This window comes from Girardinichthys multiradiatus, chromosome 4, assembly GCF_021462225.1.
Source record: "Girardinichthys multiradiatus isolate DD_20200921_A chromosome 4, DD_fGirMul_XY1, whole genome shotgun sequence".
NCBI classification, from domain to species: domain Eukaryota; kingdom Metazoa; phylum Chordata; class Actinopteri; order Cyprinodontiformes; family Goodeidae; genus Girardinichthys; species Girardinichthys multiradiatus.
In genome coordinates, this window is record NC_061797.1 from 49,884,836 (window position 1) to 49,956,924 (window position 72,089).

General features: G+C 42.3%; 1 protein-coding gene across 1 annotated transcript; it reads left to right on the forward strand.

Annotated features, from left to right (window-relative positions):
* Positions 1–19,738: 19,738 nt before the first annotated feature.
* LOC124867324 lies at positions 19,739–53,666 on the forward strand. The gene is made up of 13 exons (XM_047363722.1): positions 19,739–19,871; positions 21,389–21,594; positions 26,645–26,782; positions 42,047–42,185; positions 42,272–42,701; positions 47,819–47,960; positions 48,042–48,185; positions 51,510–51,568; positions 51,669–51,859; positions 51,938–52,341; positions 52,446–52,545; positions 52,804–52,999; positions 53,081–53,666. The coding sequence occupies exons 1-13, from the start codon at positions 19,743–19,745 to the stop codon at positions 53,215–53,217; spliced, it is 2,415 nt and encodes an 804-aa protein (XP_047219678.1). The 5' UTR covers positions 19,739–19,742; the 3' UTR covers positions 53,218–53,666.
* Positions 53,667–72,089: the final 18,423 nt, after the last annotated feature.

A 72,089-nucleotide genomic window follows, 5' to 3' on the forward strand; every position in this document is an offset into this window, starting at 1 on the left:
GCATTTGGAGAAGATCTCAGATTAAATAAACATAGTTAGAGCTTCAATCCAGGTTCATTTTGTGTCTGCAGACTTTAGCCAATTTATCTTTTTTTTTTATACATAAAGAGAAAGATTCAAAACATTTTCAAAAGGCAGATTGTGGCAGAATGTAGACAAAACTGCTTATTGATTGACAAAATAACATTCAAGCACACAATCACCATATTAAAAGGCTCTACTTCTAGAGAATCACTAAACTTCTGGGGTCCGGTTTTGGCCCGCGGACCTTGAGTTTGACACATGCAGGGTAGAGTTACAATTGTTTTTCAGACCTTTCAGCAGAGACAGGCTTCTGCTGTTTGCAGAAGTTTTATCTTTGTTTTCAGGCAGCTGCATCTCTTTGTCAAGGTCGTTTCACAGAGCTGAAATTTAACTTCTCTCAAAGAGGAAAAATCAAGAATGCAAACAATCTGAGCCAAATATGGAATTATTTCCCTGTAAAATGAATATTTTGCATTTTATCATGATATTGTTAGTAGTATAACACCATAGAATGATTTTTAAAGCACCTGTTTCTCACTAATGCTTGCCTACAAAATCTTTTACTCTCAGATTACTTCTTTAACAACTCTAGTCATTGTTCACTGGGTTGTCCAGTTGGACAGTTTCCATGTTGTCCACATTGTCATCTCCTCTTTTAACTTCTTTTACCACGTCCTTTAAAACCATCTCTTAGTCTTTATAATTTGGGGCTACCTTGGTATTCTAAACTGGGATGGGTGGCAGTCCGCCCCCCTTTATTTGTTTTCAGTTAAGCTGAAAGTTTTTTCCTGTGCTTTTCTTAAGGCATCAGTATTATGGCTATGTCAGTTAAAGGCTGCTCTTGTTGTTTTTTTAATTCATCTTTTTGTTTTAATCTGTTTACCAACTGTCTGCACTCAGGGACTGAGAGGTCCCCTTTGAAATTATAACCTGGCAAGGTTTTTTATTGTCTCTTGAATCTTTTGAATGCATAATCTCCAGTTTAAGATCCCCGTGTAGTTTTAGGATTTCGGTGATAATTAAATGACCTGAAAATCCGTATTTTTATGCCATCGTGTACATATTTCTGTTAAATCAGAGATTTTTCTCTGTCCCTTCCCCATTGTTCTTTGTTATTTTTCTCTTTTTAGTTTTCATTATTTCTAATTTTAGATCCCCTTGTAATTTTAAGACATCCTTTGTATCTAATTTGCCCAAAAACCCATATTTTTTATTTTTTATTCCATCTATGACAGATCATACCTGCTCCTTTTACATAGTTCTCCATAAACTTTACCTCCCCTTCTAAGTCAATTAGTTTACTTTGTTTCTTCCCCATTATGTTTTATGTTAGTTTAATTGTAGTATGAATGTCCCAGATAAAAGGTCACTGGCATGAGACTTTAAGGAGAGGACATTAACACGGCCTTCTACTGCGACTAATTCGCAGCGGTGTTAATTTTCTGGAATGAAATCCGACCTGAATCTCCAAAGTCACCAGTACGTAGTTTTAATCTGGGCAAAAGAAAACACAGGACTAGCAGAATCCTGCTATGATTCTATTAAAATGCTTAGTCCTCCATATACACACACAACACAGTCACACAGTTAGTTTCAGGTACCTTGTAATTTTTCTAAGTTAACTTGGTGTTATTTTATGAGCTCAATTTACTCCGTTCTTTTTACTTTTATAGCGCTTATTCTATTCCCTCTCAGGGGAATAATCCTCAGTCGTTTTCTTTTATCCCCTTCACGGCGGGATTGTACCAAATTTGTCACTATTCCTTTCACGGTGGAATAAAACCATTCGAATGCAGCGTCCTTACCGGCGACGCACTACCAACGACTGTTAAGTACTTTTCCTATGAACTGTATTTTAAAACTGTCTCACCTCGGAGTTGACTTCTTGGTGACTCTCTGGACCCTGTGAGAGTCACCCCGCGCCGAGGAAGGCGATAACCCACTGGCCAGGTGTGAATTCACACACACCGGGACTTTCAGCCACTCCAGCTAATGGAGGCTGTGCAGCGGTGCTTCACTCGACGTCAGGCTTCCCCCACAGATCCCAGAGTCACTGTTAAAGCAAAGAGAAATAAGGTTATTGAATGAATCCGGCTACGAAGGACCAATTAATGTTAGGTATTATTCAGTCAACTCAGAGGTAAGAACGATACAGAGTCAGTTTTACTTGTGACAAGGGTAGCCCACTTTGCAGTGAAACTACAAAATTTTTGACACCCTATCTCTTTATTTATACACACAGTTCAACAGACAGTTCAGACAGGGTGTATGTGTGTGTGTGTGTGTGTGTGTGTGTGTGTGTGTGGCTGGTAGGAGGCTGGTTCGCTTGGGAAATAGATAACAGGGATTTCACACACAGGAGGGAGGACTGCACTCAGAGACAAGCTGCATACCAAAGAGCAGACTGCAGGTGCATTACAGCACAAAGTTTTTACATGAGTGATAACAAGTTTTTGCACCCATCCAACAGAAACTACTGGAGAAACTATTTAGTTGGAACTATTTCCAACTAAACATCCAGATGCCTTAACTGATTCCCAGATATGGGATTCCCGAGAAAATATATAGTGACAATGGAGCCCATTTTTCAAATCAAACAATAAAGAAAATAGGAATTATGTTTCACATAAATCTGAGAAACCATTGCGCTTACCACCCTCAAAGTGCTGGATTAGGGGAAAGAATGAATGGGACTATAAAGAACTGCCTGAAAAAGTGTATTGAAGAGACAGGAAGACCATGGACGCAGTGTCTAGATCTAGTCAAATTATATATAAACATTACAGGCACCTCAGGGCTAACACCCTATGAAACGTTATTTAGAAGACCATACAGATTACCACAGTTCAAAAATTAGTGGGAATTAGATGAAGAAGCTAACCTAGCTGATTATATGAGGAGTATGTTAGAAAAACAGCAGAAACAAAAGCAAACTAATGAGGAATGTTCTATTTCCCAGCAGGAAAACCAACTAGTGGAACCAGGGGACTGGGTGTTAATAAGGAGTGTAGAAAAGAAACATTGGTAAAAAGGTCATTTCGGTTGAAAGCTCCGTCAGGGGAAGTGATTTACAGACTGATAATAGGGTGGACCCAGAGATTTAGAGCCTGGAGAGACCTGAAAGTCAGTGAAGAAAATTAAGACACTGGAACCACTTAGAGTAGCCAAATTTCAGCCAAAATGACTCTTAGATGGATTAGCGATGCAGTCCGTTGCTGGGCATTTATACTTTTCCTCATATTGATTTTCTTTTTTTTCTGGTACCTCTGGGAATCAGTCAAGATAAATCAGAATGTAACAACACCTGTTATGAGTCATACTAAACGAGTAGCGCTAAACCGAGGAAGTCAAGATAACCTAACTATGTGTACTGAACTTCTTATACTTATGGCATTCAAGTGTGCGTGAAATCTAATACCACAGCTGTGGTGCTGATCCCACTCATTAGCTTGACCAAACGAGGAAGGAAAGGGCAGGATTATAGAAGTTATAAATGGTATTTAACTAATGATGGAAGAGACACCTCATGGTCCATGATGGTAGCTGATGAAGGAAACAATCGGACACCAGAGTGGGGCACCACTGCTTATGCTAGTTATTAAAAGAAGTTGTTTAGACTCCATAAAGGTGATAATGCAATCCAAGTAACCATTAACCTCACGCATAACTCTCAATTTCCTCCCGACTATCCTTCATCAGGAGGAAAATGTTGGGGTTTTCTCCTGTGGGTTTGGGTTTCAGGGTCAGACCCAAATTTTGACCTTTTTGTTTGTGAAGTAAAAACTGAAACGACTCTCTCCCCTAAGACCACAGCGAAGAGAGTAAAAATTATGTTAGGAAACTTAACCACAGATGACTGGTTCCAGGTTATTACTGGAGTATTAGGAACAAATAATAACTGGTTATTGATGGTAGAGCAAGCGGCTAACATGACTAAAAGAGATTGTGTTGTGTGTTTGGGTCCCAGGTTTTTGTTACAAATAATTCCTGCTGTGATACCACAACCCTGTGTGATGGATGTGATGAATCAAACTAATCCTAATGAAACGGGTCACCACTGGAAACTACACATGTATAAATATGACAGAGAGAGGCAATAAATTGGGAAATCTCACTGCAGTATGGTGTACTACAATTGTAAAAGTAAATAAGTATTTTAAACCAGTCTCTAGTGGAGACATTTGGTGGTGGTGTGGTGACGACAGGTTGTTTGATCGATTACCTACAAATGTAACAGGATTCTGTGCTCTAGTCACTTTATTGTTACCAGTTTCGGTATATCCTATGTCAGTAGATGAAGTAACACATGGACTATCTAGTGTAAACCCACATGACTGGCGTAATAGAAAGCGCAGAGCTGCATCCTGGCAGACTGAGGGAGACTCTACATACATAGATGCTATAGGGGTACCTCGAGGAGTGCCTGATGAATATGAATTAGCTGATCAAGTAGCTGCAGGATTTGAATCAAATATCTGTTGGTGGTGTACAATGAACACAAACGTAGACAGGATCAATTATATCCATTACAATGTTCAAAAACTAGGAAATTGGACACAAAGCGGGTTTGAAGCTGTCCATGACTAATTGGCTTCAACTTCCCTGATGGCATTCCAGAATAGAATTGCTTTGGACTTGTTGTTAGCTGAAAAAGGAGGAGTTTGTGCTATTTTTGGAGAAAAATGTTGCACATTCACACCTAACAACACTGCTGCTGATGACAGCCTAACTAAAGCCATAGAAGGTTTGAGATCTCTAAATGGCAAAATGAAGGAGCATTCTGGAGTAGACACCTCGATGTGGGATTCCTGGCTGGATGTGTTTGGGAAGTATAAAGTTTTAGTATCATCAGTAATAATTTCCTTTGCAGTGTTTGCTGCAATCTTGACATTGTGTGGATGTTGTTGTATTCCCTGCCTTCGTTCTCTTCTCTTCGTTCTCATCACCACAGCTATTTCTCCTATGGAAGATAGAGTTGCCCAGCTCTATCCGCTACTTAAGCATCAGGAGGATGATCAGGATGATGAAGATGATGAGGATGTGACTAACCACTTTTCTGACCTATACCCGGATCCATCTCTATATGATTTTGTGGTTTAAATGTCAGTAAGTGCCTCTGAGTGTAATTATATATGTACTCATGAAAAATGATCTTACAGTTAAAAATACAAAAGAAGTGGCTGTTTAAGTGATATGAGAATATGAGGAAATATAAGATAAACAGCGGGGAAATATTGGAATAATTGTATATAGATTTATCTTATATATTTCCTCTTTTTTACCTTTACTATTTGACCTTAAAACCTTTCATGTTATAAAGGTGTCAGGTTGATTAAAACCTGACACATTCAGTGCTTTCAGCACCGCCCTCTGGCGGTCAGTAGGGATGAAATAGAGCTGCAGACAACCAATCTGGGATACTACCAATGCAACAATAAACATAAACTACAACAAATCGTCCAATTAGGTTGAATGACAGCATCTACAACCTTAAATTCATAACTAAAAAAGAAAAAGCTTGACTTCTGCATTGTTGTTTGTTGGTGTATTAACTGTTGTAAAGAATAATTAACAGATTTCTAACAAAGGAGCCTCTTACGGCTTATGACTTACGACTAGGTCTTGGAAGTGTCCAAAAAAATGACTTCCACTTTGTTCTCTCTTTATTTTAAAACCTTTAATGCATACCTTAACATCTAAACAATAAAATAGCTTTCCAAAGATCATGTCATCCTGTGTTAGTGGGAAGTAAACTAGAGTATCATCAGCGTAAAATATAATGCAGTGCTCCTAAAAGTGGACCCCAAAGTGAGCAGTTATCAGCAGAGATGTTTGGTTGAGTGCACAGTGGCTGCTGTTACCTTCTATTTTTTTTTTTTTACCGTGTCCTGTCCAGCAGAGTAGCTCAGAATTGTTGTCTGAGTGCCAAGAAATTGTCCAACAGATTTACTTTCACAAGCAGAGCATCACAGCTAATGCTTTAAAGCTCTGCTTGATATTTATAAAATAAACTTTATTATAAACTTCTTTGGGAATATTTCAATTGTTACGGACACAGAGACTGAACTGAAAAGGAAAACAGAAACTCAAAAAAGAGAGAGATGGGGAAAAAGGGGAGAAAAGGAGGAAAGAGTGGAGGAGAGAAAGGATGAAGAGAATACAAGATTACACCCTGCTTGCTTAAACACCTGCAGCTGTTTTTTTTTTTTTTTTTTTTTAACAAAATAGTACGAATGTAAAATGTACTTAGTGAGAGGTGCAGCCCAGTATAGAACATCTGTGTATCTGTCAACACCTGAAGCTTAACACCTGTGAGTATGGGTGTGGACGCGCTTTGTATAAAAGGTTTCTCCACAAAAATATGCAATAGGGAGTTTGAGGACCCACAGACCTGCCCCATGGTCCCTGGACGGACACTGAGGAGATCTGAGTCACAGACATCTAAAGGCCCCCCAAAGCACAGGAACCCCAGGAGAACCACCGCCGGGACTACCACAACCCCCCCAGAGAAGAGCAGTGGAGAGTCCCAGGGGAACCACCCAGCAGCAACAGTGCAGAAGCCCCAGGGAGCCGCAGCGACGAGCCCACAAGCCCTGCCGGCTGCCGTCCACGCCCGAGCAGATCCAGCCATGAACCCAGAGGCCCAAGACCCCGGGACACACCACCATCCAAGCAGAGGCCAGATAGAGCCCAGGGGGCCAGGCCCCGGCACCAGCCGGAGTGAGCCAGCACACACCAAAGCACCCAGCCCCGGACACCAAGAACCACAAGTACACCAGCAGGCAGAGACTCCAACCACCGGCAGGCGGTGTGGCGGGGAGGAAGCTGATCCAGGAGAGGTAGCAGTCCAAGACCCAACCTGTCGCAAAAAAATAAATAAATAAAAAAACAAGCACACACAGTCACAATCACCTACTCCCACCCTCATGCATACACATAAAATCACTCACACCCAACTGTTACATTCTCACATGGTAAGGTTGTGGACTGATGATATAATGGTCTTGTACCCAGTAGCTTTTTAATGGGAAAGTGTTACACTCCTAGCTACACATGTGAAAGCTGCAAAGGTGTTTGGGTTTGTAGACTTTTTTAATAGATCGATTATAAATATTAAAAAAAGATTTTAAATCTTAATAAAGTTCTCAGTTTTGTGGTGGACCTTGATGCTCTGTGGTCAACAGGACCAGAAACTATATTGTGTTGTGAATTTGTGACATTTTTTTTCATGTAATTTAAAATGTTTTTTCAGTTTGAAATTGAGTAAGTTTTTAAGATTTCCAGTTTTTATGTGGCTCACGATTGAGAAAGCAAACGAACTAAAGTGAAGTAATTTGCCTGCCATTCAGAACATTCTTATATTATTACTTACTATATAATGTCTCAGAGCAGGAGCATCACCTATTGGGTATTTTAACTTTTGTTTTCTTGAATAGGATAAGCTTAGGATCCAAAAATACAGGGGTTGGACAATGAAACTGAAACACCTGTTATTTTAGTGTGGGAGGTTTCATGGCTAAATTGGACCAGCCTGGTAGCCAGTCTTCATTGATTGAACATTGCACCAGTAAGAGCAGAGTGTGAAGGTTCAATTAACAGGGTAAGAGCACAGTTTTGCTCAAAATATTGAAATGCACACAACATTATGGGTGACATACCAGAGTTCAAAAGAGGACAAATTGTTGGTGCACGTCTTGCTGGCGCATCTGTGACCAAGACAGCAAGTCTTTGTGATGTATCGAGAGCCACGGTATCCAGGGTAATGTCAGCATACCACCAAGAAGGACGAACCACATCCAACAGGATTAACTGTGGACGCAAGAGGAAGCTGTCTGAAAGGGATGTTCCGGTGCTAACCCGGATTGTATCCAAAAAACATAAAACCACGGTTGCCCAAATCACGGCAGAATTAAATGTGCACCTCAACTCTCCTGTTTCCACCAGAACTGTCCGTTGGGAGCTCCACAGGGTCAATATACACGGCCGGGCTGCTATAGCCAAACCTTTGGTCACTCATGCCAATGCCAAACTTCGGTTTCAATGGTGCAAGGAGCGCAAATCTTGGGCTGTGGACAATGTGAAACATGTATTGTTCTCTGATGAGTCCACCTTTACTGTTTTCCCCACATCCGGGAGAGTTACGGTGTGGAGAAGCCCCAAAGAAGCGTACCACCTAGACTGTTGCATGTCCAGAGTGAAGCATGGGGGTGGATCAGTGATGGTTTAGGCTGCCATATCATGGCATTCCCTTGGCCCAATACTTGTGCTAGATGGGCGCGTCACTGCCAAGGACTACCGAACCATTCTTGAGGACCTTGTGCATCCAATGGTTCAAACATTGTATCCTGAAGGTGGTGCCGTGTATCAGGATGACAATGCACCAATACACACAGCAAGCCTGGTGAAAGATTGGTTTGATGAACATGAAAGTGAAGTTGAACATCTCCCATGGCCTGCACAGTCACCAGATCTAAATATTATTGAGCCACTTTGGGGTGTTTTGGAGGAGCGAGTCAGGAAACGTTTTCCTCCACCAGTATCATGTAGGGACCTGGCCACTATCCTGCAAGAAGAATGACTTAAAATCCCTCTGACCACTGTGCAGGACTTGTATATGTCATTCCCAAGACGAATTGACGCTGTATTGGCCGCAAAAGGAGGCCCTACACCATACTAATAAATTATTGTGGTCTAAAACCAGGTGTTTCAGTTTCATTGTCCAACCCCTGTACAGGTCCTTCTCAAAATATTAGCATATTGTGATAAAGTTCATTATTTTCCATAATGTCATGATGAAAATTTAACATTCATATATTTTAGATTCATTGCACACTAACTGAAATATTTCAGGTCTTTTATTGTCTTAATACGGATGATTTTGGCATACAGCTCATGAAAACCCAAAATTCCTATCTCACAAAATTAGCATATTTCATCCGACCAATAAAAGAAAAGTGTTTTATTACAAAAAACGTCAACCTTCAAATAATCATGTACAGTTATGCACTCAATACTTGGTCGGGAATCCTTTTGCAGAAATGACTGCTTCAATGCGGCGTGGCATGGAGGCAATCAGCCTGTGGCACTGCTGAGGTCTTATGGAGGCCCAGGATGCTTCGATAGCGGCCTTTAGCTCATCCAGAGTGTTGGGTCTTGAGTCTCTCAACGTTCTCTTCACAATATCCCACAGATTCTCTATGGGGTTCAGGTCAGGAGAGTTGGCAGGCCAATTGAGCACAGTGATACCATGGTCAGTAAACCATTTACCAGTGGTTTTGGCACTGTGAGCAGGTGCCAGGTCGTGCTGAAAAATGAAATCTTCATCTCCATAAAGCTTTTCAGCAGATGGAAGCATGAAGTGCTCCAAAATCTCCTGATAGCTAGCTGCATTGACCCTGCCCTTGATAAAACACAGTAGACCAACACCAGCAGCTGACACGGCACCCCAGACCATCACTGACTGTGGGTACTTGACACTGGACTTCTGGCATTTTGGCATTTCCTTCTCCCCAGTCTTCCTCCAGACTCTGGCACCTTGATTTCCGAATGACATGCAGAATTTGCTTTCATCCGAAAAAAGTACTTTGGACCACTGAGCAACAGTCCATTGCTGCTTCTCTGTAGCCCAGGTCAGGCGCTTCTGCCGCTGTTTCTGGTTCAAAAGTGGCTTGACCTGGGGAATGCGGCACCTGTAGCCCATTTCCTGCACACGCCTGTGCACGGTGGCTCTGGATGTTTCTACTCCAGACTCAGTCCACTGCTTCCGCAGGTCCCCCAAGGTCTGGAATCGGCCCTTCTCCACAATCTTCCTCAGGGTCCGGTCACCTCTTCTCGTTGTGCAGCGTTTTCTGCCACACTTTTTCCTTCCCACAGACTTCCCACTGAGGTGCCTTGATACAGCACTCTGGGAACATCCTATTCGTTCAGAAATTTCTTTCTGTGTCTTACCCTCTTGCTTGAGGGTGTCAGTAGTGGCCTTCTGGACAGCAGTCAGGTCGGCAGTCTTACCCATGATTGGGGTTTTGAGTGATGAACCAGGCTGGGAGTTTTAAAGGCCTCAGGAATCTTTTGCAGGTGTTTAGAGTTAACTCGTTGATTCAGATGATTAGGTTCATAGCTCGTTTAGAGACCCTTTTAATGATATGCTAATTTTGTGAGATAGGAATTTTGGGTTTTCATGAGCTGTATGCCAAAATCATCCGTATTAAGACAATAAAAGACCTGAAATATTTCAGTTAGTGTGCAATGAATCTAAAATATATGAATGTTACATTTTCATCATTACATTATGGAAAATAATGAACTTTATCACAATATGCTAATATTTTGAGAAGGACCTGTATATTCAAACAATAAGGAAGACATTTTAATAAATATCTTAAAATCTGAACCACTGCAGATGTAAAACATTTTTACTTTCACAACTATTTCACAGCTTTGAGACTAAGGTAGTATCTATATACAAGAAGCACAATTGTTGTGCTTTACAGTGTTAAATTAATGTGTAAATGAGTGGAATTCACAATTTTAAGAACTAAAAGGAATGATGGTGTTTTTTAGAACTTGAAGGGAAGGCAATTCATCCTGATGTATTTTATCAGCGCTTCATGTTGAGGTGAAGGAAAAATTTACTCTGTTGTTTTATTTTTTATTTTTCTAACTAACATGTCCTGTCCAGCAGAGCAGATCTCAGAATTGTTGTCTGATTGTCAAGAAGAAGCTAATCAGACTTACTTTCACAAGTGGAGCATTACGGCTATCTATATAATGCTTCGCTTGACATATATAAAATAGGTAAAAAGTTCAAAAGGAGAGAAGGAGATTAAAGAATAATAGAAGTCTGCTTCTACACCTGCAGAGAGAGAGAAAGAAGAAGAAAAACCAAAGGAATAAACAACAAATGCTGACCTTCTCTCCCTCCAGGACTTGTACAGGTCTAGGGTCATGAAAAGGGCAGCTAAATTCTCCACAGACCCCACGCACCCTGCACATAAACTGACAAGACTTTTACCTTCAGGTGGCACTAAAAACGAGCTGCTACAGAGACAGTTTCTTTCCCCAGGCTGTGTCTCTGATAAACACTTGTCAGTCAGAGCTCCAGAACAACACCATGCATACTTATCTCACCTTATCTTCTCTTGCAAAGTAACTTGTGTATATATAAACATTTGAAAGATATTTTATATTTTTTATTTCCATTTATATTAAAAAAATCTTCACTGAGAGCTAAGTCTACCAGAGTCAATTCCTTGTTTGTGTGCACAAACCTGGTAATAAAGCTGATTCTGATATATAACAACAGCAACGTTACTGAAAAAGACATGGTACTAATTAATACAGAATGCATTTAGTGGCAACTGCAGCTTCATAGAAAGTATATCAGTGTATCTGTAAACACCTGAATCCAAACACCTTTGGGTGCATGTGTGAGCACCCATGTATATAAGGTCTCTCCATAAAAATATTCAATAGCAGGCATGAGGAAACACAGACCTGCCCCACAGGACCTGAGGTGGAAGCCACAGACATCCAAAGGCCCCCCAGAGCCTGGGAGGACCACCAAAAAGATAAACAGGCACACACAGTCACAATCTCACATTCCCACGCTCATGTGCACACAAACAAACACTCACACCAAAACACCAAATGTAAAGACACACAAGAATGGAGGCTGTACACTCATTTGCTGATGTTTAGTTGAGTGCACAGCGGCTGCTGTTACCTTCTCACATGGTAAGGTTGTGGACTGATGATATAATGGTCTTGCACTCAGTAGCTTTTTAATGGGAAAGTGTTACACTCCTAGCCACACATGTGAAAGCTGCAAAGGTGTTTGGGTTTGCAGACTTTTTCAATAGATCGATTTTAAATATTAAAAAAAGGTTTTAAGTCTTAATAAAGCTCTCAGTTTTGTGGTGGACCTTGATGCTTTGTAGCCAACAGTATCAGAAACTAGATTTTATTGTGATTTTGTGCTGTTTTTCTTCATGTAATTTAAAAGGGTTTTTTCAGTTTGAAATCAAGTAGGTTTGTAAGAACACTCCCCATACACACTCTATACTCCAAGGTACTGATACTCCTGCGGGTGGCCACAGGCCAAACCCGAACAACCTCGGCCCAGACCCCGAACCCCTGCTCTGACCCCCAACCTACACACTGACCTACACTCCTATCTGGACATGGCCGCAAACAAACAAAACAACACAAAAAAAAATTTATATTTAAAATAAAAAACAACGTAGGGGACCACCCGGTCGAAAACGAGCCACCCAACCAGAACCACCCCAGGATGAAACAGTCCCAACCCCTCCATGAACTCCAGTCTCAACCCTATGAGCCTGCCACCCTCTATGAACCCCAAAAAGAATTTCCCCAGAGGGCCAACCCCAACCAGGACACTGATATATACACGCTCCTGAACACACATACCATGAATCCCTTCTGCACAAGGCCACATTCCCACAGGAGAGCTCCACCCCCAAAACGTCGATGAAAACACATCTACATGGAGCGAACCCCACACATACCCCCGCTCCAAGCACCCATCGCATGTGAGCGCAACAGAGCAGACACCACTGAGCCCCATACCCACACTGGACCCCCCGACGCCAAACCAACACTGAATCAACTCATCTGTCGCAGCCCGCAGTCCTCAGCAGGCGCAGCGCATCTGGGGCTGACAGTCCCCATTATGCCCCCAAAAGCACACAACATCACTGTCTATCAGTCTACAACGCTATCCCTAGGACAACCACCTACCAGCCCAGCTCACTGCCCGCACCAATCCAAGTGCCAGTAACCCCACATCCAAAGAGGGACACAACCCCCCCCACTACAACAAGCAGCACTGACAATGACCCAAACCCTGAGGATGCGATGATGACCTGAGCAACACACCACCGAGCCCGCCTAAGTGGCCTGCCAACACCAGCAGCCCAAGCCCACCCGTCCAGACAGACAAAAAAATAAAAAAGTAAATACTTGCCCATGCCAGTCGGGCACCCCGCATCCGGGCCAGCCAACCGCCCTAGGCAGAGGACAACCTGCCAGCTGCCCCAGCACCTACCCAGGATGCACTCCACCACCCCATCCACCCAACGGCAACTGCAGGGGCCAGAGCTGCAGGAGGAAGCAGCGGAGGAAGGCATGCCGGCTTTGCACACCCCCTTCCGCACTGTACAACCCAGCCACAAATGTCGCACAGAGCTGGCCGGTCAGCCCCACCACCAAAGTGTAGCTATACCCCCTGTCGCTGCGGCACACTTCCCAGGAATGGAAATCCAAAAAGAAATCTAAATTCTCTCAGAGAGAGAACCGAAATGCCAGCCCCCGCAACCAGTCGACCACCTACACCTGGCAATCAACCCCAGCCCAGACCCTGACCTGAAGGCCCACTCCTCCTCCTGACCTCTGACTCCAGATGGCAACAGTAAACATGGGTGTGGAAAGACCCCATGCCTACCTCCACCCGCTTAAATGTGGTGTTGATGCTCCCTGAACCCAGATCCCTCAATTTCTACATGCAACTTAACATCTAGAGGTGGGCACAGGCACCAGAGGTGAGGCTAATTAATTTGATCTCTCTCTGAATGCCATTAATTGTTTCCACCCCCACAGGCCTACATGTGCGTGTCATCAAAATGTTTTAAGCAAGATTATCTAAGTTGTACAATAAAGTTGGGGCCCAGGCAGGGGGCATTTTTAGGGTCTCAAAACATTGGGGGCTTTAGCCCAAATCCAAAATATTTAGATTTCAATAAGACAATTTATAGGTAATTTAAAGTTAAAATAATATTGTATATATTGTACCAGTTCTCTGTCTCGACTGGTTTTAGACTGAATGTAAATTATTGTGAATCAAGCAAAAAAGGTTGAATGGCTGGACAAGGAGAAACAGAGTTTAGGACTGATGAAAAACCATTTTGCTGAAGCAAATAATGACACATTTTGAGTTATTTAGAAAAGAACTTAATCTGAATTTTTGCTGACAGTTTTTCTTAAACTCAGGTGTTTACTTTGGGCCAGATAAATGTGCTTCTTTTGTCATCTACATAAATGACCTTTTTTAAACGTTACATTTTCATCAAAGTGTTTCACTCCTGCGGCTCCATTGTCTTTATTCTTATATTTCTATTAAACACTTTGAGAGGAAAGGGTGTTAAGTTGTGGTGTTTAAAATATAACATAGAGCCTCATCCTGGACCTTATCAGTACTAATATAACAGTTATTAATAACTGTATACATATGGTATGTATGTCTCACCTTCAGTAAAGCTGTATCCTTGTTTAATTACTTTAGTTTATATAATATTTCATGTGTAATTCAGAAAAATACAATAGTTAATTAATGGTCCACCTGTGGTAAATTGCATTGATTTATTTCTTAATTATACTGCATCTTTGAATGTTTAGAATCAGCACAGAAGATATGAAAGAGAAGAAGGAGGCTTACTTTCTAACTTTCTACTACGTCTTACTGAAACCAGGAGATATTTTCCTGGTTTACTGAGCAACGCTTTTCTTGTGTCAATGTATTATAGACTATAAGTCTGGCTGCAGTAATGAGATCAATGTGTTGATCTGAAGGACCTTTTAATGTGTTCAGCTACGTTAGGATTAAATGCTTTTATTTTGACTGAAGTAAAGGACCAGATATTTTCACATTATGATGCAGATCCCGCTAGAAGCTCACAGAGAATGTTGCTGCTGTTCTCTATCATAGATCATTTAACTTCACCTGTAGCTCGGGTGAAAGTCCCTCATCATGACCCTGATGATGCTCATTAGAGTGAACTTCCACCTCATGTCTTGCTGGGTGAATCAGTGATTAGCTGTAACTTACAATCAGCCCATTCCGAGTCAGCATTCAGGTTTTACCGCTATCTTCAGCCTGGGTTATACTGCTCTGCTTCCACCTGTTCCTGAACACACACACCCACCAGGCTCCCACTCTCCAGTTGGCTCCACGGTTGCTCTGAAATGATCCTTGTTAAGGCGCTTTTCAGGTAATGAGGGAGGCAGGTCGACCTGGAGTAAACTGCTGTTCTGGACTTCTCCATAACGGAGTCTGTCTCTGGCTGTGCGCGTAGTTGCGCATTTGTGGTGCTGCGATTGCGCAAAAAGCAATTTTTTGTCTTCTCCTTTAAACTCATTGTCAGGTTTGGTGGAGCGGGATGTCATTATATGGAACAATTGAATTGAAAACATTTGATAGTTTTTAAATAAAAATGTGAAGTCCAATACCATTTTGTGGCTGCATCTTTTTAATACTTCTAAATTTCTTCCATCAAGAAGTCCGGGGCTATTCAGAAAACATCCGGGGCTTCCGAGCCCAGGTCTAACTATGCGCCTGGGCCCGGGCCACCGTGGGATTGCGGAGATGGAAAACCCTCCCCGCACCCCAAGGCCCTACATAAGTGGTAGTGTGATGGGAGGGAAGGACTAAGTGGCAAAATGCTCTCCCAGGGAGCCAGCTCCCCTGGTGACCCCAATAGTCACCCCTGTTCACCAAGACCCAAGCAGAAAGAGGTGCAACTTTTTCCCTTGAGGTGATCGATGAGTGACTGATGAGTGTGTGTGTGTGTGTGTGTGTGTCCTCTACTATATTCACTAACCTTCTGAAGACTGATAGGCCTTATGCGGTCCTAATGCAACAGATGCCCTTCTTTCGGGTTAGGAGTTAGGTTTAACGGCATGGTGTGAATTAGGTTTTGGTTAAGGTTAGAGTTAGGAATATACTAGTAAAGGTTAGGGATAGGGTTAGGGTTAGGATAACACACACTCCTAATTTATGTAGAAATGTGTGTTTGCACACACACACACACACACACACACATTGCCCAAGCATGTGTGTGCACATGCTTGGGCAAGTTCAGTTGTAGCATACATTTGGAGTTTTTGCCATCTTTGTAAGGACCTGCATTGGTAATGTAGGCCGAACTGAGGGCTCAGAACATTCAGAACTAGCAGATTAAACTGAGGCTTTTTTGGATCTAGATTGTATTATTTATGGGTGAGAGATACAGCAAAGACCCCTGCTTGAACCGCCACCTTAACGTGGTGGAGGGGTTTGAGTGCTCAAATGATCCTAAAGGCTATGTTGTGTGGGGCTTAAATTCCCCTGGTAGGGTCTCCCATGGCAAACAGGCTGTAGGTGACAGGTCATGGTCAGACAAAGAGCGGTTCAAGAATCCTTCATGAGGACTACTATATCGAGGCACGTGACGTTGCCCGGTACGGTGGAGCCGCGGTCCCAGCCTGAAGCCAGGCCTGGGGTCGGGACTCGCCGGAGAGTGCCTGGTGGCTACTCGCCGGAGAGTGCCTGGTGGCAGGGTTGCTTCTCGCGGGACCCGGCCGGCCAAGCCCGAACGAGAGACGTGAGGACATCTGTGGGCCCTGTGGACCTGTGGGCCCACCACATGCAGGGGGAACCGTGAGGGACCGGTGCAAAGAGGATTGGGCGGCGGACAAAAGTGAAGACCTCAGCGGCCCAATCCCCAGATGCTTAGGCTGGCTCTAGGGACGTGGAATGTCACCTCGCTAGGGGGGAAGGAGCCTGAACTTGTGCGGGAGGTCGAGAGATATCAACTAGAGATAGTCGGGCTCACCTCCATGCACATCGTGGGCTCTGGAACCCATTTCCTTGAGAGGGGCTGGACTCTCTTCTACTCTGGAGTGGCCCACGGGAGAGGCGGTGGGCTGGTGTGGGTTTGCTTGTTGCCCTCCAGCTCAGTCGTCCCATGTTGTGGTTTACCCCGGTGGATGAGAGGGTCGCATCCCTGTGCCTTCGGGTTGGGGATAGATCTCTGTTGTTTCGGCCTACGGGCCGAGCGGTAGTGCGGAGTACCCGGCCTTCTTGGTGTCGGGGGTGCTGGATAGTGCCCCTCCCGGGGACTCTATTATTCTGCTGGGGGACTTCAACGCCCACGTGGGAAACGACAGTGACACCTGGAGAGGGGTGATCGGGAGAAATGGCCTCCCCGATCTGAATGGTACTTTGTTATTGGACGTCTGTGCTAGTCACGGATAGTCCATAATGAACACCATGTTCAAACAAAAGAGTGTCCATAAGTGCACTTGGCACCAGGGCACCCTAGGCAGGAGGTCGATGATCAACTTTGTTGTCGTATCATCAGACCTTCGGCCGCATGTTTTGGACACTCAGGTGAAGAGAGGGGCTGAGCTGTCCACTGATCACCACCTGGTGGCGAGCTGGATCCGCTGGAGGAAAAGAAAGCCGGACAAACTCGGCAGGGCCAAGCGCATAGTGAGGGTCTGCTGGGAACGCCTGGTGGAGCCATCGGCCAGGGATGTATTCCACTCCCACCTCCGGGAGAGCTTTGACCAGAGTCCGAGTGGACCATGTTCTCCGCATCTATTGTCGATGCTGCTGCCTGTAGCTGTGGCCGTAAGGTCTGCGGTGCCTGTCGCGGCGCCAATCCCAGAACCCGTGGTGGACACCGGCATTAAGGGATGCTGTCAAGCTGAAGAAGGAGTCCTATCGGCTACAGGGGGATCACACTCCTCAGCCTCCCTGGTAAGGCCTACGCCAGGGTATTGGAGAGGAGAGTCCGGCCGATAGTCGAACCTCGGCTTCAGGAGGAGCAGTGTGGTTTTCGTCCCGGCCGTGGAACACTGGACAGCCTCTATATCCTCTACAGGGTACTCGAGGGTTCATGGGAGTTTGCCCAACCGGTCCACATGTGTTTTGTGGACCTGGAGAAAGCATTCGACTGTGTCCCTCGTGATGCCCTGTGGGGGGTGGTCCAGGGGTATGGAATCGGGGGCCCTTTATTAGGGGCCATCCAGTCTCTGTATGAGCGGAGCAGGAGTTTGGTCCGCCTTGCCGGCACTAAGTTGGACCTGTCCCTGGTGCATGTTGGACTCCGGCAGGGCTGCTCTTTGTCACTGGTCCTGTTCATAACTTTTATGGACAGGATTTCTAGACGCAGCCAAGGGCCGGAGGGGGTCTGGTTTGGGGACCAGTGGATTTCGTCTCTTCTTTTGGCAGATGACGTGGTCCTGCTGGCCCTCTCTAGCCAAGACCTACAGCATGCGCTCGGGCGGTTCGCAGCCGAGTGTGAAGCGGCTGGGATGAAGATCAACTCCTCCAAGTCAGAGGCCATGGTTCTCGACCGGAAAAGGGTGGCTTGTCCTCTTCAGGTTGGAGGGGAGTTCCTGCCTCAAGTGGTTGGGTTCAAGTATCTCGGGGTCTTGTTCACGAGTGAGGGAAGAATGGAGCGGGAGATCGACAGACGGATTGGTGCAGCTGCCGCAGTAATGGGGGCGCTGTGCCGGTCCGTTGTGTTGAAGAGAGAGCTGAGCCAAAAAGCAAAGCTTTTGATTTACGGTCTACGTTCCTACCCTCACCTATGGCCATGAACTTTGGGTCATGACCGAAAGAACGAGATCCCGGATACAAGCGGCTGAAATTAGCTTCCTCCGTAGGGTGGCCGGGCACTCCCTTCGAGATAGGGTGAGAAGCTCGGCCATCCAGGAGGAGCTCGGAGTAGAGCTGCTGCTCCTCCACATCGAGAGGAGCCAGTTGAGGTGGCTCGGGCATCTATACCGGATGCCTCCTGGACGCCTTCCTTGGGAGGTGTTCCAGGCACGTCCCACCGGGAGGAGGCCCAGGGGACGGCCCAGGACACGGTGGAGGGACTGTCTCTCGGCTGGCCTGGGAACGCCTTGGGCTCCCCCTGGAGGAGCTGGAGGAGGTGTCTGGGGAGAGGGACATCAGGGTATCTCTGCTGAGTCTGCTGCCCACGCGACCCGTTCCCGGATAAGCGGAAGATGACGAGTACAAGTACCAGATACAGCAAAGAGAAGTACAGATGTTTTCTAGTACACCATCATTGTGGTAAATAGACAAAATATCAATCATTTTTTGCCACATTATTTAGTTAGAGGAACAGAAAACTATTAAGAGAGTAAGTGCTTCTGCTCAAACTACACATTACGAAGTTTTCATGCTGTTCTTGAGCTAACCTGAAGTTCTTGGCTCTTGAGATAAATAGAAACCTCTGGACATAGTATGTGATTTTACCCAGCCTACCAGTTCATGGCTCAGTTGCTGTCATACCCACTTCCAGCCGGACTATTCTCACAGGTTTCACCCAATCATGATACAACTCATTTAATGAGCTCCTGAGAGGGACCCTATTTTTTAACAAATTTTTGTAGAAGCAGCCTGCATGCCTGGGTGCTGGATTTTATACACCTTTGGCCTTGGAAATGACTGGAACAACCGAATTTAAGGATTTGGTGACCCAATACCTTTGGCAATTTAATGTATATAATTAAGGGTTGGTATTTGGAGTTTGATGTTGATAATTTAATGTAATAGAAACAACAACTAAAATATATTAATCTTCTTTCCCCACGGTGTAATCATACAAGTTCTGTTACTGCTGTTACTAAGAAAACTGCTGAGGTTACAAAGCAGGATTATTTTACTCAGGTTTCAATGACACATCTGTGTGCTTCAAGAACTGAGAAATGTGAAGTTTCATTATGTGTGGAGGTGGCTTGGTGAACCATGCAATTACAGTGAAAAAAGTGGTAATCCCAATTGTTCCTTCTAACCAGTTCTGCAGCTGCCTTATTGTTCTAAGCTTTTATATGTTTCTTCACCCTTTAGGACCTCCCTGCTCAGACAGGTGTATTTAAGATTCAGCAGGTGAATGTGAACATCATTGCTGGAGACAGAGTTGAGCATCATGATGGCCTCCAAAGAGTTGCTCCTTCTTCAGCTACTCCTGCTGACCTCCCTGGTGTCAGCGTCTCATCACTGGGGCGGAAGCATGAACGTCGCCTTCAAAGGAAGAAACCCTGATGGATCGTTTAAGGTGGATAACAATAACTCTTCATCTATAATTATAGAAGGCTATCATCTATCCAAAACCTGTTATATTTTTTCAGCTTTATCACTGAATTCTTTTATGTTCATCTAGACTTTTTTCACCATGTTATGATAAGAAAATTGTGCATTTAATTATTGATGTGAAGATTCTTTATGATAAACTTTGTAATGGAAGGTAAAACCTCAGGATATCATTTGCAGACAGCCCTGGTTGTAATTATGAACCTTGTCCATTTCGTCTAAATTCTATAAAACTGGTCTCTTTAAGTCCTCAGAAGAAGCCAGCTTTTGGTTGTAGGTGGTGTTGGATTGAGCAATTCCGTTTTGCTTTGTTGCTTGAAACCGGAGAATTTTTAACCGCCTCATGTCCTGCTTGTGCTTCAAAACAAATCAAAAGAACAAGTTGAGGTCTATTGAAAGTATACGTACATTAAAGATATTCTTTATTATTGAGAACAAAGTGTACTGGAGTTAAATTCCTTGTTTGTCTGTACATCAAAAATTCAGAGTTCTGTTCCCACCTACCCTTGATGTATGCTGTGTTTTCATGTTCAGCACAGCCCAGAACGTCATGAGGTTTGAGGCTTTCCTCATTGAGGAACTCGTGGCCAAACCAAGAATGCAGACAAACATAACCTCTGCAATTGCATCTAGGTTTCATGTAGCATCATGAACAAAATGTCTGATTGTAGTTTGTTATTGACACACAAATAGTTTTACAAGAAATAGAGCTTTTTTAACTATATACAAAATCAGATTTGTTGCTTATTCTGATTGAATAGAAAAAAAAAATCATTTCCTTTTCAAGGCATTTTTTTCATGTCTCAAACCTTGCCACAGTTAAAGTGGGGGTTTATTTTCCATCATTGTCTTTGATGTAGCCTGAAATTATCTGGAGAATCTGCAATTTAAATGCCTTTAAACCATTTTTTACATGTTTATTTTTTAGCTTTCTATTTATAGAAAGGTTTAGGAAAAAGATATGTGAGGACAATCTAAATCTTTCCAAAAATTGTTTTTGATATATTTTGTCAAGCAATAACAAAAAGGATTATAGATTTTAAAAATTATTCATGACCAACTTTCCATTAACAGGTTTTGGACCTAAATGATTAAAGGCGATTGCAGCAGAGGTTGTTGGGAAGTCATGTAGCTGTAGTCCTGCAGAGTAACACTGTGTTCTGTTATTAAAATTGTCTTAGGGTTAGGGTTAAGGTTAGATGTTAGAAGTTTTCTTTCTTTTTCATCATTAAATTTACAGATTCTGATTTAATGCTAAAGTTTCAAACCTTTATAACTTACATACCAACCTAATACATCCAATGATGTACTTATATAGGCTTATACTTATTTATAACCATAAGTTATGTTACATTTCTAGCTTTATTTTGTTTAATGGTCTGTAGTAATGAGTCTTACAAGAAAAACTTATTTTTTTGCAAGCAGTGACAAAAGTTGATGCTGAAGTTGTTTTATCTGTTTATTTGTGATTTGTGTCACCAGCTGTCCATCCGAGCCAGAGACACATATGATACCTGTGATAACCACCACTACTGGTACTGTTACATTGGGAATTGTAGCTCCGCATCTAGCAGACAAATATCTCAAATAGACAGTAGCACCAATACACAATTCTACAAAAGCCGATGGTGCGAAACAGAAAATATTGAGAGTTGGAGCCTCCCTACCGACAAACCGGTGCAGTTCAGGTGAGCATTTTCTCCTCATCAAAATGTAATATAATCATTGGGTAGATATTGCAAGCATCTTCAACATCTATAAAGTGTTAATTATTTAAAGAAGTGTTCCCTTTGATTACCAGCTCCATTCTAGATATGATTAATATATCCTTAGTAAACGAATCAGAACCACAGGCTTTGTAGACAGATCCCAGTTTGTTCATGTAAATTATAAATCATCTTTAAACTCCAGGGTTAATTGTGGAGTACCACAGGGTCCAGTACTTGGGCCAATTCTCTGTACTATATATATACTTCCAATAGGTCAAATTATCATTAGCATAGGATATATTTTCAGTGTTTTGCTGATGATACTCAGCTTTACTTATCCATGAATCCCGATGAGCCCAACAAGTTAGACAGACTACAGGCATGTCTTGAAGATATAAAAACTTGGATGACTTTAAATTTTCTTCCTCTACATTCAGACAAGACAGAAACATCTTTGAAAAACAAACTTCTTAGTTAATCAATTAATGTGGATGGCATTAAATAGACCTCCTGTAACAAAGTAAAAAACCTTGGTGTTATTTTTGACCAGGACATGTAATTTAAACCCCATATTAAACAGGTTTCTAGGATTTCCTTCTTTCATCTCCAGAACATTGCCAAAATTAGAAATATCCTGTCCAGGAGTGACGCTGAAAAACTAGTCCATGCATTTGTTACTTCAAGGCTGGACTATTGTAATTCTTTACTATCAGGATGTCCACAAAATGCAGTTAAAAGCCTTCAGCTGATTCAAAATGCTGCAGCAAGAGTTCTGATGAAAATTAAAAAGAGAGATCATATTTCTCCTATTTTAGCTTCCCTTCATTGGCTCCCTGTTAAATCCAGAATAGAATTTAAAATTCTCCTCCTCACATATAAAGCCCTTAATGATCTAGCTCCATCATACATCAGAGATCTGATTGGTCCATATGTTCCTAACAGAGCACTTTGTTCTCAGACTGCAGGTTTACTGGTGGTTCCTAGAGTCTCTAGAAGTAGAATGGGAGGTAGATCCTTTAGTTATCAGGCTCCTCTACTGTGGAACCAGCTCCCAGTTTTAGTCCGTGAGGCAGACACCCTGTCTACTTTTAAGGCTAGGCTTAAAACTCTCCTTTTTGATAAAACTTATAGTTAGAGTGGCTTAGGTTAGCCTGAGCTATCTCTGTAGTTATGCTGCTATTTTAGGCGGCTGGAGGACATATTGACCACTTTCCCTTACTCTGCTAATTTCTCATTCTACTCTTCATTTGCATTATTTGCTGTTATTTCAGCTTTTAACTTTATTTCAGCTTTTAACTCTATGTTCTCTGTTTTTTTTCTTTCTTCCTAGAAGGTACACCTGGCCTGGGTCTCTGTTTAGCTTTGGCACCTTTTTGGAGGGGTGCATCGACTGAGCTGCTGCTGCCAACAACTTAATGCTCACCCTCTACAGATGATCCACATGGCCCTGTCTTTCAGTGTTTAACCCTTTCTCTCTCCTAGACATGGCTACTGGCTGAGCTTCTACTGTAACTAACTCTATGTGCTCTCTTTCAGACTCTAACCTTGAAAACGGGCTCAGAGTTTATCTGCTTAACTGTCTTTTTCTCGTAGATGAAGCCCCTAAAGTAGATTCAACCATTAATGTTTCACTTTTCTTTCCCATAGAAAGTACTCCCGGATCAGTGCTTCTTTGTTCTCTTTGTGTCTCTGCTCTGTTCTCTCAAACCCCCCAGTCGGTCGTGACAGATGGCCGCTCACACTGAGCCTGGTTCTGGTTCTGCTGGAGGTTTCTTCATGTTAAAAGGGAGTTTTTCCTCTCCACCGTTGCTACATGTATGCTCAGTATGAGGGATTGCTGCAAAGTGAATGCCAGCGACTTTCCAATGTCGCTACATGCTCATCCAGGAGGAGTGAATGCTGCAAGTCAATGATGGGATGCAATCTGCTGGGTTTCCTTAGATAGAAAAACCTTTTAACCAATTTGAACAATAAACCGAATCTGACTGCACTGTTCGATAGTTATGATTAATTGGAATGTATGAACCTCACTTGAAATCTGTATGATTCGATTGAAATGACTTTGTGAAGTGTCTTGAGATGACATGTGTTGTGAATCAGAATCAGAATCAGAAAAGCTTTATTGCCAAGTACGTTTTTGGACATACAAGGAATTTGTTTTGGCGTAGTCGGTGCAATACAGTACAAATTAAACAGTACAAACATATCTACAATATAATATAAATATAAGTGCACAGTTTTAAGTGAGTGAGAGTAAATATAGAGCAGTATAAGATGCAAGAGCAATACAACAGTGCAGGTGATCATTGTGCAAGTAAAGCAGTGCAAGTAAGCAGGAGTCCAAGCTGAGCGTTAATGTAACGCATAGAGTTACAGGTTACAGGTGTCCTGTCAGCAAAAAAAGGGGGTGTGTGGGGGAAAGGGAGAGTGTCAGGGTGGTTTCCGGGCTTTGTTAACCAGGCTGGTGGCAGATGGGAAAAAACTGTTCTTGTGGCGTGAGGTTTTGGTCCGGATGGACCGCAGCCTCCTGCCAGAGGGGAGAGTCTCAAAGAGTCTGTGACCGGGGTGGGAGGGATCAGCCAGAATCTTCTCTGCCCGCTTCAGGGTCCTGGAGGTGTACAGTTCCTGGAGCGACAGTAGACTGCAGCCAATCACCTTCTCAGCAGACCGAATGACACGCTGCAGCCTGCCCTTATCCTTGGCTGTAGCAGCGGCGTACCAGATGGTGATGGAGGAGGTGAGGATGGACTCAATGATGGCTGTGTAGAAGTGCACCATCATAGTCTTTGGCAGGTTGAATTTCTTCAGCTGCCGCAGGAAGAACATCCTCTGCTGGGCTTTCTTGATGAGGGAGCTGATGTTTGGCTCCCACTTGAGATCCTGGGAGATGATGGTTCCCAGGAAGCGGAAAGATTCCACAGTGTCAATTGTGGAGTCACAGAGGGTGATGGGGGCAGGTGGGGCTGGGTTCTGCCTGAAGTTCACAACCATCTCCACTGTCTTTAGAGCGTTGAGCTCAAGGCTGTTCTGGCTGCACCAGTCCAACAGATGGTCCACTTCCCATCTGTACGCGGACTCGTCACCATCAGAGATGAGTCCGATCAGGGTGGTGTCGTCCGCAAACTTCAGAAGCTTGACAGACTGGTGACTGGAGGTGCAGCTGTTGGTGTACAGGGAGAAGAGCAGAGGAGAGAGAACACAGCCTTGGGGGGAACCGGTGCTGATGGTCAGGGAGTCAGAGACGTGCTTCCCCAGCCTCACGCGCTGCTTCCTGTCAGACAGGAAGTCAGTGATCCACCTGCAGGTGGAGTCGGGCACACTCAGCTGGGAGAGCTTCTCCTGGAGCAGAGCTGGGACGATGGTGTTGAAGGCAGAGCTGAAATCCACAAACAGGATCCTGGCATAGGTTCCTGTGGAGTCCAGGTGCCGGAGGATGAAGTGAAGGGCTAGGTTGACTGCATCATCTACAGACCTGTTGGCTCTGTAGGCAAACTGCAGGGGGTCCAGGAGGGGGTCGGTGATGTCTTTTAGGTGTGAGAGCACAAGGCGCTCAAAGGACTTCATCACCACAGAGGTCAGGGCGACGGGTCTGAAGTCATTAAGCCCTGTGGTCCTTGGCTTCTTGGGAACAGGGACGATGGTGGAGGACTTGAAGCAGGCTGGCACATGACATGTCTCCAGTGAGGTGTTAAAAATGTCTGTGAAGACTGGAGACAGCTGATCAGCGCAGTGCTTCAGGCTGGCTGGTGAGACAGAATCCGGACCAGCAGCTTTCCGGGGGTTCTGTCTCCTGAAGAGTTTGTTGACGTCCCTCTCCTGGATGGAAAGAGCCGTCCTCGGCGTGGGTAGGGGGCTGGTGGGGGTTGGAGGTGCCAAGGCCCCTCTTGAGGTTGGGGAGGTGGGGGTGGTGGATTGTGGCTGCAGCTGTTGGGGGGCGTCGTGGGAGATGGTTGCAGGACTGTCCCTTTGTCTTTCAAAGCGGCAGTAGAACTCGTTCAGGTCGTTGGCGAGGCGTCGGTCGTTGATGGAGTGGGGGGCTTTTGGCTTGTAGTTGGTGATTTGCTTGAGCCCTTTCCAGACAGACGCAGAGTCGTTGGCTGAGAACTGGATTTGGAGCTTCTCAGAGTACAGTCGTTTGGCCTCTTTCACTGCCTTGCCAAACTTGTACTTAGCCTCTCTGTATATGTCTTTGTCCCCACTCCTGAAGGCCTTTTCCTTATCCAGTCTTAACCTTCTGAGTTTAGCTGTGAACCAGGGTTTGTCGTTGTTGTAACTCACCCTGGTGCATGATGGTACACAGCTGTCCTCACAGAAGCTGATGTAGGAAGTCACAGCCTCTGTGTACTCGTCCAGACTGTTGGTAGTAGTCCTGAACACATCCCAGTCTGTACAGCCTAAACACGCCTGGAGATTCTCCACAGCCTCACTGCTCCACTTCCTTGTCGTCCTCACAACAGGTTTGCAGAGCTTTAGTTTCTGCCTGTATGCAGGAATCAGGTGGACCATGATGTGGTCGGATTGGCCCAGTGCAGCACGTGGGACGGCGTGATAAGCGTCTCTGATGGTGGTGTAACAGTGATCCAGAATGTTGTCCTCTCTGGTCGGACATTTTATAAACTGTCTGTATTTGGGAAGTTCGTGGGTCAGATTACCTTTGTTAAAGTCACCAGCGACGATAACTAAGGAGTCCGGGTTGGTCCGCTCCACACTCAGTATCTGGTCGGCGAGCATGCGCTGTGCGACCTGCACGTTAGCTTGCGGTGGGATGTAAACACCGACCAGGATGAACGAAGCGAACTCACGGGGGGAATAGAAAGGCTTACAGTTTATGATGAAGGATTCCAGGTCTGGAGAACAGTGCTGTTGAATCACTGTCACGTCGTTGCACCAACCACTGTTGAGGTAAAAACAGATTCCTCCACCTTTCGAACTGGTGCTATATAAATAAAACTGAATTGAACTGAATTGAATTGTTTCGGTGCAAATCTGAAATTAATATAAATGTTCTCCTCTCTTTCTTAAAAACCAGGGCAGCTAGCTGCTGCTGGATCTCAACCCGTAACTCCGTCAGTAACTGGAGGTTTATCACTCTTGTGGATTTGGGAACGAGGTCGGACACAAGAAAACCAAATAAATCACCAAATATTGCTGTTCTTCCCATCATCAGGTAATCATCCTACTATAAACACACCACCACTGAGTTTATTTTACCCAATCTTAAATATGGAATAAACCAATGTCATTATACATTTGATTATACAAGTTTGGTCAACAATATTCAGAGAGCTTTATTAATTTCAGTTAGACCCATGTTTGCAAAATCTAAATACTATGTGGTGGTTAGAAATACATTCAGACAACAATCCGTCCAAAACATCAATTTACCAGTAACATAGATCAGATCAGAACCCTAGCATGGGTCCCAGTCATACCCATTTCACTGAGTCTTGTGTAAAATATGTAAAATACAAACCTCCAAAGAGGTTTATATTTTTAAAGTGTTTCTTTTATAATTGGCTATTTTCTATTTTTTTATTCCCTTTCTGTTTCGTCCCCAAGCACAGTGCAGCATAGGGTTAAAAACAAGACAAAGACAAAATAAGTCAACAAAAAGAAGAAAAAAGGAGAAATGTCAACCCTGCTGAGTCAGGATCTGTCTCAGGACTCAGCTGATCAGACTTTTTGTCCAGTGTCATAACAAGTAGTGTGTACTGTTATCACTACATGTTGGATACGCTGTGTATGTTAACACAGATTAACAGCAAGCCAAACTCAATTTTCATGAGCCAGGGAACCGAGCGTCTTGCTCCTTTATTACGGTCTTCTTGACAGCTTACAATTCTTTACAATTGTTGCTTAAAGAGCTCCATGAAAAGGTTAGAGTGAAACTACAAAGTAAACTGAAAGCAAAATATGCATCAGTTCTTTGTTATGTAGAATAAATGCGCCAAATAAACCGCTGGTGAAAGAAAACATGCATAAAAATTAACCTTAGCTGTTGCTAATAATAAACAGTCATTTTAGCGATCTTTTAATATGCTAATTAGATCGTTAACCTCATTGCTATCCGAAATGAAGCAAACCTAGCTCTTGGGATAAGGCTAATTCCTGGTACAAACACATTCACAAATGATCTCTAAATTAGCTCTAATAAAACATATAATGTTAAACAGAACATAGATTAAACTTACAGCCATTGCTTTCGAAGGTGTAAATAAATATTTATGACACAGGAGGCGAAGTTTGCTCATTGATAGACAGGTATTTTCTCCATAAAGCGTCTTTCCAACTAACTACTGCTTCTGCTACCCATAATGCATTGCAACCTTCTTCTTCTTGTTGGTTTTATTGGTGGTTGGCAACAAACTTTTAGTAGCATTACCGCAACTTACTGGTATGGAGTGTGGTTCGTGTCGGTCTGTCTATTTATCAGAATCAGAAAAGCTTTATTGCCAAGTACATTTTTGGACATACAAGGAATTTGTTTTGGCATAGTTGGTGTAGTACAGTACTCAAATTAAACAGTATAAATATAGCTACAATATAAATATAAATATATGTGCACAGTTTTAAGTGAGTGAAAGTAAATGTAGAGCAGTATTGGGTGCGAGAGCAGTACAACAGTGCAGGTGATCAGTGTGCAATTATGGCAGTGCAAGTAAAGCAGAAGTCCAAGCTGAGCGTTAATGTAACGCATAGAGTTACAGGTTACAGGTGTCCTGTCAGCAAAAAAAGGGGGGATGTGGGGGAAAGGGAGAGTGTCAGGGTGGTTTCCGGGCTTTGTTAACAAGGCTGGTGGCAGATGGGAAAAAACTGTTCTTGTGGCGTGAGGTTTTGGTCCGGATGGACCGCAGCCTCCTGCCAGAGAGGAGAGTCTCAAAGAGTCTGTGACCAGGGTGGGAGGGATCAGCCAGAATCTTCCCTGCCCGCTTCAGGGTCCTGGAGGTGTACAGTTCCTGGAACGACAGTAGACTGCAGCCAATCACCTTCTCAGCAGACCGAATGACACGCTGCAGCCTGCCCTTATCCTTGGCTGTAGCAGCGGCGTACCAGATGGTGATGGAGGAGGTGAGGATGGACTCAACGATGGCTGTGTAGAAGTGCACCATCATAGTCTTTGGCAGGTTGAATTTCTTCAGCTGCTGCAGGAAGAACATCCTCTGCTGGGCTTTCTTGATCAGGGAGCTGATGTTTGGCTCCCACTTGAGATCCTGGGAGATGATGGTTCCCAGGAAGCGGAAAGATTCCACAGTGTCAATTGTGGAGTCACAGAGGGTGATGGGGGCAGGTGGGGCTGGGTTCTGCCTGAAGTCCACAACCATCTCCACTGTCTTTAGAGCGTTGAGCTCAAGGTTGTTCTGGCTGCACCAGTCCAACAGATGGTCCACCTCCCATCTGTACGCGGACTCGTCACCATCAGAGATGAGTCCGATCAGGGTGGTGTCGTCCGCAAACTTCAGAAGCTTGACAGACTGGTGACTGGAGGTGCAGCTGTTGGTGTACAGGGAGAAGAGCAGAGGAGAGAGAACACAGCCTTGGGGGGAACCGGTGCTGATGGTCACGGAGTCAGAGACGTGCTTCCCCAGCCTCACGCGCTGCTTCCTGTCAGACAGGAAGTCAGTGATCCACCTGCAGGTGGAGTCGGGCCCACTCAGCTGGGAGAGCTTCTCCTGGAGCAGAGCTGGGATGATGGTGTTGAAGGCAGAGCTGAAATCCACAAACAGGATCCTGGCGTAGGTTCCTGTGGAGTCCAGGGTCGGAGGATGAAGTGAAGGGCTAGGTTGACTGCATCATCTACAGACCTGTTGGCTCTGTAGGCAAACTGCAGGGGGTCCAGGAGGGGGTCGGTGATGTCTTTTAGGTGTGAGAGCACAAGGCGCTCAAAGGACTTCATCACCACAGAGGTCAGGGCGACGGGTCTGAAGTCATTAAGCCCTGTGGTCCTTGGCTTCTTGGGAACAGGGACGATGGTGGAGGACTTGAAGCAGGCTGGCACATGACATGTCTCCAGTGAGGTGTTAAAAATGTCTGTGAAGACTGGAGACAGCTGATCAGCGCAGTGCTTCAGGCTGGCTGGTGAGACAGAATCCGGACCAGCAGCTTTCCGGGGGTTCTGTCTCCTGAAGAGTTTGTTGACGTCCCTCTCCTGGATGGAAAGAGCCGTCCCCGGCGTGGGTAGGGGGCTGGTGGGGAGGGGGACTTCAGGGTGGGGGTTGGAGGTGCCCAGGCCCCTCTTGAGGTTGGGTAGGTGGGGGTGGTGGAGTGTGGCTGCAGCTTTTGAGGGGTGTCGTGGGGGATGGTTGCAGGACTGTCCCTTTGTCTTTCAAAGCGGCAGTAGAACTCGTTCAGGTCGTTGGCGAGGCGTCGGTCGTTGATGGAGTGGGGGGCTTTCGGCTTGTAGTTGGTGATTTGCCTGAGCCCTTTCCAGACAGACGCAGAGTCGTTGGCTGAGAACTGGTTTTGGAGCTTCTCAGAGTACAGTCGTTTGGCCTCTTTCACTGCCTTGCCAAACTTGTACTTTGCCTCTCTGTATATGTCTTTGTCCCCACTCCTGAAGGCCTCTTCCTTATCCAGTCTTAACCTTCTGAGTTTGGCTGTGAACCAGGGTTTGTCATTGTTGTAATTCACCCTGGTGCATGATGGTACACAGCTGTCCTCACAGAAGCTGATGTAGGAAGTCACAGCCTCTGTGTACTCGTCCAGACTGTTGGTAGTAGTCCTGAACACATCCTAGTCTGTACAGCCTAAACACACCTGGAGATTCTCCACAGCCTCACGGCTCCACTTCCTTGTTGTCCTCACAACAGGTTTGCAGAGCTTTAGTTTCTGCCTGTATGCAGGAATCAGGTGGACCATGATGTGGTCGGATTGGCCCGGTGCAGCACGTGGGATGGCGTGATAAGCGTCTCTGATGGTGGTGTAACAGTGATCCAGAATGTTGTCCTCTCTGGTCGGACATTTTATAAACTGTCAATATTTGGGGAGTTCGTGGGTGAGATTACCTTTGTTAAAGTCGCCAACGACGATTACTAAGGAGTCCGGGTTGGTCCGCTCCACACTCAGTATCTGGTCGGCGAGCATGCGCTGTGCGACCTGCACGTTAGAGAGAAATATTCCAGGTAACGGTGTTCGTAGTCCACGCTGGCGAAGTCGTACCAGCACTCCAGCCCGTTTCCCTCTCTTCTGGCGTTTCACTGCGTGAACAAAGGTGAGCGCACCTTTGACCAGGATGTCCAAAACTTCCAGAGCAGTAGGCAGAAAAGTGGGAAATAACTCCTCTGGTGTAGTAGCCCTGATGTTCATGAGTTCTTCTCTGGTGAGAGAGCTCCGGGTACCATCACAGAAGACCGTTTTAAAGCAAAAAACAGAAGAAAACAATGCGCACCAACACGCCGAGGTGACCATCTGCGGTGCTATCTTGATAGGAACTTTTTATATATATATTTAAATTCTACAAATTAAATAAATAAATAAATCCTACCTTTATATATATATATATATATATATATATACAAATATACATCTTACACATTACATTGTATTCTACCCATCTATATCCTCCATACTTTCAGAATGTTATCTACTATAATCAAATTCTATGAAATAATTTAGTTTTCTTTAAAAAACGAATCACTATTTGTACATGTTTACTCCCTAAATTCTTCCTTGAAATATCTAATAAATTAACCATTTCCTTAATACCTTCAAACTCTCTTCTCATATATCTTCTTTCTCTTTCATATTTATGACATTCTAATATAACATGTTCTATTGTTTCATATTTTCCACAGTGATCACATTTACCAGTATCATGCTTTTGAATTTTAAAAAGTGTATAATTAAGTCTTGTATGCCCAAATCTCAACCTTGTTATCACTCTTTCCTCCTTTCTATTTCGTCTTCCATTTCTTCTTTCTCCTACTATCTTCTGAATTTTATAAAACCATCTTCCTGTTTTTCCTTCATCCCACCTTTTTTGCCATTTTTCCATCAGCTTTTCTTTAACAATACTCTTTCCCTCAGATTTACTTGTTTTAACTATAAAACTAATAGGATTTTGAATTACCCTCTTTGCTATTTTATCTGCCCTCTCGTTTCCTTCTACTCCAATATGTGCTGGAACCCACACAAATATAACTATCAAGCCCATTTTTTGTATTCTGTATAATGTATGAAATATTTCTAATAAAATGTCCATCCTACTATCTGATTATATTTTAAACTTAATAATGCAGCAGAGCTTGAATCTGAGCAAATGACTGTTTTTAATGTTTTTATGTCTTCTACCCATTGTAAAGCTAATAATATAGCCAATATTTCTCCTGTGTATACTGATAAGCCGTCTGTAATTCGTTTTCCTATTTTAAGATTGAATTCTGGTACTACAAAAGCTATTCCTACTTTTCCATTTATTTTTGATGCATCTGTATATATTTGAATATATCTATAATAATTATTTAAATGTATCTGTACTGAATAACTATCTACTATGGAAGATTTATCTTGCTTCTTTTCCATTATTGACATATCTACTGTTGCTTCTGGTAGAATCCATGGTGGTATAATTGATATTGGTGATGTTTGACTAATTTCTAAATCAATCATTTTAAATTATTTTACTTTATTTTCAATTGTCCATCCAAAACTCTTCATTTCTTTCTTTTCTTTTTCCCAACATGGATTTAAAATTTCCTAAATTGGATGATCCAAGTTATTACCTTGTAAATTTAACCAATAATTTATTTCTAGTTTTATTCTTCTTAACTCTAACGGCATTTCTCCCATTTCTATTTCTATTGCTGCTGTTGGTGTAGTTTTAAATGTTCCAGTACATAATCTTAATGCCTGATGTTGGATAATATCTAATTTAACCAGATGTGTTTTAGCTGCTGAACCATAAACTATACAACCAAAGTCTATGTTAGATCTTATCATTCCTGTGTAAATCTGTTTTAGTAATTTCCTATCTGCTCCCCAGTCACTGCCAGCCAAGCATCTCATAATATTTAACATTTTCTTACATTTATCAACAACTTTTTGAATATGTATATTCCATTTTAGTTTTTCATCAAACCATAATCCTAAAAATGTTATATACTTTACTTGCTCTAATTCTTGGTTATATAATTTTAATTTTATTTCCTTGTTTATTTTTTTCTGATTAAATATCATTACTTTGGTTTTTTCAACTGAAAACTTAAATCCCCATTGTAACGCCCATTTCTCTATTTCAATAATAACCTCTTGTAATTTCTTTACAATGAAATCTAGATTTTTTCCTCTTTTCCAAACAGCTCCATCATCTGCAAAAAGTGAACATCCCATTACTTTTCCAATATCTTTAAATACATCATTTATCATAATTGAAAACAATAACGGACTTATAATACTCCCCTGTGGAGTTCCATTTTCTACTATATATTTTCCTGAGATCACTTCCCCAATTCTAACTTGTATTTTCCTATTTGTTAAAAAGTCTTTGATCCATTTAAATATTTTCCCTTTAATGCCCAGTATTTGTAATTTAATTAATAATCCTTCCACCCACATCATATCATATGCTTTTTCTATATCAAAAAATACTGCTACTAAACTTTCTTTATTTACCTGTGCTCTTCTAATTTCATGCTCTAAACATAGCATTGGATCATTAGTACTCCTCCCTTTTCTAAAACCACTTTGATACTTTGACATATATCCTTTATTATTTAAATAATATACTAGTCTACTATTAATCATTTTTTCCATTATTTTACATAGATTTGATGTTAAAGCTATTGGTACTATAATTGATTCCTTCCAGCTCAGTGGTAATTTTCCCTCCTCCCATATTTTATTATATAATTGTAATATTATATCTTTCGATTTTCCACCAAGTTGCCTTATCATTCTGTACCAAATTTGATCTTTACCTGGTGCTGTATTTTTTGTCTTCCTAAGTGCATAATTTAATTCAGCTTTTGTAAATTCAACATTTAACAAATTATTTGTTTCTTCAACACTCTGTAATACATCTTTATATATACGTTTTGTATTTTCTCTTCCTTTTCTTCCCTCTTCACTAATATTATTTGAACTGTTAATTTTACTAAATATTCTTGCCAGTATTTCAACTTTAACTTCATCTTTTATTATATTTATATTATTTATTTTTAATATAGGATATTCAAACTCTCTCTTTATGCCATTCATTCTTTTAATTATTTTCCAAATTGTTTTTATTTTTGTTTCTTTCCCTATTGTGCTACAGATATTTCTCCAATATTCTCTTTTTGCCTTCTTAATAGTTCTCCTTACTATTGCTTGCTTTCTTTTATAATCAATTAAATTCTAATAAATTGGATTTCCTTTTATTACCTTAAATGTTTTATTTCTTGCTTCTTTACATTCATTTGTCCACCATGTTACCATTTTCTTATTACTTTTACACCCTGCTTTCTTTATGAATTATCTGCTGCTTCCATGATTATCTTACACATTTTTAAATTTACATCATTTATATCCATTCTCATATCTACTTTCTCTAAGTTTATTTGACTCAAGTATCTAAATTTAGTCCAGTCTGCCTTATTAAAATTTAGTTTTTTATTGACATTTATTATCTTATTATTTAAAGTTAATCCTACTCTTATTGTAATGGGATAATGATCACTACCTATAGTTGATTTTTTCACCACTCACAACTACCAGCTAAACCATTTGAAACCATTGTTAAATCAATAACTGATTCCATCCCTGTTCTTACATTGATTCTTGTTCCCCTCCCATCATTAATACATACTAGATTTTTTATGTCCATTAATTCTTCTATAACTTGTCCATTTTTATCATTACAATTACCCCACAATGTACTATTTGCATTAAAATCTCCACACCAAATTACTTTCCCTTCCAAATATTCATTTAACTCCTCCATTATTTCAATTGACAATGTTTTACATGGATTATAAAAATGTATTATTTTAAATTTACCTTCTTGTTCCCATATCTCAATTACTATATATTCAAGTTCTTTCCCTAATACCTGATATTGTATCCCTTGCTTAATAAATATTCCACATCCTCCTGTCGATCTCTTCTTACACCATCATATCCTTTTATCACAAAATCCAATGTTGTTTTTAACCATGATTCCTGAACACAAATAATTTCTGGTTGTTCTTCAAGACTATCAATATAACCTTTAAATTCTTGTCCGTTAGCCATTAAACTTCTTGCCTTCCATTGTAATATTAACATGTACTTTCACCAGATGGTCCTTGTCTCCCATCTACCTCCAACTTTTTATTTATGTTCTCCCATGATCCCTCCTTAAACCCCAACAACTTTTCAGCTCCTCTCACTATTATTTTAATCTTCTCAGTTTTATGCTTAGCTTGGTCAGTACAGTTGATCAAATATTCTACGAATAATATTAGTTTTTCTACTGATATTGTAACATTTTCTTCTGACTGTACTTTGCTTTGCTGTGGAATTTGATTCGCTATTTGTTCAATCTTTCTAGTTTTCTGTTCCTTCACATTTTTAACTGCTTCTGCATAGCTTATGTTTTTAGTCATTTTAATCTGTATGATTTCTTTTGCCTTCTTCCTTACTTCACATCCTCCATACGTAACTCTATGTTGCCCTCCACAGTTACAACATTTTTCTTGTACTTCTTTACATTCTTCTAACTTGTGATCTTCACCACATTTTGGACATCTCTGCTTCCCTTTACAAACTGCAGCTATGTGTCCATACCTTTAACATTTGAAACAACGAAGTGGTGGAGGGATTTAAGGTCTAACCTCCATTTATTGTTTTTGACAATCTCTTCAAGTTATTCACTTTTGCACCTATAATACTTCTCTTAATTTTATCAAGATCTTCATCTAGAGGGATCCCATAAATCACTCCTCTAATTTTTTTATTTTCTCACATGATTCTTTTCTCCAACACCGTTTTTTTGCAGATATTATCCACCTTTAAAGCCTTGTTCTTTTGTTCTTCATTTTTACAGACTACCAACAAGTTTCCATCTCTCAAAATCTTTACCATTTCAACATCTTCAATTTTCTTTTTTATCTCTCTTGACACCACAATGGGGCTGATGTTATCCTGTTCTTCCTCGTACTAAAGTTTTATATTATTTTAAATTCCTCCCTCATAACTTTCCTCCTAACTATCCTTTCTTCTTCTGAACTGCTTCCTTCCAATTCTTGTTTACTACCTTGAATATCACCAATTCTCTTTCCATCATCTAGTTTATTTCTTCCACGTCGTTTCCCTCTTCCTCTCCCTGCTGGCGTCCACCCTTCAAAATCCATGTCTTCCTCATTTCCTGTCTCCATTTCCAACCGAACCATTCACATACCAGTTTATGCCCAAATTCACCTTTTGCAAATCCGATATATTTCTATGTTTTGTTTTTCCCGCGCCGCACCAAAACCGTTCTTCTTCGGTGTAGTCTAATCCCTCGTCGACAGTTGAGTTCACTCCTCGGCGGTTTTTCTAGGTCTGCATTGCAACCTAAGAATTCACCTTCAAAATAAAAATACATGATGCTGGCTGCATAGACATCCTTTTTCTTTTTACATGAATTATTACAAATGAACAATAAAAATTTTTTATTACTAAATCATGAACTATTTCCAACTTTTATCCCTGGGCAGAACACTCCCCACCTGGCATTGGTAATGCCATTACCTGTTATCAGCCACTTCATTCTCTAAGAGCATAACAACACCTGAAATGGGGAGCAAATAAGTCTTTGAGATGCCCTGAGTGGACGTCCTCACTTCCACCTTCCTGACTTTGCTGTCGGTGCTTGGAAAAGTAGTCGTGATGATTTCTATTGTCCATTCATGTCTGTGTGCTTGATTTTGCTTCAGCAACACAATGTCACCTGGCTGAAGATTGCGGTGTGTTCTGTGCCACTTGCGTCTTGATTGGAGGGTGTTGAGGTATTTATTCCTCCAGCGATTCCAAAATTCATTGGAGAGTGCCTGCACATGTTTCCACTGGCTTTTGAGCATGTCTTTTCCACAAAAATCTCCTGGTGGAGAAGGAACATGTTGTTTTTGGGTCAATATCATTGCAGGACATAGGCAGGATCTGTCGAGATAGGAACCAAGGGCCTTGCATTGATTATAGATGATACCTCAGCCATTAGGGTACACATCACTTCATGTGTCAGACGTATTTGTTTGTTTAGCAAGAGCATAGAATCCAGTATTTTGCGAGTTACCCCAATCATCCTTTCCCAGACACCCCCCATGTGGGGGCATGTGAACTCCCAGGTGCAACTGTTGGCATGAAGATAGTTGACGATGTTTGGAGGGTTCTCGCTTGAGTGTGTCATGCCAAGCTCCACGCTTGCTGCAATGAAGTTGGTGCCCCTATCTGATCGTATTTGTTTTGCTGGTCCTCGTATTGCAAAGAACCTGCGCATTGCATTTATTCAGCTGCAAGCATCCATGGATTCAATAACTTCAATATGTACACCTCTTGTGGTCATACATGTAAAATGTATTGCCCACCTCTTACGTTGCGCTGCACCACCTCGTGTACGTTAAGTGATCATTGGCCAGGGGCCGAACACATCCAACCCGACATATGAAAATGGAGTTAATGTGTTAAGTCTCTCAGGCGAGAGATCTGCCATTTTTTGAGACACTAGTTTCCCCGAGTTTCCTGCAAGTTATACAATGGTGGATAACAGACGAGACTAGTCTTTTACATCCTACAATCCACAATCCAGCTTGCCTAACCGCACTTTCTGTGAACTGCCTTCCTTGATGCAAGACCTTAGCTTGATCGTCCAGGACAAGCAACTTTGACACGTGATGGTTGCTTGGGAGAACGATTGGATTCTTGAATGCTGTGTCCAATGAAGCCTGTTTGAGGCGACCTCCTACTTTGATGAGGCCTTCATCCATGTAAGGATCAAGAGTTATGATGGAGCTTGAGCTGTGGACAGATTGATTGGCTTGGAGAGCAGCATTTTAATCAGGAAAGGCATCATTCTGAACAGACTGGAGAATGAGATTACTGGCAGCATCCAGCTCTTTTGGAGTGTGCAGCTTTCTACATTCATGCCAGCCCCTGCATGAAGGGTTTGACGAGTTTCCTGACGAGTGAGAACAAGCTTGATGAGTTAAGAAGGCAATGGCACATACCAGTGAGTTCCAGTTTGAGAAGCGTTGGAAGCGCTCTGGTGTGTCCTTTCTCCTTAGTGTGTGTAGTGAAGTAGCAACTTGTCGGACTTCAGCATCCACTTCAGGTTCGATCAACTTGTATGACTCATGTGTCTCCGGTTCAGGTAGTTTGTAAAGGAAGTCTGGTCCCTTAAACCACATAGTGTCCATGATCTGGGGTGCAAGGAATTGACCTGGTTGCTAGATCGGCTGGGTCTTGCTCTGAGGTGACATATTGCCACTGTTCAGGGGATGTAGACTGGCGTATTCGGCGAACTCGATTATGTACATAGACATAAAAGCACTTTGAATCATTGCAGACATATCCAAGAACCACTCTGCTGTCACAGTAGAATTTGACAGTGTTTGGTTTGTGGTCAAGTTCTTCTAGAATGAGCTCTGCGATCTCCACAGCTAGAACTGCTCCACAGAGTTCCATGCGAGGTATTGTAGGTTCTGGTTGTGGTGAAAGCTTTGCTTTCCCAAGCACAAATCCAACTTCAACAACTTGTCCCTCTGCATTGACTGTTTTCAAGTATTCTACTGCTGCAATAGCCCAACTAGAAGCGTCACAAAAGACACACAATTCAGTGTATGTGGATTTGGAAAGTGAGGCTGGTACATAGCAGCGTGACACTCTGAGGCTACTCAGATCTTGGAGGGATAGTTTCCATATTTCCCATGTGTCCATTTTGTCATGAGGAAGAGGACTCAAGTCTTTGATGCCAGAGGCCAGATCTTCTGGCTTGAAGGCTTGCATAACTGAGACACCAGTTAGGTCCCTGTTTTTAGCTGTAGTAAAGGCCAGTTAAAGTAAAAAGAATAATAATGAAGAAATAATAAAATATCAAACAAGGAAACAGACCATGTCTATCTTAGTTGAATAAACAAAATGTACATAGTTGTATTTTACTCATTTATTAAGTGATTGTTTCCTTTGAACAATGACATCACTTTTATGTTTCAAATTGATGAAACGAAACAAAAATGCACCTAGTAAGAGAACTGTACTTGGTGAACAAAAGGGCAAAAAGGCATCACCTTCACAATTTAGAAACTGTATCTCAATGGTTCACAGCCCTGGTCCTCAGGGACCCCTTCTCTGCAAGTTTTAGATGTTTGTCTGCTCCAGAACACCTGATTCAAATTCTGACATGACCTCCTATACAGGCATCAAGAATGGAGGGTCAAACTGGACAAAATTAATACAATAAAATCATCTTTAAATAAATAAATGTTTTGAATGTCCCATAAGTGAAGTAAATGTAACATGAAAGAAATGTAACATTAAATGTACCATTAAATTATGAAATGGACTATTATGCAATTAAATGTGCCACTGAATAATTAAGTATAATTTTAAAGACGACACAACATAATTAATGGTACACTTAATATTTAATGATGTATTAAATAAATTGTACATTTAATGGTACAGTAATGTTTTTCTATTTCACAACATATTTATTTAATATCTTCCCTTGATGAAGCCTTTCTACGGAGTCCGCGATGGGACATGGGGGAAGTTTTTCTTTTTTGCATCCCCACGCAATACTTTTTACGTTTTCACGCAATAGTCTTTGCGTTATCTCGCAATACTTTGTGGGATAGTTCACAAACCAGATAACTGCAAAAATGAAACAAACACTACACCCGTTTTGAGATTTATTGAGTTTTATTTTGAAATCAGCCTTAAATAAAATTATCTTCAAATCAGACTAAAAGAGTTTTTATCCACAAGCTGTCAAACAAACTACTGAACTCTGGACAATAATACTGCACAAAACCACATCTGTGACACCTTGTTTGCATGATGTGTACTTTTTTTTGTACGCCATTAGTGTTTTTGTTTTTATTGTGATTTGAATGGTTCTTCTTATCTTAAGCATTTCATCGCATTGTTTACTGCATGTTAACCTGCATATGACAAATAAACCCTACCAATGACATATGGGCGTTGTTTGTTTTATGAGCAGTTTGTCATCTGTGCTGCTGTTCCAAAATGCCGAACGTAAAAGTATTGCGTGGGGACGCAAAAAAAAAAATCCCCCATGTCCCCTCACGGGCTCTGTACCTTTCCCCTCTACTGTGGCAAAACCTCTTAAATCTTTAGAGCACATGCAGCAATTTTGTTGGTCAGATGAGACTTGACACATGATGATACTTTTCGTTTGACGAATGAAGAGATGTGGGGCTGATTCAATCCAGAATTTGTCTTACAAGTGTCCCTTAATCACTGGTGTACTTGATTACGACTAAACACGTTTTACAAGCAGCAGACTGCGTGTTAACACCGCTGCATTCAACTCTCCTGAAGTTCGGTAATATTTGCTCTATGAGTTTAATAGATAAGTCTTTACTTCTGTCTTTACGTTGCAAATCCAATTTTACCACGTCCAGTTCTCCACCTGCATTTGCTCCTTCCATTCTGAACGCAGGTGGAAAACATCGAGCAGAAGCACTGTTGGCTTGTGGGTCGTGTAGTTCGTTTGACTCGCATCATAGTATAGGTTTCTTGGAAAAAAACTACACAATGGCGGCGTCGATCCAAGTTTTTTTTTTCTTAAAGTTTATAACAAAGTCTCAGTTTTACATTTCCAAGGACAATTGATCCTAGTTTATTTTCGCTCCTATTGGATAGCTCCTGCTCCCGTCTACTCCCGTTCATGTTTTATCCTGTACCATCCCAATCGTGATCTTTACTGATGCTGTCTCCCATCCCGCGGGATTCCCATGAGAATCCCGCGACCCGTGGGATTCCCAAAAAAATGTCAGCCTCTACTTCAAAGTTAGCTATTTCTGCTACCTTTTCTTCTTGAGCGTTGTCCATCAATGTGGCATGAGTTTTATGCTCCACCAACTGCTGATAGGGCTTTTCACTGTACTGTTATCACTACGTGTTGGATACGCTGTGTATGTTAACACAGATTAACAGCAAGCCAAACTCAATTTTCATGAGCCAGGAAACCGAGCGTCTTGCTCCTTTATTACGGTCTTCTTGACAGCTTACAATTCTTTACAATTGTTGCTTAAAGAGCTCCATGAAAAGGTTAGAGTGAAACTACAAGGTAAACTGAAAGCAAAATATGCATCAGTTCTTTGTTATGTAGAATAAATGCACCAAATAAACCGCTGGTGAAAGAAAACATGCATAAAAATTAACCTTAGCTGTTGCTAATAATAAACAGTCATTTTAGCAATCTTTTAATATGCTAATTAGATCGTTGACCTCATTGCTATCCGAAATGAAGCAAACCTAGCTCTTGGGATAAGGCTAATTCCTGGTGCAAACACATTCACAAATGATCTCTAAATTAGCTCTAATAAAACATATAATGTTAAACAGAACATAGATTAAACTTACAGCCATTGCTTTCGAAGGTGTAAATAAATATTTATGACACAGGAGGCGAAGTTTGCTCATTGATAGACAGGTATTTTCTCCATAAAGCGTCTTTCCATCTAACTACTGCTTCTGCTACCCATAATGCATTGCAACCTAAGAATTCACCTTCAAAATAAAATACATGACGCTGGCTGCATAGACATTCTTTTTCTTTTTACATGAATTATTACAAATGAACAATTACATTTTTTATCACTAAATTATGAACTATTTCCAACTTTTATCCCTGGGCAGAACATAGTGTCTTTGTGCCAGTCTGCTGAATTATTTTAAAACCCACTTTAACAAATGAGAAGAAAATCTGACATGAAGGAAAGAAAATATGAAAGGATATTGAAAAACTAGCAGATGATGCACAGACATAAACTGGCATTGTGAAACCACTTATAATGTTTGAAGACAGCTGTTTAATAATGCAATTTTAAATTTATTTACACTTCAGAAATGTTGCATGTACATGTCCTGACTTGGATGCCATGACTTAGCTGAAATGTCTTTCCAACTCTGAAAGGGTACATGATTTTTAAAGCAAGCTCATGTTGTTCCTAAAAAGACTTAAAGCAGAGAAGCAGAAAAGAAGCACAGAAGATTTTAACTATTTTTTTGTTGTTGTTGTTGTTGTTCTCAATTTTCACAGACAGTTTAGTTTTTTATGTTTCAGTTAATTTGTCAGTTAAGGCATGGCTTAAAAATGGATAATTGCTTCTGGACTTTCATCTTGTACCCTAGTATGGCTTTATGTCTGGCAACGCCTTTTAATTCTTGCACATCTTTTACTTTTATTTTAACCTTAAAAGAGAGCTTGTTTGCACAATATTTCTTACAACCTTTCTTATCGTGTCTAATGAAGAGTTCCTCAGAACTGTCCCAGAACATACAAGCTGGCATCGTTTGATCCCGATGGTGACCACGTACGGTGCAGGTACGGGAACGTCCCAAATATAGAATGTGATACCTGCAATTCAATCCCAGGTTTCCAACTTGATCAGGTTAGTTGGAAAGTTAATTTACATTCTTAACATTTTAAAACACAAGGGATTGGCTTGTTCTAATCAGGATCTGTTAACTTTATCAGGATTCTTGCACATTACGCTACCAGTCCACCAGTGCCGATTACAGATCTTTTGGGTTTGAGATGGTGGTAGAAGACTTTCCACAAAGCTCGATTGATCTGTTCTATTCAGATGGATCGAAAGCTCACAAGTCCCCACTGATTACAAGGATGAAGAGGCAAGCAGCGACCAATCAGCCTACAACAGGTGCACCGGCAACCATTATCCCATGGTGGCAGGGGTGGACATCTCCCACAACAACTACAACTTCAACTATGGCCACAACGACACCAACAACTACTGCAACAACAATTTCAAGTACACGAACAACTACTGCAACCACTACCCCGGGGTGGTGGACAATACCTACCTCATCAAGATTGCAATCTACGACCCCACAAAATGCAAACATTTCCCCTATCAGTAAATTACCTCTACAGTTCGCTTTCCTTGGTAAGGAAGGTTTTATTGGTTCTAATAAGTATCTGACATTACTTCTAATGTTACAGAATATTGAATGGAAAAACATTTTGGAGATGTAAGCAGCACTGTAGTCCTAAAAGTGTGTTTTGACCGAATGCGAACGACGTGACAGGAGTGAGCGATTTACATTAAATTCAATTCAGTTTATTTATATAGCGCCAATTCACAACACATGTCGTCACAAGGCACTTCACAAAGTCAGCTACATAAATTCCAATTAATCCTAACCATTGAACAGTTCAGTCAGATTCAGTTATTTATTCAAATTGGATAAAAAGTTTTTCTGTCTAAGGAAACCCAGCAGATTGCATCCAGTCAGTGACTTGCAGCATTCACTCCTCCTGGATGAGCATGTAGAGACAGTGGACAGTCACTGGTGTTGACTTTGCAGCAATCCCTCATACTGAGCATGCATGTAGCGACAGTGGAGAGGAAAAACTCCCTTTTAACAGGAAGAAACCTCTAGCAGAACCAGAACCGGGCTCAGTGTGAGGGGCCATCTGCCACGACCGACTGGGGGTTTGAGAGTACAGAGCAGAGACACAAAGAGAACAAAGAAGCACTGATCCAGGAGTCCTTTCTATGGGAAGGAAAAGTAAATGTTAATGGATGGGGTTGGACAATGAAACTGAAACACCTGGTTTTAGACCACAATAATTTATTAGTATGGTGTAGGGCCTCCTTTTGCGGCCAATACAGCATCAATTCGTCTTGGGAATGACATATACTAGTCCTGCACAGTGGTCAGAGGGATTTTAAGCCATTCTTCTTGCAGGATAGTGGCCAGGTCACTACATGATACTGGTGGAGGAAAACGTTTCCTGACCCGCTCCTCCAAAACACCCCAAAGTGGCTCAATAATATTTAGATCTGGTGACTCTGCAGGCCATGGGAGATGTTCAATTTCACTTTCATGTTCATCAAACCAATCTTTCACCAGTCTTGCTGTGTGTATTGGTGCATTGTCATCCTGATACACGGCACCACCTTCAAGATACAATGTTTGAACCATTGGATGCACATGGTCCTCAAGAATGGTTCGGTAGTCCTTGGCAGTGACGCGCCCATCTAGCACAAGTATTGGGCCAAGGGAATGCCATGATATGGCAGCCCAAACCATCACTGATCCACCCCCATGCTTCACTCTGGGCATGCAACAGTCTGGGTGGTACGCTTCTTTGGGGCTTCTCCACACCATAACTCTCCCGGATGTGGGGAAAACAGTAAAGGTGGACTCATCAGAGAACAATACATGTTTCACATTGTCCACAGCCCAAGATTTGCGCTCCTTGCACCATTGAAACCGACGTTTGGCATTGGCATGAGTGACCAAAGGTTTGGCTATAGCAGCCCGGCCGTGTATATTGACCCTGTGGAGCTCCCGACGGACAGTTCTTGTGGAAACAGGAGAGTTGAGGTGCACATTTAATTCTGCCGTGATTTGGGCAGTCGTGGTTTTAAGTTTTTTGGATACAATCCAGGTTAGCACCCGAACATCCCTTTCAGACAGCTTCCTCTTGCCTACACAGTTAATCCTGTTGGATGTGGTTCGTCCTTCTTGGTGGTATGCTGACATTACCCTGGATACCGTGGCTCTTGATACATCACAAAGACTTGCTGTCTTGGTCACAGATGCGCCAGCAAGACATGCACCAACAATTTGTCCTCTTTTGAACTCTGGTATGTCACCCATAATGTTGTGTGCATTTCAATATTTTGAGCAAAACTGTGCTCTTACCCTGCTAATTGAACCTTCACACTATGCTCTTACTGGTGCAATGTGCAATCAATGAAGACTGGCTACCAGGCTGGTCCAATTTAGCCATGAAACCTCCCACACTGAAATGACAGGTGTTTCAGTTTCCTTGTCCAACCCCTGTAGCTCCTTTAGTCGTTTCACCTAGAAAGAAAGAACAGATAAACTCTGAGCCAGTTTTCAAGGTTAGAGTCTGAAAGAGAGCACATAGAGTTAGTCACAGTAGAAGCTCAGACAATCGCCATGTCTAGGAAAGAGAAAGGGTTAAACACTGAAAGACAGGGCCACATGGATCATCGGTAGAGGGTGAGCATTAAGTTGTTGCCAGCAGAAGCTCGGACGATGCCCCTCTCCAGAAAGGTGTCACATGTAGACACAGAGTCAGGCCAGGTGTAGCTTCTAGGAAGAGAAAAGACAGAGAACAAAGTTAAAAGCTGAACTAACAGCAAATAATGCAAAATTAGAGAGTAGTGTGAGAATGTAGCAAAGAGGGTGAAAATGGTCATTATGTCCTCCAGCAGCCTAAGCCTATAGCAGCATAACTACAGAGATAGCTCAGGATAACCTAAGCCACTCTAACTATAAGCTTTATCAAAAAGGAAAGTTTTAAGCCTAGCCTTAAAAGTAGACAGTTTGTCCATCTAGAGCCCACTGATGGTCATTGTTATACTAAAAACCACAAGGATTGGGGTATCTCTCTCTGTCAGACTGATTATAACCATTGGAAAAGAGAAGGGGTCATACAGGTAGCAGAAATGGAGGGTGTGTTTGCACCTCAACCATAACTGAGCCGATTTAGGCTAAACCTGACTCCACTTTACTCCATCCAACAGGGAGGGAAGAAGGCTCCCTCCCTGATAAACTAAGCTACTCTAACTATAAGCTTTATCAAAAAGGAAAGTTTTAAGCCTAGCCTTAAAAGTAAACAGGGTGTCTGCCTCACGGACTAAAACTGGGAGCTGGTTCCACAGGAGAGGACCCTGATAACTAAAGGATCTGCCTCCCATTCTACTTCTAGAGACTCTAGGAACCACCAGTAAACCTGCAGTCTGAGAACAAAGTGCTCTGTTAGGAACATATGGACCAATCAGATCTCTGATGTATGATGGAGCTAGATCATTAAGGGCTTTATATGTGAGGAGGAGAATTTTAAATTCTATTCTGGATTTAACAGGGAGCCAATGAAGGGAAGCTAAAATAGGAGAAATATGATCTATCTTTTTAATTTTCATCAGAACTCTTGCTGCAGCATTTTGAATCAGCTGAAGGTTTTTAACTGCATTTTGTGGACATCCTGATAGTAAAGAATTACAATAGTCCAGCCTTGAAGTAACAAATGCATGGACTAGTTTTTCAGCGTCACTCCTGGACAGGATATTTCTAATTTTGGCAATGTTCCGGAGGTGAAAGAAGGAAATCTTAGAAACCTGTTTAATATGGGATTTAAATGACATGTCCTGGTCAAAAATAACACCAAGGTTTTTTACTTTGTTACAGGAGGTCAATTTAATGCCATCCAGGTTAAGTGATTAACTAAGAAGTTTGTTTTTCAAAGACTCCGGTCCAAAGACGACAACTTCTGTCTTGTCTGAATTTAGAAGCAGAAAATGTTAAGTCATCCAAGTTTTTATATCTTCAAGACATGCTTGTAGTCTATCTAACTGGTTGGGTCCATCAGGATTCATGGATAAGTAAAGCTGAGTATCATCAGCGTAACAGTGAAAATTCATCCTATGCTGCCTGACAATTTGACCTATTGGAATCATATATATAGTAAAGAGAATTGGCCCAAGTACTGAACCCTGTGGTACTCCACAAATAACCCTGGAGTTTAAAGATGATTTATCATTTACATGAACAAACTGGAATCTGTCAGACAGATAAGATTTAAACCAGCCTAGTGCTGTTCCCCTGATCCCTACAGCATATTCCAGCCTTTCTAAGAGAATATTATGGTCGACTGGATCAAATGCAGCACTGAGATCTAACAGAACCAGAACAGACACAAGTCCATTATCTGAGGCCATAAGAATATCATTAGTGACTTTCAGCAGAGCTGTTTCAGTGCTATGATGAGCTCTGAAACCTGACTGAAACTCTTCAAACAGGTCATTGCTGTATAAATGCTCACACATTTGATTAGCAACTATTTTCTCAAGAATTTTAAATAAGAATGGAAGATTGGATATAGGTCTGTAATTTTTCAAGTCATCTCGATCAAGCGAAGGTTTCTTAAGTAAAGGTTTAATTACAGCTACCTTAAAAGCCTGTGGTACATATCCATTTACTAAGGATAGGTTAATTATATATAAAATGGGGCTGGTAATCAGAGGGAACACTTCCTTAAATAATTTGGTTGGGATTGGGTCTAACATACAAGTTGAAGGTTTAGATGAAGCTAATATTTCTGATAACTCAGGAAGCTCCACAGGATCAAAACAGTCCAAACACAGATCAGGTTCTGCAGTTATTTCCAATGATGTCTCACTTGCTGAGGATGAAGTAATCATCTTCGGGAAGAATCCCATAAAGTCATGGCTGCTAAGAGCTAAGGGAATGGATGGCTCAACAGAGCTATGACTCTGTGTAAGTTTAGCAACTGTACTAAAGACAAACCTAGGATTATTCTTGTTCTCTTCTATTAATGATGAGAAATAAGCTGTTCTAGCTTATCAAAAACATTAACTTCATCTAAACCTTCAACTTGTTTGTTAGACCAAATCCCAACCAAATGATTTAAAGAAGTGTTCCCTCTGATTACCAGCCCCATTCTAGATATGATTAATCTATCCTTAGTAAATGGATATGTACCACAAGCTTTTAAGGTATCTGTAATTAAACCTTTACTTAAGAAACCTTCACTTGATCGAGATGATTTTAAAATTACAGACCTATATCCAATCTTCCGTTCTCATGACCCAAAGGTCATGCCCACAGGTGAGGGTAGAAACTTAGACTGAGAGCTTAGCTTTTTGGCTTTTTGTGACCACACGCACATTTATTAAAATTCATTAGGCTGTTGGTTTTACTCAGTTATTAGCTCTAATAGAAACTTACAGAGAAATTTGTATAATTAAAGAAAATCACCATCTGCCTTTTATCCATGTATGACTCATAAATCAAATAACCACAAGTTACACAACATTGCATGCCTGTGGTAAAATCCTTACAGGAGAACCCTTTGTCACTTGTGTTTTTCATATGTTGGGACCCACAGCCATGAAAACAACATTAAAACTCCGGTACAAAGTTTTCTGGAATTTCTTTCTGGGGTGGGGGGGGGGATATTTATGTTTAGTTTCTAAAACGTCCGTATTTGCACATTCTCCAGTTGACCCACCCGTTCCTTCATGCCAGGAGGGACTGTACCTGCCTAAGTTTGTGGCTCCAACACCGTCAGATGGAGAACGGGTCGTGGCAGAGGTCCAAAAAGAGCTATTGATCAGAGTCAAAGCACAGGCCACATATTCATTGTAAGTTGGACACAGTTCACTGACGGCTGGCCGCAATAAGGAAGCATGGGTAATAACACCTCTGTTTTGATCAATCTTCAGGATCGATAATCTGATTTTCAGTGGGCCAACAAACATCACCAAGCACAGGCGCACACATAACGAATTTGTAATCAGGTGGACACCAGTTGAAGACGACCTGGGAGATTATTATCCAATCTGCTTTGCTGTGGAATCAGTGAACGGGTGAGACCAGGTTTAATTTCTTTTGCAAAGGAATTACTTTGAGAAATTGAAACCTTGATGGACATCTTGGACAAGTCATGGCTTCATGAACTTTTTTAAATTATGCTGCAAAAGTTCAAATTTTATAGTTTTGTTATTTTAACAAGAGGGTACTGTACCATCCACAAGTTGGGAAACTTATTACCATTGGGAGTTTTTTAAGTACTCGTAATCGTCATCTTCCACTTTATCCGGGACCGGGTCACGGGGGCAGCGGACTCAGCAGAGACGCCCAGACGTCCCTCTCCCCAGATATCTCCTCCAGCTCCTCCAGGGGGAGCCCAAGGCTTTCCCAGGCCAGCCGAGAGACATAGTCCCTCCAGCGTGTCCTGGGCCTTCCCCTGGGCCTCCTCCCGGTGGGACGTGCCTAGAACACCTCCCAAGGAAGGCGTCCAGGAGGCATCCGGTATAGATGCCCGAGCCATCTCAACTGGTTCCTCTCAATGTGGAGGAGCAGTGGCTCTACTCCGAGCCCCTCCCTGATGGCCGAGCTCCTCACCCTATCTCTAAGGGAGTGCCCGGCCACCCTACGGAGGAAGCTAATTTCAGCCGCTTGTATCCGGGATCTCATTCTTTCGGTCATGACCCAAAGTTTATGGCCATAGGTGAGGGTAAGAACGTAGACCGACCGGTAAATCGAGAGCTTTGCTTTTCGGCTCAGCTCTCTCTTCACCACGACGGACCGGCACAGCGCCCCCATTACCGCGGCAGTTGCACCAATCCGTCTGTCGATCTCCCGCTCCATTCTTCCCTCACTCGTGAACAAGACCCCGAGATACTTAAACTCCTCCACTTGAGGCAGGAACTCCCCTCCTACTTGAAGAGGACAAGCCACCCTTTTCCGGTCGAGAACCATGACCTCGGACTTGGAGGAGCTGATCTTCATCCCAGCCGCTTCGCACTTGGCTGCGAACCGCCCCAGCGCATGCTGTAGGTCTTGGCTAGACAGGGCCAGCAGGACCACGTCATCTGCAAAAAGAAGAGACGACATCCACTGGTCCCGAAACCAGACCCCCTCTGGCCCTTGGCTGCGCCTAGAAATCCTGTCCATAAAAGTTATGAACAGGACCGGTGACAAAGGGCAGCACTGCCGGAGTCCAACATGCACCGGGAACAGGTCCGCAGTGCAGGCAATGCGGACCAAACTCCTGCTCCGCTCGTACAGGGCCCCCGATTCCATACTCCTGGACCACCCCCCACAGGGCATCATGAGGGACACAGTCGAATGCTTTCTCCAGGTCCACGAAACACTGGTAGACCGGTTGGGCAAACTCCCATGAACCCTTGAGTACCCTATAGAGGGTATAGAGCTGGTCCAGTGTTCCACGGCCGGGACAAAAACCACACTGTTCCTCCTGAAGCCAAGGCTCGACTATCGGCCAGACTCTCCTCTCCAATACCATGGCGTAGGCCTCACCAGGGAAGCTGAGGAGTGTGATCCTCCTGTAGTTGGAACGCACCCTTCTTATGAAGGAGGACCACCACGCTGGTCTGCCAGTCCAGAGGCACTGTCCCGGACTGCCACGTAATGTTGAAGAGGCGTGTCAACCATGACCGCCCCACAACATCCAGAGACCTGAGGTACTCATGGCAGATCCCATCCACCCCCTAAGCCCTGCCACCACGGAGCTTTTTAACCACCTATGTGACCAACCCTGAGTCCCCAGCCTCTGTTTCCACCAGGGAATGCGTGATGGCAGGATTGAGGAGATCCTCGAAGTACTCGTTCCACCACCCGATAATGTCCCCAGTCGTGGTCAGCAGCCTCCCATCCCCACTGTAAATAGTTTTGGCAAAGCACTGCCTCTCCCTCCTGAGGCGCCGGACGGTTTGCCAGAATCGCTTCGAGGCCAACCGGTAGTCCTTCTCCATGGCCTCACCTCCCAGGCCCGAGTTTTTGCCTCTGCTACAGCCCGGGCCGCAGCACGTTTGGCCTCACAGTACCCGTCTGCCGCCCCAGGAGTCCCACAAGCCAACCACAGCCGGTAGGACTCCTTCTTCAGCTTGACAGCGTCCCTTACTGCCGGTGTCCACCACGGGGTTCGGGGATTGCCGCCACGACAGGCACCGCAGACTTTTTGGCCGCAGCTACGGGCAGCAGCATCGACAATAGATGCGGAGAACATGGTCCACTCGGACTCTGTCTCCAACATCCCCCCCAATCTGGTCAAAGTCTCCCGGAGGTGTGAGTTGAATACATCCCTGGCTGAGGGCTCCGCCAGATGTTCCCAGCAGACCCTCATTATGCGCTTGGGCCTGCCAAGTCTGTCTGGCTTTCTCCCTCTTCCAGCGGATCCAACTCACCACCAGGTGGTGATCAGTGGACAGCTCAGCCCGATCACGCTCTCCAGGTGTCACGTGGCCATTGAAGTCCCCCAGCGGAATAATGGAGTCCCCGGGAGGGGCACTATCCAGCACCCATAACAGTGACGCCAAGAAGGCTAGGTACTTCGCACTACCGCTCGGCCCATAGGCCGAAACAACAGTCAGAGACCCGTCCCCAACCCGAAGGCGCAGGGATGCGACCCTCTCATCAACTGGGGTAAACCCCAACACGAGACGGCTGAGCTGGGGGGCAACAAGCAAACCCACCCCAGCACGCCGCCTCTCCCCGTGGGTCACTCCAGAGTAGAAGAGAGTCCAAGCCCTCTCGAGGAGATGGGTTCCAGAGCCCACTCTGTGCGTGGAGGCGAGCCCGACTATTTCTAGTCGATATCCCTCGACCTCCCACACAAGCTCAGGCTCCTTAACCCCCAGCGAGGTGACATTCCACGTCCCTAGAGCCAGCCTAAGCATCCGGGGATTGGGCCGCCGAGGTCTCCACCTTTGTCCGCCGCCCAATCCTCTTTGCACCGGTCCCTCACGGTTCCCCCTGCAGGTGGTGGGCCCACTGGGGGATGGCCTTGCGTCTCTTGTTCGGGTCCCACGAGGAGCAGCCCGGCCACCAGGCGCTCTCCGACGAGTTCCGACCTCAGGCTTGGCTCCAGGGTGGGACCCTGGCTCCACCGTACCGGGCGACGTCACGTGCCTCGATGTAATAGCCCTCATGAAGGATTCTTGAACCGCTCTTTGTCTGACCCGTCACCTAGAGCCTGTTTGCCATGGGAGACCCTACCAGGGGCATTTAAGCCCCAGACAACATAGCCTCTAGGATCATTCGAGCACTCAAACCCCTCCACCACGTTAAGGTGGCGGTTCAAGGAGGGGGAGTTGTTTAAATTTATGGTAAAATTATGTTTTGCTCATCTAATGTGTTTCAGTCTGTTTGTTCTAATCCTAATTTAGATCCTATGTCTATCAGACTGAGATGAGGTGTGTTCTGGTGGAAATCAGAAAGGAACAAAGTAAGTCTAAGATGTGAGAGTTTGGAGATCATCCCCGCTTTGTTTTCTCCTATTCTTAATCATATCCTGTATCTGATGAGTACATCTGTGTTTGTTCCAGTTGAAGCCACAGTGACCTGCACTGAATCCACAATGAAGGTGGAGGTTGAAAAAGCTTCCTTCTTTGGACTCCAAGAGGATCATCTTCGCCTCAGTGACCCCAGTAACACCATCTGCAGCCTTGACAGGCTCTCCAACAGCACTCACATAGTCGCCATCATTCCTCTCAACGGCTGTGGTACTCAGATCGAGGTGAGAACGGGTCCTTTGATACATCACACATGACTAATCTCTCTGATATTTGTTTAATTAGAACTCTTTACTCTGCAGGAAGATGAAGATAACCTCATTTTTAAGAATGAGATCACCACAACGGATGATGCCCCGAACACACTGATCACCAGGAAGCATCTGTTGGAGGCCCGGTTCTACTGCCAGTACCCCAAACGGGGCAATGTGACCTTGAGCTTCTCAGTGCACAGAAAGAACATCAGGGTGTGGGAGAAAGGTTTTGGCACGTTCACCTACCAGTTCGAATTCTACCAGGATGACCAGTTTGGAGCCATGTTCGACCCAAACTCATACCCTCTGGAGTTTGACATCAGAAACAGGATTTACATGCAGATAGACGCCAGCTCCTCCGTCAACGACACCATGATGTTTGTGGAGTCCTGCAGAGCTGCGCCATATGACAACCCCAACTACCAGCCAACCTACTCCATCATTGAGAACGGGTAAGGCCTTGGTCCAGAAGGTCTTCAGAAGGTCATAAGATGGTACATCAAGCTGATAAGCTTTAAATCTAATGCAGCTAATGTGAGCTTTTGATTTCAATCAGGTGCGAAGTTGACCCGACTGTGCAGATCCACCCCACCCCCAACGACAGACAGTTCAGGTTCAGCATGGAGGCCTTCAAGTTCATTGGGTTGCATGATCAGGTGAGGAACAAGCCGTACTGAGAAAGACCTTTTAATTGAATTGGTATTTTTTAATTTAACAAAGTTAGCATTTTTCTAAACAAAAAGATCATTTTTACCTAAAAACTGAATAATAAAATATTCTATATTAAAACAAACACAAACTTTAGGTTTAGTGGCTTTTTGATGCAAAGAGCTTTGAAGGTGTTTGACTGTAGATCTTCTGTTTGTCCACCAGAGGGAGTGGCTTCTTTTAATGACTGTGCTTCTTGAATTCAGGTGTACATCAGCTGCACAGTTATGATGTGTGAAGCAGGGAACCCCAACACAAGGTGCTCGCAGGGATGCATCAACTCCCCATGGTCCAACAACTTAGGCCGCAGAAAGAGAGAGGCTACGGTCGAGAGCGGAAAGCACTTAATTTCCCAGGGTCCTCTGCGTTTGAGGCGTGCAGCAGACCCCAGAGGAGGCTCAGGTAGGGAAACTGTGTGAAGATGTTTTCTGAGCAGCAGATAAAATGTGAACATAACCATCACTGTGTTCCTCTCGTCTGCAGCATTCAACCTGAACCTGAACCTGGTGTTAGTTGCTGGATGTCTTCTTCTTGCTGTTGGGATGGTCTGTGGTGTGATCATCTACAGAACCAAAACCTCCAGGGCCAAATATCAGCCTCTGCGCTCATATGAGAACTAAAACTGCAGCGTCTGCCAGGCTGTTTGGATTATTAGCATGTGGGATTATGGGTGTTTTTTAATTTAGTCTTTTAATTTTTAATTTGTTTAACCAATAAAGATGCATTTATAGAAGTAGTTAAAATAGAAGAAAATTCACCTGAAATATATGGTTTTCTATGAAGCAATACTGGATGAAGCACCCTTGGCTCTGCAGCTGCTGAGTTTCTGCTCTGTCATGAGGATTTACTTTTTCCTGTTCATTATTACATTATAATATGAAGAAGGTGGCACAGATGAAGTGTTTGTTTCTGTTCTGTTATAATCAGCCAGCCTTGAACAAATGTATGTTACTCTTTACTGTAGGGGTCCATCTTTGAAAGAAACAACATTTTTATCTTTTGTTCCTGTGTGTAAAGGTGGACTTGATATTTCTAAATTGCTTAATAAAAATACTCATTTAACGATTAATGCACACATTTCTCAGTGAAAGCTGTGAATGTCCTGATTCTCCAGTATTTGGTGTGTGAGTTTCTTTAGTGATCTGTTTCCTCTGTGTTGTTTATGTTCTGCAGTTGTTATTTTAGTTTCATTCCTTGTAGTTTAGGTCCATGATTCATTCTTGTGTTTAATGTTTCTGTTACTTCCCTGGACTTCTTGTCTGTGTTAATTACCCTCCCTCTTTCAGTTGCCCTGCATTCTCCCTGTCACTAGATGCTCCATATTTGTCCAGATTAGTCCATCATGTTCATTGGTCCATTCTCTACCCTACCTCTGTATTTAAACTCTCTGGTTTTCCTTTTTAAACACTGGATCCTACTGTTTGTCATACCCTGTGTGGTTTGCCTGCTCCATGTCTGTAGCTCTGCACATGTTCCGTGTTTCTACGTTCTTCATGTAACTTACTAGTTTCTGTAATAAAAAATTCAACTCACCATGTGGCTTCAACACTCCTGCTCACACATTGGTCCTGCAAAACAACCCTTTATGACAGAAGAATCCAGTCATCTGCACCAAGCAGACAGTAGAGCCTTGATACTCTGGTAGATCCAGCAGCAGGATGAAGAAGCAAGGGCCTTTTATGGATAAGATGTTGAGGTCCTGTCTTCTCTCCTGTTGCTGGAGGAAATGGAGCGTACTTTTGGGGCTTCCAGGTTAGTGCTCCTGGAGGGTCTGGTCGATGACTTCTCCCTTGCCCCGATGTTTTCAACCTCACCTTAGGCTTCTGGGTTCCAAGCAAGTGCCTTGTCACAGGCCAATACTGGGTGGTTCTTCTCCACTGTACCTTCAACGCCCACCAGTGGTCAACAACAGAGTGGCTTTTTCCATTCCCTCACTGCAGCTGAGCATGGTGCTCCACATCTCCAGAGTGCAGCTAAGCACACTTCGAGCCTCAATCTGCTGACACCCAGCTGTCAACAAAGGACAATAGCTGCCAGCCAGTGGATCCCAGCTCCTTGTCCTTGTCTTCATCTGCTACAGCAGTCCCCACGTCCTCAGAAACAGCAGCTCTCACTGCAGCAACTCTAGCCGTGTCTGCTGCTCTCTGGTCTGCTACTTTTGCTGCAGAGACTTCTCTGGTGCAGCCTATTGATCAACATTTTAGTGCCATGTTTAAATGCCTTAGTTTATGACCTGATAAAAGTATTCAAACCCCTTCTTTTTTCCCTGTGTTGCAGACTTGGTCTATGGCGAGAGTTAGGACAGTTATGTTTAGTCTTAGAGAGAAGGCTACTCAGCCTTCTCTGAGCACATATATGAGATAAGATGTATATATGAAATAATATGTATGCCACACCTTGAGAGCCGTTGAAGCTGTTATAAGAAGGACTTTTTGCTACACGTTAGAATGATTTGGCAGCACTCCTGAGTACATATCCAATGCTGTAAAAGTATTCTCCTTTATAAGATTATAATAAAGTGACAATAATCACTTTCTTTCTAGGTAAAAACAATTTTTTTTCCACAACAATTGGCGACAAGGATGGGATTCTCTGACTGATTTCTTCCGAGGACATCAACAAAAGAAGGTTCTGATCACCCTGGGAATTAGCTTCCCTGCCTAAGACCCAATAATTGTTTTGGATTCCAAAAAGAACCTATTTTTTTTCCACAGAGAAAGTGAGATCCTCAATCAGCATAAGTTAATCATTATTATTGTTTGCTTAGAAGCTTGTTAAAAATAACACAAAATATTATCAAAAACCTAAAATCCTTTTGGTTGAGTGAGGCTCTTCCAAGAAGATACATTATTTAGGAGTAAGGTGATTGTAGTGCCAGGAAGCTCTAAACATTATGGAGACGTCTGCAGGTTTTAATGGAATATTCCCCCATTATCCAGATGCTTAATGGGAAAGTGTTGAAGCTCTGTCAGTAAAGACAGGAAATAGAAGCAAAGGTTTGAAATGGGACAGAAGCAGAGTTCTAAGGAATTACCTCCACCCCAGGTAGAACCGTTGACATTTATGGTGGAAAATATGGACCCAAAAGCACTGAGTGCATCAATGAATGGGTTAAAACTTGCTCAACTCTACTGTTTGTGCAAAATCTGAACCATTTACAATTTTTCCCCCTGCCTCTTACACACACACACACACACAGGAATTTGATTGCTCCATGGACACTACACAACTGCCCTCCCCGTGGCTTCACTCCACCAGAAATGTTTCTTCAGCATGGACTGTGTGCCATGACAGACTGACTCTGGAGCGGTCAAAGAACTCAGGGGCTAACATACAAACACGCACACATTTGCAGATATCTTTTTTTTTTCCTGCAAATGAAGAAAGCTTATTAACTGTAGATAATTTGATCTTTCTGTATTTTGCAATGAAGAAACGCTTGCTTGACTTTGACAGATGTAAAAAGGGTGTTAAAGGTTGTTCCTGTGTTAAAAAGAAATGTTCTTCCTACGGGCTTATGCTCATTTGAAACTTTCCAGTTAAATGTTTTAGAGAAGCAAGTTCCTTCTCTCGCCGTGGTAGATTCAGGGTCCACTGTTTTGCTTCTTAAAAGTTATTAAAAGCAGAGGCATTTGCAACACTTCCAAAACTCAGTTGTTACCATCTGTTTCTATGTCAGGACAGACCAAGGAGAATTTTAAAAGCCCATTGACTGCATAACTGCTGATAGATTTTCTTCTTCAAGCATTGCGTCCTGCTGTTAGGGTTGTGCCCTGTAAATCGTATCTTAATTGCAAGGTTGGAATAGTGTTAGTTTCTGCTCCAGGAGGAGTAAACGTCTCTGGACAGTCTCTGACACAGTAAACACAGGGGAGTACAGTTTTGTCCACAAGTGTTAACTTATGGTTATGGAGGGAAGTTGTATATTCACTGTTTTCACAGCAGAGTGACTGTTTTTCCTTCTTCTAATTTTATGCAGTCTGATTGACACTGTACCATAATATGTCAGGTACTGACAAAACTTTGAAAGGCTTGGTACCACATTTTTCCTCTGGGAAACAAAAGAAAAACCTTGTATTGTCTGGGTTGTATTGGGATGTAAACAATCTTGTAGTTTTCTCTGACACCCCAACAGCTAAAGCTTTTCTGTTTTGGCTTCTGTTAAACACATTTTCCTTGGCAAAAACCTTTAAAGCAGGAATGGAAAGATATGGTTTATTTTGGTTCTAAAGTTAGGAAGAATCTAATTGGAAAGTGATGATAATCGATAAACATTTTTTCTCAGCATAAAAAGACCTTCTTTCAGAACTATGGAACTATTACTGACCACAGTAGCAAATTTTGAAGCATGCTTTTCCTTTAATCCAAAAGAGATCTGTGTTTTTATTGCTATGATGTTGGCTGAAGCTCCTTATAAACTCTGGGTTGAAAGCAAACATGATGTGGGGCTAATTTAGAGTTGTAAACTAGTGATTGACACCCCTAAATCTGAGTGTTGTCTATGCCAGCAATAATACACTTGAAAGTCTGGGGATATTTAACGTATTTACTCCATTTGTCAATCTGTGCTGAAAGGTGGCATCAGTCTTTGAAGCATTGATTCTCAACCTGTGGTCCCTGGATGCCAGAGTTCTACGGTCCATATATTGTGGGTCCATGAGAAATTTTTCAATAAATCAATAAAGTGATGGCACTAATCAGGGACAAAGGCTAGAACTATTACTAATAAATAAAATAAAGCCAATGATGGGTTCTGACTGTATTAATATTCAAAATTGTCAGGATCGGGATTTTGTCTGTTTTGTTGCTGTTACTTTGCTTAGCCCCTAGATGGCGCGGAACCTGGAGGAGAGGCGACAGGTGTTCACCATTTCCATGATCACCTGCTGAGGAGTATTTAAGGAGGAGGCTGTCAACAACTCGTTGCCAGAGTGTTGTCCATTAGTGGTACAGCTCAAGCCACATTATCTTGACTTGTCCTTGATCTCGACTTGTACAAAGAGCAAGTAGGACTCATTTACCTAGTTCTTCACTTGAAACTATTCACCCCATCTCAGCCCCGCAGAATTCTGGAGCTGAACCTATGCAGACTGGGCGTACTCAGCTATCTACAGAGGAAAGACTAAGACGTCGCAGATCCAATCAGTGTTTTTACTGCGGCTCTGCTGACCGTTTTCACGCAAACTGTCCGATTCGTCCTTTGGGACCAAAAAACCAGGTCCGTCAGTAAGTGAGGGGTTTCTGACGGACCGGCCTCTAACCCCCAGACTTAGTTTGCCTGCCACATTCATCTCTTACCGACCTTTTCAGAATCTATCCGCTCTCATTGACTCTGGTAGCGATCAGCATCTCATTGACCAAAGACTTGTTAAAGAAGCAAGGATTGAAACAGAACCACTTCCCTTGCCACCGTCTGTCTCATCCTTAGATGGGAAGAGATTACCCCAAATAACTCATAATACCAAACCATTGACTTTGATCCTCTTGGGAAATCATAGGGAGGAGATTTCTTTTTTTGTGTTTCCCATAGCTTTAAATTCCATAGTTTTGGGTTACCCTTGGTTAAAGAAACATAATCCTCACATCCACTGGACTGAAAACCATATTGAGTCTTCGTCCACTAACTGTCTTTCTTCCTGTTTACAGTCAGCAGTAGCTTCACTCCCTGTTGAGTCAGATCCAGCAGAGAATGAGGAAATCGATCTCACAAACGTCCCACCAAAGTATCATGATCTTAGATTAGTTTTCAGCAAATCTAAGGCTCTGTCTTTACCCCCACATAGACCATATTACTGTGCAATAGACTTGCTTCCCGGTGCCCCCCTGCCTTCCAGTAGGCTTTATAACATCTCAGGACCAGAAAGAAAAGTAATGGAGGACTATATCAACGAGTCCCTGGTCACAGGATTAATTCGCCCTTCTTCATCTCCACTCGGAGCTGGTTTTTTCTTTGTTGGAAAGAAAGATGGCTCGCTACGCCCATGTATAGATTACAGAGGGTTAAATCAGATAACAGTAAAGACCAAATATCCCCTACCTCTTTTGTCCTCGGCCTTTGAACCTGTTCACGGTTCCACTATCTTTTCCAAGTTAGATCTCCGTAACGCCTATCATCTAGTTAGGATCCGCCAGGGGGATGAGTGGAAGACCGCCTTCAAGACCCCGCTGGGCAATTTTGAGTATCTTGTCATGCCGTTTGGATTAAGTAATGCACCTGCAGTTTTCCAGTACCTTCATTAACGATATACTGAGGGATTTTTTGAATGTTTTTGTTTTTGTATACCTGGATGACATCTTGATCTATTGAATAGACATTAATGAACATACCTGTCATGTCCGTCTTGTTTTACAAAGACATTTGGAGAATAGACTGTTTGTGAAGGCCGAAAAATGTGAATTTCATTAAACCTCAGTTACTTTTTTGGGCTACATTCTGGAGGGTGGACTGGTTCGTTTGGATCCTGAGAAGGTTAAGGCAGTGCTAGAGTGGCCTGTTCCTGACTCTCGCAAGCAGTTACAACGGTTTCTGGGATTTGCAAACTTTTACCGACGATTTATAAAGAACTTTAAATTGATCGCCGCACCACTCACTGCCCTGACTTCTACAAAGATTGTGTTTACCTGGACACCCGAAGCAGACAAGGCTTTTCAGACCTTGAAAGAGAGTTTTTCTCAAGCACCCATTTTAGTTCACCCAGATTGTTCCAGACAATTTATTTTAGAGGTAGACGCCTCAGACACGGGTGTCGGAGCCGTATTATCTCAACAGTCGGATACAGATGGAAAACTCCATCCATGTGCCTTTTTCTCCCGTCGTCTCACTAACCCTGAGAGAAATTACGACATAGGAGACAGGGAGTTGCTGGCTATAAAGCTAGCCCTTGAGGAGTGGAGACATTGGCTGGAGGGGGCCAAGCATCCCATTTTAGTTTGGACCGATCACAAGAACCTGGACTACTTGCAAACAACAAAGAGACTGAACCCCCACCAATCACGATGGTCATTGTTTTTCTCACGCTTTGATCTCTCCATCTCTTACAGACCAGGCTCCAAGAATATCAAGCCGGATGCTCTTTCCGGGTTTCATTCACCAGATTCTATGGAAAAGGAGACCGAACCCATTGTGCCGTCCCATTGGACTTTTGGAGCTCTTGTTTGGGAAATAGAGAACCTTGTAAACAATGCCCTACGAAACGAACCAGACCCTGGTACGGGACCTCCTAATAAGAGGTATGTACCTACCTCTGTTAGGTTCAGGCTCATCCGCTGGTTCCACACCGCCAAGTTCTCAGGTCACCCAGGAGTTAGCAGAACTGTAGCACTCATTTCTAGACGGTTTTGGTGGCCATCTATTCATAAAGATGTTACTGACTACGTTCAGGCCTGCTCGGTTTGTGCCAGACAAAAATCGGGCAACCAACCTCCCTATGGCCTTCTTCAACCACTCAATACTCCGAAACGCCCTTGGTCCCACATCGCTCTGGACTTTGTTACAGGTTTACCCATGTCTAAGGGGAATACTCATTCTCACTATTGTTGACCGTTTTTCCAAATCATGCCATTTAGTACCATTAAAGAAACTTCCTTCCGCCTTTTGTACTCCCCAGCTGTTGATTCAACATGTTTTCCGCCTTCATGGCATACCACAGGACATTGTATCAGACCGGGGTCCTCAATTTATCTCACAAGATTGGAAACAGTTTTGTTCAGCCATTGGAGCCAAGGCTTCCCTGACTTCAGGTTACCATCCCCAATCGAATGGACAGACTGAACGAATGAACCAGCAGATGGAGTCCGTTCTTAGATGCAAGACCGCAACCGAACCTCTAGACTGGTGTATTTTTCTTCCCTGGGTAGAATATGACATAAACTCACAAATTTCATCCGCAACAGGTCTCTCACCTTTTAAATGAACTAAATGGTTAATTTGGTTATAATTAAACCAAATGAATAATTTGGTTTAATTTGTATTGTACTGATTGTACTGATTTAGATCAATTCATAGTGCTGAACTCTGTGGCAAACTTGATTAATGGTAATTAATTTAAATACATGATGATACATAAATTCTTCCTATTTTGGTTTTTAATTATTTATTAAAATGTTAAGTTTAGAACAAACAAAAAGACAAACAAGACTCAAACGCACCAGCCTACAAATTACTGCAAGTAAACACTTATAACCACTTAAGACAGAAAATAGCAGATACAGAAAGGTGGGAGAATGAAGAGATTTCAGAATCCAGTTGACTTAATCTGGTCTTTGCAAAGTGTTCCAGAAAAGGATTCCTTGTATTGGAAAAAGTGTCATTATAGCTTTTACGGTGTCATTCCATTTGTATTATGGGTATCATGTCGCTCATACACCCTATTGTGTGCCACATCACAATCACCAAATAAGATCAAATGTTTTGTAATAAGATGTGTAGAATCAGAAAGGTTCCTAAGGATGTCATTAATACCATGCCCCAAAGTGAAACCGCTGTCTACGGACAGTTTCTTCTCAGGCTGAACTGTTTAACCAACCATAAAATATAAAGTACAAAACTCCCATTAATAAGGTTAAAATAGATGTGATGCTTTAACGGAGAAAAATAGTACAACACGGTCCCAGGACCTTCAATTCTTCCTCTAGCAGATGAAGAAAGCTGAAGAACCCAAACAAAGGAAAAACCTTAGTTTTTATACTTTTGGGTCCACCTGTTACAAAGACTGGAGCACAGTTAATCTTGATATCAATAAGATTTATGTGTCGCCTGAAGCGGCTCTAACTGGTTTGAACAGTGTGTTCAGCAGTTGCCATGAAACCTAATTCTGTTTGCGTGCAGTAGCATGGATAAACAAGAGCTGTTAAAGACGGTTAGTAATCTTTCTTCCCGTTTTTCTAATATGGAGACATAAGTAACTTTAAAACAACTCTAACAAATGGAAGAGGTTTAAAGTTTCCAATTTTCGACTGGTTGTAATGCCTGACCTGCAGAAACCAGAAGAAGTGTGAATGAGGCCGATAGTATTTACCATGCAGTTGACTGAATGAGGCAAATTTGCTACCAATATACATGTCGTTAATTGATACCCAACCCTTCTCCCACCATCATGATAAGCTTGGTCCTGTCAAGGAGGCAGAAAGAAATGGTTATAGCATATGGACATCTGTACTAATGTATCCGGTATTCCCAGAAAACGTTTTTTACACAAAGCCCAGACTTTTATGAATTTCTGATTTTTCAACTTATCAATTAACATAAATGGTAACATGAATTCATTCTTAATGAATATTTCTATTGCTTTAAATTGCTAAAACAAAGAGCTAACAAAAACTATATATATTTCTAATATATCAATCCTATGTGGGTGAACTAGGTTAACACTATGTGATTGATTTGAAATGATATATTTGGGAAATTGCGATATTACCCTCACAGACTGAAGCTAGAAAAATTATAATAGGGAAAATAGACCTTTATATTGATACACAAACTGTGACCAGAATTTTATTTATTGAACCTTTTAAAGAAACAATATATTAGCAAAAAGGAAATTGATTATATTTAATTGCTTTAAATTCTATGTAATCCTATCCTGGTTGCTAAAACATGTTTCAATCATTGTGCTAAATTGACGCATGGGTTGGGTTGGACCTGTTGGGGTTCTGGGGACTACTCTCCCTTCTACCTGCCATTAACACATTCAGTCACTAGGTGGAGCCAAGGACCTTGGTGAGATGGGCACAGGTGTTTCTCATCTGCAATCTTCTCCAGAGCTTCAAAAGGGAGACGCAGCCTGCACTTCTTTGTGTTAGCCCACAATGATAACTAGTCTGGCCCTGAGAATTACTCTGCGTTTTGTCTCCCTAACGCTGAAGTTCTTTGTACTCCCTTCTTGTGTGGTCCTCCTAGGTTTCCCGCGACCTTGCCTCCTGGTTCTGACAAGGACATCAGCTCCGATCCAGTCTCCATTACCTTCCATATAAGCTCCTTGGACCAATATTGGCTGGCTGCCTCCTGAAGCTCCGGATCATCTAACATCTCCAAAACGAACCTGCCCACTCTCCAACGTGAGTCAAGCGGACCACCAGCTTCATTAACCGTACCTAGTTGAAGGTTGGAAAGGAGAACGTGACTGAAACTTAGCTCATCCATTCGGAACCTTCACCTGGAGAGATCCAACTTCCCCAGGCTCCTTACCATCCCCTCCTCTGGCGGCTTCTACCTCCTCGCCCTGTAAGCAAACAATTCCTTTCACTAAAAGTCACCATCATTTATGAAAGAAATCATACTCACCACTCTCTGTTCTTATGCAGCTGATCCCCTGCCGTTTTCAAGTCCTGATCCAGGCGTCCTGTTACCGACACAATAAATTTTTCAAGTCTCCTGAGTTTATCTGCATGTGGGTCAGAGCCGTTAACATTAAGATGACAGGACCATTCGTAAAAAGAGGGGATGTCAGAGTTGGTAAAACAAAGTGAAACACTGGGTTACAAATTTCTAGCACTTATGGAGAAAAGTAGTGCAAATTATAGTGAATAGGTTGCTCATATCTCCAGTGAGGACTTAGTGACATTGTGGGAGAAGATTACACTTTGTATTTTCTCTATATAACTGGCCACATGTCCCCAAGGCCACATCCTGAAATGCTGTCTGAATGTATGGTGTTAATTCCTTTGACAAATTATACATCACCACAGATTCGACTATTTTTAAAATCTCTTTGGGCATTCTGAAACTATGGAAATAATGGTACATAAAGATCATAACTGTTATGTGAATTTTCAGTCAAACTTTATTTTAGGGGAACACAAATTTTAGAAACTGGAAATATTAAAATAATTTTCTTCTTCCTTGAATATCTACCAATACTGGAGCTTACATGTGAAACTAAAAATGTTTGAAGCTCTATATGAACTTGCTCCTCCAAAACTTCAACAGCATAGCTATTACTGTAGAGGTTTGTCTAGAGCACTACCCAATATCAAGCTTCTGTCCAGGGGCGAGGTGCCAGCTGTCTGCCTTTAGCAGGATGCAGTCTTGCTACACCAACAGCAGCAAGGTTACTGGACCAGCAAAGGAAGGTCCAAACATGAACAGGGACCGTTCCTTATTTTATTATATTTTTATGTGTTATTATTGCTTGATTTACTCTGGTCATTCCTTTACAGTGCTGTAACTTTCTCTTGCAGAATTGCTTAATGGCTGTTTTATACATAAATGCTCGAGAGTTTCCATCTGACTGACTGCCTTGCTCACAAAGTGGATGAGATAATTATTTCCTTTTTTTACTTTTATCGATTTTGTTATTTACTTTTATTTTTCCTAATCAACTTAATCGTATTATACATTTATTTATTGTCACTCTGTTACTTTTGTTGGGCCATCATCCACAAGCTGCTGCCACACTTCCCAGCCTGCATCACAGCTCAGCAACAGCTAGGTTGACCAGATGTCCTGATTTGTGCGGGGCTGTGCCGTATTTTTCACTCTTGTGCCGATGTCCCTCAAACAGAAACAATGTCCCGCATTGGACTGGGTCAAATTCTGATAGGTCACAAAATTATCTGACTGAAGCTTTTCTGAAATGTAAAGAAAGCAGAGCTGCACCACTTGTCAATAAAAATATGCAGCAGCGTCCCACGTCACGTCCAACCTGTGCGCCATGATGCTAGAAAAATAAAACAGAACAAGAAAAGGATTTTCTTGTATAGCTTACATCATTAGACTATACAGAATATCACGAGAAGTATGTCTCGGAAAAGAAAATGCAGCTACAACAAAGACTCTGAGGCCAATGAAAAGGTGATCTCTGAGGGATTTTTATGAAGGTTGCCAAAGTAATTTTTCAATTTCACACAGAGGAAAGCATGATGTGAAGCAACACTGTAAAAGTGAGTCACAAGAAATGCACAGCTGAAAAAGCCGCCTGCTGATCTAAGGACTCAAACCCAGAGACGACTGCCAGACAGACAAGGTAACTGTTGGAATAATTCTATATAGATTTATCAAATATTTCCCCTATTCTTTAACTTGACTATTTGATTTTATAACCTTTCATGATGTATGTGTGAGTAAAGGATGTGATGAGTTTGTCTGCAGGCAAGGATCAAAGTTGGAGCTGAGAAGGAAGCAGTCACAGTTGAGGAGGTCATAAAGATGAAGGCTGATTGTGCTGAACAGAAGAGACACTGATCTTAAGATGGTGGAGACTGCAGAAGTGTGTTGTTACAAGACATTAGTGTTTATGACCTGTATACGTTGCAGCTGTTTTTCCCATCCTTTAGAGAGCAACGTTTATTGTAACTAGGGAGCCCCCAAAGATAATAAAAAGAGAGGAACGGACAGATGTTTTTCAGAGCGGTAGGAGATTTGTAACTGAAAGCACATCTCTGTCCGTTCTCCTCGCAGCAAGTAAATAACTAATTCTTTGTCTTTCTCTTCTTTTTGTGATGTTATAAATATTTTAGGTTGTTTGAACCTGACATTATTTGGTCCTTCGAGCCGGATTCCAAATACGCCTGATGATTCCAGCGGGTTGGTGGACTCCAGTAAAGACCGTGCGCACGGCAGTCTCCATCAGGGAGACTCTCAGACCCTTTCCAGGACTGGATCTCGGCCCGCCCGCTGGGCTGACAGAACTCTGAGAGAGAGGAGAAGACAAAGTGGTGAGTTGAGTTTGGTTTAAAAAGTGTGACGAATGACTGGGGGTCATTGCGTGAAATAAAACCCTGTGAATCCTAGGCCCTAACAGGTACAAGTAGGACGGCGGAGTCCTCTTAAGTATTAAGAAGTAATACTGAAAAATTCCGTATTTCAAGGATGGCAGAGTCCGCATTTAAGTATTTAAACAAAAATACTAAGAAAATTGCACGTTTAAAAATGTGTGCATGTGAGAAATGAATGGAGGATTTAAACCACTAGGTTTTACCTCATACCAAAGCAGTAGGATTGTAAGTGACTAACTTTTGTGGAAGCAAAGGCAAGATTTCTCCACTCAAAAGAGTTGAAGTGAGAATTACCACAAAAGGAGATTTTTCTGTCACCCTACTGAGCAGAATAATCCAGCATTTAGAATACCCTAGGTATTTATATGATGGACCAAATTTAAATAAATAAAAAAAATGGGAAAAGGGGTGAGTAAAAATAAACTAAAAATGAATAACAATGCAAAGATTGGAAATTTATAGAAGCACAGGATCAAATAAAAATATTAAAATAAAAATATTTAGATAAATGGATAACCACATATCATTATGATGGTCGTTTAAACTCTAAAAAATTAGTTAATTTATAGGATGCAATAATTAAAAGTACTTTAAAAGTACACGTGATTTAAGAAAAATGGACAAAGAAGGTTATGATAATGTAGATTATTGGTTGAAAGTAACTAAAGAGAGAGATGTGATGCAGGAGAAAAGAATGGATGTTTTTGTGGAAAGCAGAAAAGGTCAGAGGGCTAAGAAGTAATTTTTGATGGACTTGCAAAGTAAAACAGTAGGACAAAAGAAAGGGAGTAAAAAGAGTAGGTGGAAAGTTTTTGTTTTGTACCAAAGATCTGATGAGGTTTGACAGGATTGGATGGACTAAAATGAGTCCCTTTGGTGAATAAATCCATCCCCACCATGGCTGTACCTCATGTATGTTTTATTTGTGTTTAATTTTTATTGTTTGAGACGCTGGAGGCTGTTGATACAGTTTGTCACGGAGGTTCATGGCATGACACGGGTTTTTTCTGAGTAACCTTAGAAAATATTTTACTCTTTTTAACAGCAGAACAGACAGAATGAGGGGATTAATCAATAGGCTTACAGTTAGATACAGACGCAGAGCTGACTACACAGAAATAGCCAGAGTGAAACAAAAAGATGAAGAACCTTTTGAAGAATATAGGATTAGACTGATAAAAGTGTTTAAAATACATAGTGGTCTACAAGAAGATGAGCAAGGAGCTTATTGACAGCAGTTAAAAAATGCACTACATGCTGGTTCCAGGGATGCAATTAATACCTGAGTAAGGAGACATTTTATAGGGTTCCCCACAGCAAATCTAGAAGACTATGTAAATCATGCCCTCCATGCAGAGAAAGTAATGAAGGATAAGAAACAAAAAAAGTCAACACCTTTTTTCAGCAAGAAGAAGAAGAACAGATTTATTATCAGAACAACAGAGGAAGAGGAGGATTTAGAGGCAGAGGACAAAACCGCAGGTGTCAGAGAGGAGGAGTGAGCAGAGGAAATTACAAACAATACACCTCAGGGTGTTTTTGTTGTGGGAGAGAAGGACATCTGATCAGAGATGGTCCTGAGAGGAGAAATAATGATTCAGCATGACTAGGACAGAAAATAAGTGAAATTGTTCCTAGTACCTCAGACACTGATGAAAACAAAAACCAAAAACACAGCAGCAGGATGTCCTCCTAAATTTCTAGGACCTTCTCTCCCTAGATGGCATAAAACCTGAAGTTACCTTACTGTTGAATGGAAAATCAATTACTTTTCTTTGTGATACCGGAGCATGCAGGACCACCTGTAGAGAAACAATCCCAAATTCCAGATTTAGTGATCAACAAATAACAGTAAGGTCAGCTAGTGGAAAATTGACACAAGTCTGTGAGTCTGAACCAGTTTGGATAAGAGATCCCAATGGACAGTCATGTCAGCTATCTATTCTAATGTTCCCTGAGTGTCCGGTGAATCTATTGGGACGAGATGGATTACTACATCTGGGGTTAGCATTAATTAAGACCTCAGAAGGACATATTGTAGTAAAGAGAAAAGCAGAACTCAGTCAAGGAGATTATTTCATGTTAAAAGGAGTGGGACCACCTTATTACCACTATTCACTGGATGTTCCAAATAAGCCACCCCTAGACAGGATTAACTAGGAAGCCATTATTCTGGACGGTGACGGTGCAGGAAGGGATATATTTGTATACAAAGCAACAATGAGAAATATTCCTTACTGAACAGGAGGAACTGTTCTTGAGTGAAGTCCCTGATAAGTTATGGTCAAAAGACCCTACTGATGTAGGCTTAGTAAAAGGAGCATTACCTGTCCAAATCAGAGTAAAAACAGAATATAGGCCCAGTGTGAAACAATACCCTTTGAAATATGATGCTCGTGAAGGAATAAAACCAGTAATAAAGGATTTAATAACTGCAGAGGTGATAATAAAATGCGAGGACTCACCATGTAACACCCCCATTTTTCCAGTTAAAAAACAAGCTCCATCAACAGGATGGCGCATGGTACAAGACTTACAGGAAGTTAATAATGCAGTTGTTCAGAGAGCACCGTGTGTTTCTGATCCTTATACATTATTAAATTCCTTAAGACCAGATGCTAGAATATTTACTGTAGTTGATATAAGTAATGCATTTTTCTCTGTACCTATAGATAAAGATAGTCAGTTCTGGTTTGCATTTACCTTTGAGGGACAAAGATATACTTATACCAGACTACCTCAAAGTCCAACTATATACTCTCAGGTAATGAGTGCAAGTATGGCCTAGTTTGACCCTCCAGGAGGTAGTCAGGTTTGATTATATGTTGATGATGTGCTATTAGCCTCTCCTGATGAGGAGACCTGTAAAAATGACACAATAGCATTATTAAAACATTTAGCAGAAGAAGGACACAAAGTCAGTAAAAATAAAAATATTTTTAAAAATCAGCTCAAAGCCATGTTTGCTGTGTGTTTTTGACTGTGTGGTAACAGGTTAAATTATTGTTACTTTAGGTTTGCAGTGGAAAGAAGTGTACTCCAAAAACACAAGCTGTGGCTTTCATTTATGTCCTTCATTTCATCATAAACAGTTAGTTCACAGATTAAACTATTATTTGACAGAGGTGGATTTTAAAACAGCTTGAAGCAATATTATTTTCACTATGATTTAACAATTTTAATAATTTGGTCTACAGGACCTTCGGTTCTGTGCAGTCAGGGTTTCTCTTGATCTTTCAAAGTTTTCTGGTCGAACGTTCTCCAGTTTTTCTCTGTTTTTCTTTAATAATCTGCAGATTTTGGCAGTGTATAATAGCTTTAATCTTGATCACAGCTCACTTTTCTGCTGACCACTGTGTAAGTATAATCCCAATGCCAGAGTGTAATGTGGTTCTTACAAAAAGTGCAAGGTGTACAGCCAATGGAAACGACACAAAAGCATCTGTATTCATGAACAATTTAGGGGTTGCACTGTTTATTGGGCTGACATTCACAAGCAGGTAATTCACTCTAGAAATCTCATGATTCCCCTTAAAGCAAAGGTCTAAAACCACAGACTACAAACTGTTCATGCTGTTCTTGAGCTTAGCTGAGGTCTGGCGGAAAATGTGGAAAATGGCGACTTCTGCACATGATACATAATTTTAACCAGCCAACCAGTTCATGGCTCAGTTGCTGTCATACCCACCTTCTTCCAAAGAGTTCTTACAGGTTTCAAGCCACCATGGTACAACTCTGGCATTCACTGCACTCCTGAGGAGGATCAAGTTTTCACCAATGTTTCTAAAAGCAGTCTGCGTGCCTGGGTGCTGGATTTTATACACCTGTGGCCCTGGAAGTAACTGGAACACCTGTGGCCCTGGAAGTAACTGGAACACCTGTGGCCCTGGAAGTAACTGGAACACCTGTGGCCCTGGAAGTAACTGGAACACCTGTGGCCCTGGAAGTAACTGGAACACCTGCTTTCAAAGATTTGAAGCGTTGACCCAATACTTTTGGCAATATAATGTATATCATTAAATTATGATGTGGTTGTAGGAGGATCCAAACGCAGAACTTAATAAAAGCAAAGAATAAGGGTGTATTCACACCAGGAAAGTCCTTTGGTCCGCTTGTTTGGTCTGGACCAAAAACGAACTTTATTTTTTTCATTTGTTTTCACTTTGTACTTTTTGAAAGTGAACTATTACTTGTAAACAAAGCCACGCGGGTGACGATCATTGTTCCCATTGGACAGAAATGACGGGGGCGGGACAGAGCCCAGACCCGGACATTGAGGAAAACATCTGTAGACGAGCTGCGTTCAGCTCCTCTGTTCTGCATATTTATGCCGTTATTAAAGCTGCAATATTATTGTGAGGCTGAAGAGCAGCTCATTCAACACAGATTTTGAGATGTTCCATTTATAATGTTGGAAACCCGTCAGAGAATCCGTGCTGAACTACGACGTTCTCTACGTGCCTTGTCCCACAACAAGCAAGTAGCGTTGCTAAGCAACACACAGTTTATCAGGTAGGATTACCTTACAACACACACCTTTGCTACCGGCTACGGTGGCTTTTTAGGTCCAAAGAGACGTACGCTTTTTGTAGTTGGTTCGGATTGGGGCCGGTTTGGATTCAGACCATAAGCGAACCGCACCAGAGTCCGTTTGGAAGCGGACCGAGACCACCTCAAAAAGTGGGTCTCGGTCCGGTTGTTTGGTCCGGACCAGGGTTCGCTTGAGTGTATTCACACCTGCACAAAAGGTCCGGAACAAGGGGGGAAACGAGTTCTGGTCCGTTTAAAGCGGACCAAAAGTGGCAAGTGTGAATACACCCTAAGAATACGTACAAACTCAGGAACAAGGTTTGGAGAAACGACAGAGAGCCAGATTGAACAATGGAAACACGAGGAGCAAAAAACAACAGACATGAGGCAGGTAGGCAAACAGGAGGAACCAATGAAGAACAATGAAAACCAGAGAGTATAAATACTGAGGTAGGGTGGGGGATGGACCAATGAGCAATGGCTGCTAATCAGAAGAAATTGGGAGCAGCTGGTGAGTGAGAGAGACTGCATGGCAGCTGAAGGAGGGACGCTATTAACACAGAAGAACATGGGCCCTGAGAAATACAGGAGAGAAACTAGCACAACTCTAGATAAGTAAATAGTGGCATGAACCAAAGAACATAGAAACTAAAAACACCAGACACAGAGGAACCCAAATATCTAACATGAATAACAGCAAGAAAACAGGGAAGTGTAAAGAAACAGACAAAAGCCTTAAAACACAAACACTTAACTCTGGCAGATCATGACAATTAAGTACTTTAGTACTTAGTGTTTGATGTTGATAATTTAAGGAAATATAAACAAGAATAAAAATACATCCATTTTCCTTCCCTAAGGTGTGGTGATACACGATTTGTTTCCTCTGTAACTAAAAAGGCTGAAGAGGTCACAAAGCAGGATTGTTCAGTGACACATCTGTGTGCTTCAGGAATTGAGAAATATGAAGTTTCGTTATGTGTGGGTGTGGATAGAATTACAGTAAAATGTGTATATCCTGATTGCTCCATCAAACCAGTTCTGCAGCTGCCTTATAGCTCTAAACTATGGTATAAATTCCATCACGCTGAGCACATCTCTGCTCAGACAGGTGCTTTTAAAATGCTGCAGGTGAATGTGAGTATCATTGCTGGAGGTAGAGTTGAGAGCACTATGATGTCTTCCACAGTGCTGCTCCTTCTTCAGCTACACCTGCTGTGCTGCCGGATTGAGCCAGATCTTGACTTTTGGGTTCAGATAATGATTAGCTTCTCTTAGTCCACCATGGCTCCTGCAATATGTCCATAAACTGTTATATTTGTTCTGGCTGGGAGTCTTAGAATATCTCATTATGTTCTTCAAGAACAAGTTGAGGTCCATTAAAAACTACATATTTGCTTCCATCTCCTTACATCAGGAATTCAGTCCGGCCTCCTTTTCCCACCTACCCTTGATGTATGCTGTGTTTCCATGTTCAGCACAGCCCAGAACATCATGAGGTTAGAGGATGGCTTTCCTCATTGAGGAACTGGTGCCTGAACCAAAAATGCAGACAAACATAACCTCTGAATCTCTGAATTTGCATCAAGGTTTCATGTAACATCATGAACAAAATGTCTTATTGTAGTTTGTCATTGACACACAAATAGTTTTAAAAGTAATTCAGCATTTTTAACTACATACAAACTCAGATTTGTTGCTTATTCTGATTGAATAGAAAAAACGTTTCCTTTTCAATGTTACCTCAAATGTTTCCACACAGTTGATTTGGGGCTTTGCTATATTCCATCATTCTTTGAAGTAGCTCCAAATTATCTGGAAACCTGCGATTTAAATGCCTTTAAACCATGTTTTACATATTGATTTTAGCTTTCCCTTTATGGAAAAGTATAGGAAAAAGATGAGCGAGGACCATCTAAATCTTTCCAAAAATAGTTTTTTGATTTGTTAAGCAATCACAAAAAGGATTGTAGATTTTAAAAATATTTAATGATAAACTTTCCACTAATCAGGTTTTGGACCTCAATGATTAAAGGTGATTGAAGCAGGGGTTCTTGGGAAGTCATGTAGCTGTAGTCCTCCAGCTGGTTTATATAAGAAAAACTGTCTTTGTCTAAACTAGAAGTTTCTACCTTTTTCATCATTAGATTTTTGAAGATGAAATAGAAAGTTTCAGAGGCTGAAAATGTTAGAATTTTCAACAAAATTATACTAAACAAACAGAATTGCAATTTCTAATTTACTTACT

Excerpts from the sequence above, each read along its gene's own strand:
- LOC124867324 (XM_047363722.1), top strand. The coding sequence starts at position 19,743 with ATGATGGCCTCCAAAGAGTTGCTCCTTCTTCAGCTACTCCTGCTGACC. Across the intron at positions 19,872-21,388 it reads ACCCTGATGGATCGTTTAAG|CTGTCCATCCGAGCCAGAGA; the intron begins GTGGATAACAAT and ends TTGTGTCACCAG. Across the intron at positions 53,000-53,080 it reads AGACCCCAGAGGAGGCTCAG|CATTCAACCTGAACCTGAAC; the intron begins GTAGGGAAACTG and ends TCTCGTCTGCAG.